The 71,670-nt window shown below is 52.9% G+C and overlaps 2 protein-coding genes across 3 annotated transcripts; both read right to left on the minus strand.

The window, feature by feature from the left end:
* Positions 1–25,162: 25,162 nt before the first annotated feature.
* clp1 (cleavage factor polyribonucleotide kinase subunit 1) lies at positions 25,163–40,399 on the minus strand. 2 transcript variants are annotated; one of them, XM_072250983.1, is made up of 3 exons: positions 40,128–40,399; positions 32,628–33,238; positions 25,163–26,991 (listed from the first exon to the last, which is right to left on the minus strand). In XM_072250983.1, exons 2-3 carry the CDS (start codon positions 33,228–33,230, stop codon positions 26,317–26,319), a joined length of 1,278 nt encoding a protein of 425 aa, XP_072107084.1. In that variant the 5' UTR covers positions 33,231–33,238; positions 40,128–40,399; the 3' UTR covers positions 25,163–26,316. The 2 variants fall into 2 exon arrangements, with proteins under 2 accessions (XP_072107084.1, XP_072107083.1); XM_072250982.1 differs by having other exon boundaries at positions 32,628–33,241.
* A 16,272-nt stretch (positions 40,400–56,671) lies between these two features.
* On the minus strand, positions 56,672–57,457 carry timm10 (translocase of inner mitochondrial membrane 10 homolog (yeast)). Its single transcript, XM_072250981.1, has one exon. The coding sequence runs from the start codon at positions 57,429–57,431 to the stop codon at positions 57,231–57,233; it is 201 nt and encodes a 66-aa protein (XP_072107082.1). The 5' UTR covers positions 57,432–57,457; the 3' UTR covers positions 56,672–57,230.
* Between the last annotated feature and the right edge of the window lie 14,213 nt (positions 57,458–71,670).

The following is a 71,670-nucleotide window of genomic DNA, read 5'->3' on the forward strand; positions in this document are numbered from 1 at the left end:
GCCAGCGCCTCTTCCCCAGGGCACCACTGCTCAATACAAGAGGACATGGCTTTAAGGTAAGGGGTGGGAAGTTCAAGGGGGATATTAGAGGAAGGTTTTTTACTCAGAGAGTGGTTGGTGCGTGGAATGCACTGCCTGAGTCAGTGGTGGAGGCAGATACACTAGTGAAGTTTAAGAGACTACTAGACAGGTATATGGAGGAGTTTAAGTTGGGGGGTTATATGGGAGGCAGGGTTTGAGGGTCGGCACAACGTTGTGGGCCGAGGGCCTGTACTGTGCTCTACTATTCTATGTAAACCATGACGAGGAGAATCTCAGGGCTGGTTTGGGGTTTATTTCATACACACAGCAGCTGACTGCCCAGGTAAGAGTGGGCGAGGGAGTCCCAGATCTCCGTCTCGGGACCGGACCTGAAATCGGGCTGATTTCGCCCTGTGCCGGAGCGCAGGGCTCGGTTTTGGGACGGGATAGACGAGAGCAACGCCCTCCCCTCCTCCCCTCTGCCCATCCCCCGGGGGAGGGGACCCTACCCTCACCATGAGGGTGTCGCGGAGGGTGAGGTTGCTGAAGAAGAGGTCCTCCTGCACCACGTAGCAGATCTGCCGCCGGGCCGACTTGCCCAGGGGCTGGCCCCCCAGGGTGACCCAGCCCGAGGTGGGGCGCAGGCGGCCCGACAGGATCGAGAGCAGGGTGGTCTTCCCCGAGCCTGGTGGGGGTAGGGAGAGGGGGTTAGGGGGAGAGGGGACGGGGGGCAGGGAGATGGGGTGGACAGGGAAGGAGGGAGAGATGGAGGGGAGGGAAGAGGCGAAAGAGGGAGAGGTGGAGGATGGAATCGAGAAAGAGGGAGAGATGCAGGGAAGGGAAGAGGGGAAGAGGGAGAGATGGAGGGGAGGGAAAAGGGGAAAGAGGGAGGGATGGAGGGAAGGGAAGAGGGGAAAGAGGGAGAGATGGAGGAGAGGGAAGAGCGGAAATGGGAGAGATGGAGGTGAGGGAAGAGGAGAAAGAAGAAGAGGTGGAGGAGATGGAAGAGGAGAAGAGGTAGGGAGAGGGAGGGAGGGAGAAAGAGTGAAACAGTGGAGGAAGGGAGGGAGGGAAGGAAGGAGGCCAAGGAAAGGATGGAAGAGGGGAGGGAGAAGAAAGGAGAGGGGGAAAGAGGGGGAGGAAGGAGAGGGCAGTTGGTGGTGGAGGGAGATGGAGGAAGGAGAGATAGGGGAGGGTGGAGGAGGGAAGGAGAGAGAACAGGGAAGAGGGAGGCAGAGAGAGTGCCGGTGGGTTGGGAGGGAAGAGGGAGACAGTCAGAGGTGGAGTCAGGGAAGGAGGGTAGGAAAGGAGGAGGACAACGGAGGACAGAGCGGGCACGACGGACACAGGGAGGGGGAAAGAGAGAGATTTTAATGAGGAAACCTGGTACGACAATCTCCGTGATCTGCCTCAGTCTCTCCTTACCCCGGCTCCCCCTTGTGCGTCAGACACCCCCTCACCCCTCCAGTGATAGATCCGTCTCCCCGCCCATCAGCTCCCTCCCCGTGTCACTCCCTCTCCCCCTCCACCTGTCTGTCAGTCCCTCGCTTCCCCCACCGTGCATCGGTCACTCTCTTCTCCTCCCTCTCCCCACCCCTTCTTCCCCACCCCCGTCCGTCTGTCCCTCTCCTCTCCCTCCCCTCTTCCCCCGTCCGCAAGTCCCTCTTTCCGCCGTTCACTCTCCCCTCTCCGTCAGTCCCTCTATTCCCCGACCCTTCTCCCTGTCCCTCAGTCCCCCTCTTCCCCCTCATCTGTCACTCTTCCCCCTCCCCTTGTGCGTCAGTCCTTTTCTTCCCCTCCTCCATCAGTCCCTCTGTTCTCCCCTCCCCTCTCCCCAGTTCCTTCCTCCATCAGTCCATCTCTTCCTCGTCCTTCAGCTCCTCGTCCATCCGCCCCTCTCCTCCCCCTCACCTCTCCCCAACCTACCAGTCTGTCTCTTCCTCTCCGCTCTCCCCTCTCCCCGTCAGCCCCTCTCCATATGCCCTTCTCCCTCAGTCCATCTCCATAACCCCCTCGCAGCCAGCCCCTCTCCCTCATTCCCTTTCTGTTAGTCCCCTCTCCCTCATCCCCTCACTCCCTCTCCGTCAGTCCCTCTCTCCTCTCCGTCCGCCCCCCTCCCCTCTACCCCTGTCCTTTAGTCCCCGTCCGTCGACCCCTGTCATTCCCCCCGGCCCCCGGCCCCTCTCACCGCTCGGTCCCATCAGCGCCAGCAGCTCCCCGGGACGGACAGCGCCCGCGACGTTCTGCAGGATCTTCCGCGATCCCGCCTCCGCCTCCAGACCCCGGAATCGCAGCTCCAGCCCGGGCCGCCTCCGGGCCCCCGTCCGGCCCGGCTCGGGCTGATCGACGGTGCTGAGCGGGGTGGAAGACGTAGAGCGTGAGGAGACGGGTCCCTCTGAGCCCTACCGACTGCTCCGCTCCCTCCTCTCCCCCCTCTCCCTCCTCCTCCCCCTCCTCCCCCTCCCCTTCCTTAACATCCTTCTCAAGCTCCCTCGGCCCTACCTCCCCTCCAAACCTCTTCGTTGCCCCTTCCCTCCAACTCATTACCTCACCGCACCCCGTTCCCTTCCCTCCCTCCTCTTCCCCTCTCCTTTCTTCCCTCCAATCTCCCTCCCACCACCTCCCTCTCTCCCCGCCCCTACCCCTTTTCCCTCATCCCCTCTCTCGATCTACTTCTCCCTCTCTTCCCCCCTTCCTTCTCCCTCTCTCTTCCACCTCCTCCCACCCCACCTCTTCTCTTCCTCCGTCATTCCCTCCCTCCCTCACCCCGGAACAGTTCCCCCACCCCATTGTAACGAGTCTCGGGAACATTGTAACGACTTTGGACGCGGAGATGGGGGTTGTTGGGCGGGGTGTAGTGGAGTAGACAGGGGGTGGGGGAGGGAGGGAGGGAGCGAATGGGCGCCGGAACCGAGCGGTTCCCTCGGCGGACCGCCAAAGGCGCCGGGCGTCAGCTGGACCCTCTGGAGCATCTGGGAGCACCGGGAAGGAGCTGCCGATCCCAGTCCAGAGGGGATGGAGAGAAAGAGCGAGTGGGGGGGGGGGGGGAGCCAGACAGAGAGAGACAGAGAGAGAGAGACAGAGAGACAGGGAGAGAGAAAAGAGAGACAGCGAGAGAGAGAGACAGACAGACACAGAGAGACAGAGAGAGACGGAGAGAGAGAGACAGACAGACAAAGAGAGAGACAGAGAGAGAGAGACAGAGAGACAGGGAGAGAGAAGAGAGAGACAGCGAGAGAGAGAGACAGACAAAGAGAGAGACAGAAAGAGAGAGACGGAGAGAGAGAGACAGACAGACAAAGAGAGAGACAGAGAGACAGGGAGAAAGAGAGACAGAGAGAGAGAGAGAGAGACAGAGAGACAGGGAGAGAGAAAAGAGAGACAGCGAGAGAGAGACAGACAGACAAAGAGAGAGACAGAGAGAGAGACGGAGAGAAGGAGAGAGAGACAGAGAGAGAGGGGATGCAGGAAGGCGGGAGAAAGGGGAGGGGAAGAGGAGAGACGGGGAAACCTGGGGAGGTGGGAAGGCGGGGAGGTGGAGTGAGGTTGTGATGGTAGGATGGGAAGAGAGAAGGAAGGGGGGAAGGGGGAAGAGGAGGGAGACTGTAAGAGGAGAGAAGTGGGGAAGACCGGGAGAGCGGGAGTCTGGGGAGAAGTGGGGGAGAGGGATTGAGGGAAGAGGAGAGGGTGGGGGGGGGAGGCGGGAAAGAGAGGGGGGCGAATGGGGGAGGAGAAAGGAAGGAAGAGGGAGAGACGAGAATGAGGAGAGAGGCGGCATAAAGGGAAAGGAAAGATTATGAAGGAGGGTATGAGAGAGGGGAAGGGGGAAAGGGGGGCAGATTGAGAGAGAGGTGGGGAAGAGGACAACGCGAGAGAAAGGGAAGGCAGAGAGAGGCCTGAGGATAGGATAATCACATGGCGGATTAAGCCGTGACTCCTGTCAGTTTCAGTCAGCTGGGAAGCCGGGGGGGGGGCGGATTATCCCATCAACGGGCGAGAAGCTGGTGGGAACAGACCCTGGGGGAGAGGAAGATCTCGGTTCACCTGCACTCGTCTGGCCAGGATCCCAGAACAGACACAGGCTTTCGGGGCTGCAGAGGGCGTGACTCACTTGAGCAGGCTACAACATGACGGGCGATGAACGCCACCCGCCCCGTGATCCCTTCCTTCTGCCGACGTCGAAACATGTCTCTGTCACCCCCTTCCTCCCCGATCCCCTCCTTGTCTCCACGACCCTCTCTCACGCTTACAACACCCCCCCCCCACCGTGCTTCTGGGGTGCCCGTCTGTGTTTTACACTCCCCGTCTCCGGCACCCTCTCCCTCACCCCGTCTCGACCTTCCCCCTTCTTCCCCTACACCCGTCTCCGTCCCCGTCCCCGTCTCCCTCCCCGTTTCTGTCACCCCTCCCTCCCCTACACTCTTCCCCGTCTCCGTCTCCCTCCCCTACACCCGTCTCCGTCCCCGTCTCCCTCCCCGTTTCTGTCAGCCCTCCCTCCCCTACGCCCTTCCCCGTCTCCATCTTCCCCCTTCCTCACCTACACCCCTCCCCGTCTCCGTCACCCTTTCCTTCCCCGTTTCTGTCACCCCTCCCTCCCCTACACCCTTCTCCGTCTCCATCTTCCCCCTTCCTCACCTACACCCCTCCCCGTCTCCGTCACCCTTTCCTTCCCCATTTCTGTCACCCCTCCCTCCCCGTCTCCGTCACCCTCTCCTTCCCCGTCTCTGTCACCCCTCCCTCCCCTACACCCTTCTCCGTCTCCATCTTCCCCCTTCCTCACCTACACCCCTCCCCGTCTCCGTCACCCTTTCCTTCCCCGTTTCTGTCACCTCTCCCTCCCCTACACCCCTCCCCGTCTCCGTCACCCTCTCCTTCCCCGTTTCTGTCACCCCTCCCTCCCCTACACCCGTCCCCGTCTCCGTCACCCTCTCCTTCCCCGTTTCTGTCACCCCTTCCTCCCCTACACCCGTCCCCGTCCCCGTCTCCCTCCCCTACACCCCTTCCCGTCTCCGTCACCCTCTCCTTCCCCGTTTCTGTCACCCCTTCCTCCCCTACACCCTTCCCCGTCTCCATCTTCCCCCTTCCTCCCCTACACCCGTCCCCGTCTCCGTCACCCTCTCCCTCCCCGTTTCTGTCACTCCTTCCTCCCCTACACCCGTCCCCGTCCCCGTCCCCTACACCCCTCCCCGTTTCTGTCACCCCTCCCTCCCCTACACCCGTCCCCGTCTCCGTCACCCTCTCCTTCCCCGTTTCTGTCACCCCTTCCTCCCCTATATCTCTCCCCGAATCTGTCACCCTCTCCCTCCCGGACACCCCTCCCCGTCTCCATCTCCCCCTTCCTCTCCCACATCCCTCCCCGTCTCTGTCACCCCTCCCTCGCCGCCTAACCACAGGTTCTCCGTAGACAGGCAGTAGCTGAAGTGGTTCGTCGTTCCCGGCCAGATCTTCCCGGCGCCCGCATCTCCCTCCATCTCTCGATCGCTCTGACCGGCTGGCCACTGGGCAGGGAATTGAAATCCTCTCTGCTTCACAGGCCTGGGTCAACAACACTCCCCGGAGCCACTCCTGTCACCTCCGCTCCCTCCCTCCCCCCTCTCACACTTCCTCCCCACCCCGTCCACCTTCCCTCCCCTACCCCCCTCTCTCTGCTCCTCCCCTTCTCCTTCCTTCCCCTCTCTCTACCCTCCCTCTCTCACTCCCCCTCTCCCTGCCTCGCCTTCCCCTACCCTTCTCTTCCTCCCCTTCCTCCCTCTCTCTCCTCTTCTACCGCCCCCTTTCTCCACCCCCACTCTCTCCTATCCCCCTTTTCTGTCTCTCTCCACCCCTTCATCTACCTCCTCCCTCCTTCTGTTTCTCTCTCCTTTCTCCCTCCTTTGCCCCTCTCTCCCTCCCTCTCTCTCTCTCTGTCTTCCATTTCAGTATCCACACTCCCCCTCGCTTTCTCTCTCTCTCTCTCTCTCTCTCTCTCTCTCTCTCTCAAAGATTCAAAGGTCGAATTTAATGTCAGAGAAGTGCATACAATATACATCCTGAAATGTTTTTTTTCCTTTGCAAACATCCACGAAAACAGAGGAGTGCCCCCAAAGAATGAACGATAGTTAAATGTCAGAACCCCAAAGTCTCCCCCCCCCCGAGCTCCCCTCCCTCCCACGTTTAAGCGGCTGCGAGCAACAATCCTCCGGCCCCCGCCGGCAAAAAAAAGCATCGGCACCCATCACCGAGCACTCAAGCGTGAGCAAAGCATCAATAAAGACACAGACACATGGTTGCCCCAAAGACTTCGCGTTTCACCCGGTATTCGACATACCGCAGGCTCCCTCTCTCTGGGTATCTCCGTCTTCCCAGCGAGCGGGGAGACTGAACACGCTGGTTTACGATGTTATAAAGTCCGTTACCCCGCTTTTTCTCCCCCAGCTCTGCGCCCGAAGATCGCAGAGACCTCGGGTCTTCGGGCCCACAGCGGAAGACGTTCCGGCCTCCCCGACGACACACGAGTCTCCCGCCGTGACAACGACCCTCGATCCGCCCCGTCTCCAGAGCCCCGAGATCCTCGGCTTCCAAACACGAGCCGGACTCTCCGGACGAGCCCCTGGCGTGCCAAACAACGGCCAGTTATGGAAGCAGGAGAGCGGGTCCCTTTCCCGCAAAGAACCGAAGTCAGCGTGTAACTCCGGGTCAGGGTCTTCGAAAGGACCCTGGAAGGGAAAAATAAAGGTATTAAAGATGGAAATAGAGCTGTTCCCGAAGAGGAGTCGCCGTTTAGCGCCATCGTTACTCTGCCTCCGATCTCTCCTCTCTCACCTCCCTCCCTCCTTCTCACTTCTTTTACTCTTTCCTACCCCCTTCTGTTACTCCCTCTGCTGCCTCTCTCTTTCTCTCCCTCCCTCCTCCTCACTCTCCCTCCCTCCCTTCCCCTCCACCCATGGGATCTACAGTAGGTTAAGTGTCAGGAAGACAATGTCCATCGTCTGCCGCGCTGGTTGACTCTGTGGTTAAGACAGCATCGGCCCTCATCAGTCGTGGGATTGAATTTAGGGGCTGAGAGGTAATGTTGCAGTTATATCGGACCCTGGTCAGACCCCACTGGGAGTACTGTGCTCAATTCTGGTCGCTTCACTACAGGAAGGACGTGGAAACTATAGAAAAGGTGCAGAGGAGATTTACAAGGATGTTGCCTGGATTGGGGAGCATGACTTATGAGAATAGGCTGAGTGAACTCAGCCTTTTCTCCTTGGAGCGACGGAGGATGAGAGGTGACCTGATAGAGGTGTACAAGATGATGAGAGGCATTGATCGTGTGGATAGTCAGAGGCTTTTTCCCAGGGCTGGAATGGTTGCCACAAGAAGACACAGGTTTAATGTGCTGGGGAGTAGGTACAGAGGAGATGTCAGGGGTAGGTTTTTTTACGCAGAGAGTGGTGAGTGCGTGGAATGGGCTGCCGGCGATGGTGGTGGAGGCGGATACGACAGGGTCTTTTAAGAGACCCCTGGATAGGTACATGGAGCTTAGAAAAATAGAGGGCTGTGGGTAAGCCTACGTAGATCTAAGGTAGGGACATGTTCGGCAGAACTTTATGGGCCGAAGGGCCTGTGTTGTGCTGTAGGTTTTCCATGTTTCTATCCCCCACCACACGGGCCACGCCGTCTTCGGGTCGGAGTCCCGCAATCCTGAAGTCCCGGGCCGCCAGCGTCGAGAAGAGCGACTTCGCCCCCCGCCCCACCCCTCGGCCGTTCGGCTCTTGAACCAACCCGCGTGACCCTCACCGCCACGCCAGTGACCTCTGTGAGCCGGGGGGGGCGGGGGTGGCCTTCTCTTTTGGTGCGCGGTCACAGAACGCGGAGCGTCACAGCACTGTTCGGTCCCTTGGGTGGCGGGGTTGGGGCGCGTCTCCCCCAGAGGAGATGCAGGTCGCCCCGGGCCAGGTGTAGCCCCCCAGCCCACCCCCACGATCAGGGTCAGGCGCAGCCGTGGGAGATCACAAGTCCTGGGGGCTACGCGACCACCGACGCCGGGCAGACGATCTCTGAAGAGTATCGACAATGGCTGGGGGTGGGTGGGTAGGTGGGGGGGGGGGGAGGCTCACCCCGTCTTTTAAAGACGCCGCCCAGAAGGCGACAACCACGGCCGTGGATCCTTCTCCTGCCGCCGCCTCCCCTCCCTCGGGGGTCCGAGGAGACGCGGTAAATTGGCCATCTAGCAGATTTCTGCGGATGCGCGGCGGAGAGTCATTCTAATCGCGGGCACAGCAACCACGACCACCCCCTCCCCAACCACTGAGGGCATCTGCCAAAGGCGGGTGCCCCAAAAAGGCGGGTTTTGAAGTCCTGCTCTCTGCCCAGAGGGAGGAAGCACAGCAGCTACCGACAAAAGTGGAAACTGAGTGCAGTAAAGTTGGACTTCACCTGAACGCTGAAAGGACAGAGCACACGGACTTTAACTGTGACGAAGGTAATCTCAAGACCATAGAGAAAAATACCATTAAGAAAGTCTCTGACTGCAAGTACCTCGGGTCGAGAACGATGAGTTCGGAGAAGGACATAAAGATATGGAAGGTCTATGAACGACATGCAGGAAATCTGGAGTTCGAACCTGACCAGACGGCTTAAAAAGAGGATCTTCGTAGCAGTCGTAGGGTCCATTCTCACATACGGATGCGAGACGTGGACACTCACCGAGACGACGCGAAAGTCTCCAGATGGTTGCTATACACGAATGCTCCGGGTGGCTCTTGACGTGAGCTGGCAACAGCACATGACGAACATCGAGCTCTATAACAATAGACAATAGACAGTAGGTGCAGGTGTAGGCCATTCAGCCCTTCGAGCCAGCACCACCATTCACTGTGATCATGGCTGATCATCCACAATCAGTATCCAGTTCCTGCCTTCTCCCCATATCCCTTCACTCTGCTATATTTAAGAGCTCTATCCATCTATTTCGTGAAAACATCCAGAGAATTGGTCTCCACTGTCTTCTGGGGCAGAGCATTCCATATATCCACCACTCTCTGGGTGAAAAAGTTTTTCCTCAACTCCGTTCTAAATGGCCTACCCCTAATCCTTAAACTGTGGCCTTTGGTTCTGGACTCACCCATCAGCGGGAACATGCTTCCTGCCTCCAGCCTGTCCAATCCCTTAATAATCTTATATGTTTCAATCAGATCCCCTCTCAGCCTTCTAAATTCCAGAGTATACAAGCCCAGTCGCTCCAATCTTTCAACATATGACAGTCCCACCATCCCAGAAATTAACCTTGTGAACCTACGCTGCACTCCCTCAATAGCAAGAATGTCCTTCCTCAAATTTGGAGACCAAAACTGCACACAGTACTCCAGGTGTGGTCTCACCAGGGCCCTGTACAGCTGCAGAAGGACCTCTTTGCTCTATGACGACCTACCGATGCTCACCACTAAAACCGAGGGGAGAGGACTGCAACCAGCGGGGCCACTGTCTACGCCACCCCGAGCTACCTGCCAGCCCAGTCATCATATGGGAGGATGAACCCTGGGCGCCCTCCCAAGACTATGGTCAACACGCTCCAAGAAGACAGCGGAGCGGCTAATGTAGATGAACTGACCACACTGATGAGGGAGGGGAGAAGTGGAGAGTCTGTCATCGCCCCCAGGCCTGAGTCGACGTAGTAGTATTAGTAGTTTGAAGTCGAAGTGGATACATTATCAAAGCGCGCCTGCGTTAACTCCGCCGCGGGCGGCCCCGAGAGGAGGAGGAGGTTCCGGACCTGGGTCGAGCCGCCCCGTCCCGTTACGTCCCAGAGCTACGGAGAGGCCAACAGAAGCTCCAAAGGCCCCCCACCCACCCCGGGAGGGGGAAGGATCTTCGAAGATGGGCGGGGGGCAAATGGAAAGACTGGACCAGGACAGGGGACGCTGGCGAGCTGCCGTCGGTGATTTATACGCCGGGAGGGGTGCCGGGCTTCAGGGAGAGTTACAGTAGATGGTTCCTTAAGGCTGCTATACCCCGGGGGTGGTAGTGGGGGAAAAGCTCCTATTTTTCTATTAAATGCTCCCACCGGCGTGCGCCTCAAGTAGCCTCTGACGACCAAGTCCAGCTCCCGGCCTTCACGTCTGGCTTTGCACCAAAGCCCGGCGGAACTGTTCCTACTGACAGGAGACGGGGCGCCGGCGCCTTAAAACCAGTCGCTCTGGGCAGACGGGGCCCGTCGGCCGCGGCCGGCAGCTCACGTAGGAGAGGGAAGACTCCGACCTCAATCCCCGCCGGCTGCCTCGCCGCTGTACCCACTCGTGGCGGAAGGCGCCGGGAGTAGACCCCGGGGTGGGAGTGGGGTAATCCGCAGCTGGAGTCCTCAGAGCTCAGAGCTGAGTTCAACCCTCTGACCGGCGACTCTTGCGACGCCGCCGGTGCCAGACGGTATGGGTCGGTGCCGGTCCCCGGGACCCCCTGTAAATACTGTGAAACTCCCCGGGACCCCCTGTAAATACTGACACACTCCCCGGGACCCCTGGAAATACAGACACTCTCCCCGGGATCCCCTGGAAATACAGACACTCTCCCCGGGACCCCCTGTAAGTACTGACACACTCCCCGGGACCCCCTGTAAATACAGACACATTCCCCGGGATCCCCTGTAAATACTGACACACTCCCCGGGACCCCCTGTAAATACTGACACACTCCTGGGACCCCCTGTAAATACTGACACACTCCCCGGGACCCCCTGTAAATACAGACACATTCCCCGGGATCCCCTGTAAATACTGACACACTCCCCGGGACCCCCTGTAAATACTGACACACTCCTGGGATCCCCTGTAAATACTGACACACTCCCCGGCCCCCCTGTAAATACAGACACACTCCCCAGGATCCCCTGTAAATACAGACACACTCCCCGGGACCCCTGTAAATACTGACACATTCCCTGGGACCCCCTGTAAATACTGACACACTCCCCCGGACCCCCTGTAAATACAGACACTCTCCCCGGGATCCCCTGTAAATACTGACACACTCCTCGGCATCCCCTGTAAATACTGACACACTCCCCCGGACCCCCTGTAAATACAGACACACTCCCCGGGACCCCCTGTAAATACAGACACACTCCCCGGGACCCCTGTAAATTCTTACACACTCCCCAGGACCCCCTGTAAATACAGACACACTCCCAGGGACCCCCTGTAAATACTGACACACTCTCTGTGACCCCCTGTAAATACAGACACACTCCCCAGGACCCTCTGTAAATACTCACACACTCCCCAGGACCCCTGTAAATACAGACACACTCCCCGGGACCCCCTGTAAATACAGACACCCTCCCCAGGACCCCCTGTAAATACTGACACACACCCCAGGACCCCCTGTAAATACAGACACACTCCCCGGGACCCCCTGTAAATACAGACACACTCACCGGGACCCCCTGTAAATACTGACACACTCCCCGGGATCCCCTGTAAATACTGACACACTCCCCCAGATACCCTGTAAATATGACACACTCCCCGGGACCCCCTGTAAATACAGACACACTCCCCGGGACCCCCTGTAAATAATGACACTTTCCCCGGGACCCCCTGTAAATATAGACACACTCCCCAGGACCCCCTGTAAATACAGACACACTCCCCGGGACCCCCTGTAAATACAGACACACTCCCTGGGACCCCCTGTAAATACTGACACACTCCCCCGGACCCCCGGTAAATACAGACACTATCCCCGGGATCACCTGTAAATACTGACACACTCCTCGGCATCCCCTGTAAATTCTTACACACTCCTCAGGACCCCCTGTAAATACAGACACACTCCCTGGGACCCCCTGTAAATACTGACACACTCTCTGTGACCCCCTGTAAATACAGACACACTCCCCAGGACCCTCTGTAAATACTGACACACTCCCCGGGACCCCCTGTAAATACAGACACCCTCCCCAGGACCCCCTGTAAATACTGACACACTCCCCGGGACCCCCTGTAAATACAGACACACTCCCCGGGACCCCGTGTAAATACAGACACACTCCCCGGGACCCCCTGTAAATACTGACACACTCCCCAGGATCCCCTGTAAATGCTGTCACACCCCCCGGGACACCCTGTAAGTACTGACACACTCCCCGGGATCCCCTGTAAATACAGACACACTCCCCAGGACCCCCTGTAAATACTGACACACTCCCCAGGACCCCTGTAAATATTGACACACTCCCCGGGACCTCCTGTAAGTACAGACACTCTCCCCGGGACCACCTGTAAATACTGTGAAACTCTCCGGGACCCCCTGCAAATACTGACACAATCCCCAGGACCCCTGTAAATACTGACACACTCCCCGGGATCCCCTGTAAATACTGACACACTCCCCCAGATACCCTGTAAATATGACACACTCCCCGGGACCCCCTGTAAATACAGACACACTCCCCGGGATCCCCTGTAAATACTGACACACTCCCCCAGATACCCTGTAAATACAGACACACTCCCCGGGACCCCCTGTAAATACTGACACTCTCCCCGGGACCCCCTGTAAATACAGACACACTCCCCGGGACCCCCTGTAAATACCGACACACTTCCCGGGACCCCCTGTAAATACTGACACTCTCCCCGGGACCCCCTGTAAATACAGACACACTCCCCGGGACCCCCTGTAAATACAGACACACTCCCCGGGACCCCCTGTAAATACCGACACACTCCCCGGGACCCCCTGTAAATACTGACACACTCCCCGGGACCCCCTGTAAATACTGACACACTCCCCGGGACCCCCTGTAAATACTGACACACTCCATGGGATCCTCTGTAAATACTGACACACTCCCCAGGATCCCCTGTAAATACTGACACACTCCCCGGGATCCACTGTAAATACAGACACACTCCCCGGGACCCTTTGTAAATACAGACACACTCCCCGGGACCCCCTGTAAATACAGACACACTCCCCGGGACCCCCTGTAAATACTGACACACTCCCCAGGATCCCCTGTAAATACTGACACACTCCCCGCAACCCCTGTAAATACTGACACACTCCCCGGGACCCCCTTTAAATACTGACACACTCCCCGGGACCCCCTGTAAATACTGACACACTCCCCAGGACCCCTGTAAATATTGACACACTCCCCGGGACCCCCTGTAAGTACAGACACTCTCCCCGGGACCACCTGTAAATACTGTGAAACTCTCCGGGACCCCCTGCAAATACTGACCCACTCCCCGGGACCCCTGTAAATACTGACACATTCCCTGGGACCCCCTGTAAATACTGACACATTCCCCGGGACCCCCTGTAAATACTGACACTCTCCCCGTGACCCCCTGTAAATACAGACACACTCCCCGGGACCCCCTGTAAATACAGACACACTCCCCGGGACCCCTTGTAAATACAGACACACTCCCCGGGACCCCCTGTAAATACTGACACACTCCCCGGGACCCCCTGTAAATACTGACACTCTCCCCGGGACCCCCTGTAAATACAGACACACTCCCCGGGATCCCCTGTAAATACAGACACACTCCCCGGGACCCCCTGTAAATACTTACCCAATCCCTGGGATCCCCTGTAAATACTGACACACTCCCCGGGACCCCCTGTAAATACTGACACCCTCCCTGGAACCCTCTGTAAATACTGACACACTGCCCGGGATCCCCTGTAAATACTGACACACTCCCCGGGACCCCCTGTAAACACTGACCCACTCCCCGGGACCCCTGTAAATACTGACCCACTCCCCGGGACCCCCTGTAAATACAGACACACTCCCCGGGACCCCTGTAAATACAGACACACTCCCCGGGACCCCCTGTAAATACTGACACACTCCATGGGATCCTCTGTAAATACTGACACACTCCCCAGGATCCCCTGTAAATACTGACACACTCCCCGGGATCCACTGTAAATACAGACACACTCCCCGGGACCCTTTGTAAATACAGACACACTCCCCGGGACCCCCTGTAAATACAGACACACTCCCCGGGACCCCCTGTAAATACTGACACACTCCCCAGGATCCCCTGTAAATACTGACACACTCCCCGCAACCCCTGTAAATACTGACACACTCCCCGGGACCCCCTTTAAATACTGACACACTCCCCGGGACCCCCTGTAAATACTGACACACTCCCCAGGACCCCTGTAAATATTGACACACTCCCCGGGACCCCCTGTAAGTACAGACACTCTCCCCGGGACCACCTGTAAATACTGTGAAACTCTCCGGGACCCCCTGCAAATACTGACCCACTCCCCGGGACCCCTGTAAATACTGACACATTCCCTGGGACCCCCTGTAAATACTGACACATTCCCCGGGACCCCCTGTAAATACTGACACTCTCCCCGTGACCCCCTGTAAATACAGACACACTCCCCGGGACCCCCTGTAAATACAGACACACTCCCCGGGACCCCTTGTAAATACAGACACACTCCCCGGGACCCCCTGTAAATACTGACACACTCCCCGGGACCCCCTGTAAATACTGACACTCTCCCCGGGACCCCCTGTAAATACAGACACACTCCCCGGGATCCCCTGTAAATACAGACACACTCCCCGGGACCCCCTGTAAATACTTACCCAATCCCTGGGATCCCCTGTAAATACTGACACACTCCCCGGGACCCCCTGTAAATACTGACACCCTCCCTGGAACCCTCTGTAAATACTGACACACTGCCCGGGATCCCCTGTAAATACTGACACACTCCCCGGGACCCCCTGTAAACACTGACCCACTCCCCGGGACCCCTGTAAATACTGACCCACTCCCCGGGACCCCCTGTAAATACAGACACACTCCCCGGGACCCCTGTAAATACAGACACACTCTCCCGGACCCCCTGTAAATACTGACACACTCTCCGGGATCCCCTGTAAATACAGACACACTCCCCGGGACCCACTGTAAATACTGACACACTCCCCGGGACCCCCTGTAAATACTGACACACTCCCCGGGACCCCTGTAAATACAGACACACTCCCCGGGATCCCCTGTAAATACTGACACACTCCCCAGGACCCCCTGTAAATACAGACACACTCCCTGGGATCCCCTGTAAATACTGACACACTCCCCAGGACCCCCTGTAAATACTGACACACGCCCCGGGACCCCTGTAAATACAGACACAGTCCCGAGGATCTCCTGTAAATACAGACACACTCCCCATGACCTCTGTAAATACTGACACACCCCACTGTCATATTAGCTGACACTGATAAATATCTCGAGCAAGCACCGTGCGTATTTGTTCCTGAGGCTCACAACGTCATACGCTATTGTCTGGGAGTGTGAGTGAACAAGGGCGTATTGGCAGGTCCAGTTTCACCTGCAGGAGGTTGCTGAGTCACGCACAGAGCTCTCGCCCTCTGACACACACACACCCACACACAGTCACGGATAAACAGTTTCTCTCTGATCTCCCTCTCATACTCTATTTGAACTCTCCTCTGCCTCTCTGAATCCCTCCCTCTGCCTTGAACACTGGTCTGTTACTCTGTTTCACTGTCTCTCTGACACAGTCTCACTATTCCCACTCTCTTGTCTCATGCACACCTCCCTCTACTCTCTCCCAGACACAATCTCACTGTTGTCTCCCTGTGTCTCACACACTGACCACTCTACTCTCTCCCAAATTTCTCTCGCACACTCACTCTATTTTCTGCCCGTCTCGCACACCTCTCTCCCGACTTTCTCCACACATCTCTCTCTCTCTCTCTCTCGCACACACACAGTCTCACTGTTCTCGCCCTGTGTCTCACACACATCTCTCTCTGTCTCACTATTCTATCACTGTGCCTCACACACACCTTTCTCAACCCTCTCTCCCTCACACACATCTCTCTCTCTACTCTCTCACTATCTCTCTCACAATCTCACTATTCTATCACTGTCTCACGTACAACTCTCTCTACTCTCTATCTCTCTCACACAGTCTCACTGTTCTCGCCCTGTGTGTCACATACATCTTTCTCACAGTCTCACTATACTATCACTGTGTCTCATACACAGCTCTCTCAGCTCTCTCTCACATACACACATCTCTCTCCCCCTCTCTTTCTCACAGTCTCACTATTCTAGGCACCAGTGACCCCTGTTTCCATCCAGGGGGGTCAGTGTGGACATGGTGGAGGATTACAAATACCTGGGGATACGAATTGACAATAAACTGGACTGGTCCAAGAACACTGAGGCTGTCTACAAGAAGGGTCAGAGCCGTCTCTATTTCCTGAGGAGACTGAGGTCCTTTAACATCCGCCAGACGATGCTGAGGATGTTCTACGAGTCTGTGGTGGCCAGTGCTGTCATGTTTACTGTTGTGTGCTGGGGCAGCAGGCTGAGGGTAGCAGACACCTACAGAATCAACAAACTCATTCGTAAGGCCAGTGATGTTGTGGGGATGGAACTGGACTCTCTGACGGTGGTGTCTGAAGAGAGGATGCTGTCCAAGTTGCATGCCATCTTGGACAATGTCTCCCATCCACTACATAATGTACTGGTTGGGCACAGGAGTACATTCAGCCAGAGACTCATTCCACCGGGATGCAGCACAGAGCGTCATAGGAAGTCATTCCTGCCTGTGGCCATCAAACTTTTCAACTCCTCCCTTGGAGGGTCAGACACCCTGAGCCAATAGGCTGCTCCTGGACTCATTTCCTGGCATAATTTACATATTACTATTTAATTATTTATTGGTTATTACTATTTATTTATTTATGGTGCAACTGTAACGAAAACCAATTTCCCCCGGGATCAATAAAGTATGACTATGACTGTGTCTCACACACAGCTCCTTCGACTCACTCTCTCTCTCTCTCTCACACACACACGAAACACACACACACACCCATCTCTCTCTACTCTCTCCCTATCTCTCTCTCAGTCTCACTATTCTATCACTGTGCCTCACACACCTCTCTCTCGACTGTCTCTCTCACACACACATCTCTCTCTACTCTCCCCCCTGTCTCACTATTCTCTCTGTGTCTCACGCACAGCTCTCTCGACTCTCTCCCTCTCTCACAGACACAGAGTCACTACTCTCTCCCTGTGTCTCACACCCACCTCTCCCTCTCCCTCTCACACACACACACACACATACATGACAGTCACTGGACACTCTGCTCCCCGTCTCTGGGGGCCGTGCCCACTCTCCCACCCTTCCCGGGTGCCTCTCCGACCGGTGAGCCTGCCAGATGCGGACTCACCCCCAAACTCAAGGCCACGTTCGAAGCTCACTCGCTGTCAAAGTACGTGCAACCTCGAGATTCATCCGCCGTGAAACAAAGTTGCCCAGGAGAAACCCATTGAAGAAAGACTGCAGGCATGGGATGTGCAGGGGGTGGGGGGGGGAGATGAAAATAAAAAACCAAATCGCAGGATCAACCAGTGCAAGGGAACAGCTCCCTGAACGAGAGCTGGGTCTGCCGACACAGACCGCAGCCTCGGGGCAGCGCGGAGCCGAGTGACCACTGCGGGGAACCGCGCCTCACCGTCGCCCCAGATCTCCCACCCTCTGCCTTTTCAATCTGGGCCCGGATCTCAACCCGTCCCAACACAGGGCCGCCTCTTGCCCTTGGAGTTCGGCGTCCTGTGCAGTGGGCGCAACGAGGGGCTTCATTGCAACCGCATCAGCCAGCCGCAACGTTCATAGGAAAAGCGGGAGATGGAGTAGAGGGAGACAGAGTAGGAGGGCTTTGGCTCAACGGGGCGAGGCGAGGTAGGATGCCCGAGTAGAATACAGACGGGAGGTAAGTGTGTGAGGCCGGTGTTCTGTGCTCGGTGTCGGATGTGGGAGATCCTGGAGACTCCCAGCCTCCCGGATGGCCATATCTGCGCCAGCTGCGTCCAAGTGCAGCTTCTTAGGGACTGTGTTAGGGAACTGGAAATGCAGCTCGATGACCTTTGTCTGGTTAGGGAGAGTGAGGAGGTGATAGATAGGAGCTATAGGCAGGTAGTCACACCGGGGACTCGGGAGACTGGTAAGTGGATAACAGTCGGGAGAGGGAAGGGGAAGAGTCAAGTACTAGGGAGTACTCCTGTGGCTGTCCCTCTTAACAATAAGTACTCCTGTTTGAGAACTGTTGGGGGACATGGCCTACCTGGGGGAAGCAAGAGTGGCCGTGCCTCTGGCACAGAGTCTGGCCCTGTGGCTCAGAAGGGTAGGGAAAGCAAGAGGATGGCAGTAGTGATAGGGGCCTCTATAGTTAGGGGGGTCAGGCAGGCGATTCTGTGGACGCAGGAAAGAAACACAGATGGTGGTTTGCCTCCCAGGTGCCAGGGTCTGGGATGTTTCTGATCACGTGCACGATATCCTGAAGTGGAAAGCTGAACAGACAGAGGTCGTGGTACATATTGGTGCCAACGTCATAAGTAGGAAAAGGGAGGAGGTGCTGAAAACAGACTACAGGGAGTTTGGAAGGAAGTTGAGCAGCAGGACCTCAAAGATAGTAATCTCGGGATTACAGCCTGTGCCACGTGACAGTGAGTACAGGAATAGAGTGAGGTGGAGGATAAATGCGTGGCTGAGGGATTGGAGCAGGGGGCAGGGATTCAGATATCTGCCTCTTTTAGGGCAGGTGTGACCTGTACAAAAAGGACGGGTTGCACTTGAATCCCAGGGGGACCAATATCCGGGCAGGAAGGTTTGCTAGGCTACTGTGGAGAGTTTAAACTAGAATTGCTAGGGGATGGGAACCGAACTGAAGTGACGGAGGAAAGGGAGGTTGGATGACAAATAGAGAAAGCCTGTAGACAGTGCGAGAGGGAGGATAGGCAGGTGATTGGGAAGAGACACGCTCAGAGTGAGGGTTTGAGATGTGTCTATTTTAATCCAAGGAGTATTATGAACAAAGTGGATGAGTTTAGGACATGGATCAGTACTTGGAGCTCTGATGTTCTGGCCATTACAGAGACTTGGATGGTTCAGGGTCAGGAATGGTCACTTAGAGCGCTAGGCTTCAGATGTTTCAGAAAGGACAGGGAGGGAGGCCAAAGAGGTGGGGCGTGGTACTGCTGATCAGAGATAGTGTAAAAGAAGGAAGTCATGGAGGGATTGTCTACTGAGTCCCTGTGGGTGGAAGTTAGGAACAGGAAGGGGTTAATTATTCTACTGGGTGTTTTTTATAGACATCCAATAGTAACAGGGACATCGAGGAGCAGATGGGGAGACAGATTCTGGAAAGGTGTAATAATAACAGGGTTGTCGTGGTGGGAGATTTTAATTTCACAAATATCAATTGGCATGTCCCTAAAGTGAGGGGTTTAGATGGGGTGGAGTTTGTTAGGTGAGCTCAAGAAGCCCGTGACGGGGATTAAGAAACCAGCAGAAATAGAAACCACTTTGGAGTCCAGTATTGCTATAAACTAATAATATTTATTAGTAACTACGCAATACAGTAATATAAATGTAAATAAATCAAACAGGTTAGCAATGATTATATATAAAAGTAAGTGTGGAATATTTGTGTATGAAAACCAAGCTTCTTTAAGTCTAGGGGTAAAAAGATACAGTCTTACGATGTTGAGTAAAGTTCAGTTCAGTTCAGTTCATGGTATTTAGTTGAGTAGTGATGGAGAGAGAGAGAGAGGGAGAGAGTGAGTTGAGTCTTCAGGTGAGTTGATACTGTCGATCTTCTCGTCGTCGTCCGAAATCCTTTACAAGTCACCGACCGTGACTTTAACCAGGGGGACCGGTCTTCTGTGGTGGAGCTATCACCCAGGCGAGGGTGGACACATAGACAACTCCCCACCAGTCAACCCCTTCTCCTGAAACTGGAATAGCAACTTGGATCAATCAGCGTGATCGATCCTCCAAAACCCACTTTCTCTGCGGGCACAGCAATGCTCATTCAGTGTCCAGATCATGTGCCTGAGGTCTGTATCATCTGACTTCCTATTTATTTCACCAGGCTGAGCATCGCCTGTCATTCAAGAGTCCCTCCTTCCTTTGTCTGTAAAGGAACACAAGCAGGCAACAGGTCCTTGGAAGTAACATCAATAACCCGCTGAAAATCATAACATCGAGTGTCCATTAATTAACCCTGCCTTTGGTCACCATAGCAACCTTCGAGCTGCTCGGTGCTGTCTCCAACTCCAAACTCAGTAAAAATCCAAAGTTACTTCCAATGCCTTAAACCGTCAGTCCAACTGTTAATCTTCATCTCTCTCTCTCTGTTTTCAAAAGCAACATATCGGTGGTAAATACCTCTGTCTCTCTCTCTCCTTTCCAAACAAACCATCAATGATAAATGTCTCTCTCCATACAGTTAATAGGGGCACTCCTGGATCCCCTCACAGGGGCGTTCAAGGTTTCTTGACACAATATGTAGATATGCCTACAAGAGGAGAGGCTGTACTTGATCTGGTATTGGGAAATTAACCTGGTCAGGTGTCAGATCTCTCAGTGGGAGAGCATTTTGGAGATAGTGATCACAATTCTATCTCCTTTTCCATAGCATTGGAGAGGGATAGGAACAGACAAGTTAGGGAAACGTTTAATTGAGGTAAGGGGAAATATGAGGCTATCAGGCAGGAACTTCGAAGCATAAATTGGAAACACAGATGTTCTCAGGGAAATGTACAGAAGAAATGTGGCAAATGTTCAGGGGATATTTGTGTGGTTTTCTGCATAGGTGCATTCCAATGAGATGTTAGGGTACATGAACCGTGGTGTGCAAAGGCTGTTGTAAATCTAGTCAAGAAGAAAAGAAGAGCATACGAAAGGTTCAGAAAGCTAGGTAATGATAGAGATCTAGAAAATTATAAGAGTAGCAGGAAGGAGCTCAAGAAAGAAATCAGGAGAGCCATTCTACAAGTATGTGGAATGCATTATACAAGACATTATACAAGAGGATAAGACCTGAGAGACCTGAGAGAATAGAACCACTCAAGTGTGACAGTGGAAAAGTGTGTCTGGAACCGGAGGAGATAGCAGAGGTACTTAATGAGTACTTTGCTTCAGTATTCACTATGGAAAAGGATCTTGGCAATTGTAGGGATGACTTACAGCAGACTGAAAAGCTTGAGCATGTAGATATTAAGAAAGAGGATGTGCTGGAGCTTTTGGAAAGCATCAAGTTGGATAAGTCACCGGGACTGGACGGGATGTACCCCCAGGCTACTGTGGGAGGCGAGGGAGGAGATTGCTGAGCCTCTGGAGATGATCTTTGCATCATCAATAAGGATGGGAGAGGTTCTGGAGAATTGGAGGGTTGCAGATGTTGTTCCTTTACTCAAGAAAGGGAGTAGGGATAGCCCAGGAAATTATAGACCAGTGAGTCTTACTTCAGTGGTTGATAAGTTGATGGAGAAGATCCTGAGAGGCAGGATTTATGAACATTTGGAGAGGTATAATATGATTAGGAATAGTCAGCACGGCTTTGTTAAAGGCAGATTGTGCCTTTGTCAAAGGCTGATTGAATTTTTTGAGGATGTGACTAAACACACTGATGAAGGTACAGCCGTAGATGCAGTGTATATGGATTTCAGCACAGCACTTGATAAGATACCCTATACAAGGCTTATTGAGAAAGTAAGGAGGCATGGGATCCAAGGGGACATTGCTTTGTGGATCCAGAACTGGCTTGCCTACAGAAGGAAAAGAGTGGTTTGTAGGTGGCTCATATTCTGCATGGAAGTTGGTGACCAGTGGTGTGCCTCAGGGATCTGTTCTGGGACCCCTTCTCTTCATGATTTTTATAAATGACCTGGATGAGGAAGTGGAGGGATGGGTTAGTAAATTTGCTGATGACACAAAGGTTGGTGGTGTTGTGGACAGTGTGGAGGGCTGTCAGAGGTTACAACGGGACATTGATAGGATGCAGAACTGGGCTGAGAAGTGGCAGATGCAGTTCAACCCAGGTAAGTGTGAGGTGGTTCATTTTGATAGGTCAAATATGATGGCAGAATACAGCATTAATGGGAAGACTCTTGGCAGTGTGGAGGATCAGAGGGATCCTGGGGTCCGAGTCCATAGGCCACTCAAGGCAGCTGCGCAGGTTGACTCTGTGGTTCAGAAACCATACGTGCATCGGCCTTCAACAACCGTGATTGAGTTTAAGAGCCGAGGAGTAATGTTGCAGCTATATCAGACCCCACTTGGAGTTCTGTGCTCAGTTCTGGTCGCCTCACTACAGGAAGAACGTGGAAACCATAGAAAGGGTGCAGAGGAGATTTACAAGGACGTTGCCTGGATTGGGGAGCATGCCTTATGAGAATAGGTTGAGTGAACTCGGACTTTTCTCCTTGGAGCGACGGAGGATGAGAGGTGACCTGATAGAGGTGTAGAAGATGATGAGAGGCATTGATCGTGTGGATAGTCAGAGGCTTTTTCCCAGGGCAGAAATGACTAGCACGAGAGGACACAGTTTTAAGGTGCTTGGGAGTAGGTACAGAGGAGATGCAAGGGGTATGTTTTTCACGCAGAGAGTGGTGAGTGCGTGGAATGGGCTGCCGGTGACGGTGGTGGAGGCTCATACGATAGGGTCTTTTAAGAGACTCCTGGATAGGTACATGGAGCTTAGAAAAATAGAGATCTTGGGTAGTTTCTAAGGTAAGGACATGTTCCTCACAGCTTTGTGGGCCAAAGGGCCTGTATTGTGCTGTAGGTTTTCTATGTTTCAATGAAGACAAAACTTGAAAAATATTGTTCCCATTGTAAGTGTTCCACGCAAAGTGGACGAACCAGTCCTCACAGAGGGATCAGAGGGGGAGGGAGTGAGCAATTTCAACTTCCTGGGTGTCAACATCTCTGAGGATCTAACCTGGTCCCAACACATTGGGGGAGAGAGGGGTAATGCACAGGATCGAAATAGGGTGTGGCAAGTTGTAAAATTAGTCAGCTCCATCACGGGTCCCGGCCTCCGCGGGGTCCAGGACATCGTCAGGGAGCGGTGTCTCAGACAGGACCCCCACCACCCAGGACGTGCCCTCTTCTCACTGTTACCATCGGGAAGGAGGTACAGGAGCCTGAAGGCACATACTCAGCGATTCAGGAACAGCTTCTTCCCCTCTGCCGTCCCATTCCTGAATGGATATTGAACCCTTGGACAGGACCTCAGGAATTTTTTATTTGCTTTTCCCCCGCACTGTTTATCTTAACAGTAGACATAAACGTAACTCTTGTTACTTTACCTGTGTCAGTTTACCGCGGCCGTAAAGCTCACGCATCTCCCGACCCAGGCTGGCGACACTGAACCCCAGCTCTGACTCCAGGTGCCTTGCGAGACCGGGGGGGGCCGCGCCGTCTGGCTCCAGAGCAGACCGGTTGAAGGGGAAAATACGGTGCCCTGGGACCTCGGGCCTGCCCGCTGGGGGACCATGGGGAGACGGCATGGCCTGGATGGGGAGAGGTGGGGGTGATCTCCTCTGCCCTCAGAGGCGGAGCCTCCTGCAAACCCTCCCGGGGTTGGTGGGGGGGCTCGCCCCTGACCTACTGGGGGGGGGGGGAGGCCTGACACCCTCCGCAGCTTCTTCCGCCCCCCCCCACTCCGCCGAGCGTTCGGGAGCGTGACGCGACCCCCAGAGTAGGGCACCTCTAACAGCGGAGGCCGGCCGGAGGGTTGGGTGACAAGCCCCTGTGATGGGAGTCACCCCGCGGGAGATTGGAGTTCACCGCGGGACGGGGCGCGGATCAGTTGCCGACGGGGGTGGCGAGTCACCCGGACAAGTGCCGCACTTTGGGAGGTCAGTTGTAAAGGAGGCAGGAACGTACATGGCAAATGGTAGGGCATTGAAGAATGCTGTAGGACAGAGGGATCTAGGAATAATGGTGCATAGTTCCCTGAAGGTGGAATCTCATGTGGATAGGGTGGTGAAGGAAGCTTTTGGTATGCTGGCATTTACAAATCAGAGCATTGAGTATAGGAGTTGGGATGTAATGTTGAAATTGTACAAGGCATCGGTGAGGCCAAATTCGGAGTATTGTGTACAGTTTTGGTCACCGAATGATAGGAAAGATGTCAACAAAATTGAGAGAATACAGAGAAGATTTACAAGAATGTCACCTGGGTTTCATCTCCTAAGTTACAGAGAAAGGTTGAACAAGTTGGGTCTTTATTCTTTGAAGCGTAGAAGGTTGAGGAGAGACTTGATAGAGGTGTTTAAAATTATGAGGGGGATAGACAGAGTTGACGTGGATAGGCTTTTTCCATTGAGAGTGGGGGAGATTCAAACAAGAGGACATGAGTTGAGAGTTAAAGGGCAAAAGTTTAGGGGTAACATGAGGGGGAACTTCTTTACTCAGAGAGTGGTAGCTGTGTGGAACGAGCTTCCAGCAGAAGTGGTTGAGGCAGGCTTGATGTTGATGTTTGAAGTTAAATTGGATAGATATATGGACAGGAAAGGAATGGAGGGTTATGGGCTGAGTGCAGGTCGGTGGGACGAGGTGAGAGTAAGAGTTCGACACGGACTAGAAGGGCCGAGATGGCCTGTTTCCATGCTGTAATTGTTGTACGGTTATAAGGAACGTCGAGGTGTGGAGGGACTTCGGGGGGGGGGGGGGTCCCTGACAGCATCTGCGCGGTACTGCAGGCTCGCCTTCACCAGCAGGGTAGTCGCGTTGTGGCCATCCGAAACTCTTGTCGGGCCACGCCTGGGGTACCATGTGTCTACTTCTGGCGTCTGGTTACGGTTCGGACGCGGGGGGAGTCGGAGAGGGCGTGAGCGACGAGGAGAGGCCGGGCAGGCTCGGGTTGCTTCTTCCGGAGCAGCGGACGGGAGACTGGGTAGAGGCGCGTAAAACCAGAGGTTTGTGAGAGACAGGTGTGGATGATCTTTCTCCCCCCCCCACCCTCGGGTGGAAATGTCCACAGGGCAGAGGTTTAACGTGAGACAGGAACGGCTCAAAGGAGGTGTGTGTGGGGCGAGAATTTGTCTTTTAAAAATAAGGCTGGGAGTGAGCGTGGAACGTGCTGCCGGGGGTGGTGGTGCAGGCAGGGACGACCGAGGGGTTCGGGATGCATGGAGAACGGAGGGACACGGGCATGGGGAAGGCCAGGGGGGAGGGGATCAGATATCGTTCGCTGAAGAGGTACATTTCCTCCATCCCCACCCTCCTGACCTTTCCCCCGTTGGCCGGCGGCCCACGTCGGCAAAGAATTGCTCAAAGACGGGTGTAAACTCAACCGCGAAATTTATTTTATTATCCGGACATGGTTAAGATTTACACAGACCTTTAACGCTCCTTTGTAAAACAAATGTCATGGGAGTTCGTCAACTGTGTCTGCACACAGAGAAAAAAAGATTAAAAAGCGTAGGTACGCCGTACAGATCTCCCCGCGAGAGGGACCGAGGCACTGGTTAGTGTAGAGATCAGACCCTGAGAGACACCGGTCAGTGTACAGATCTCCCCCTGAGAGAGAGGGACTGAGAGACACCGGTCAGTGTACAGATCTCCCCCTGAGAGAGAGGGACTGAGAGACACCGGTCAGTGTACAGATCTCCCCCTGAGAGAGAGGGACTGAGAGACACCGGTCAGTGTACAGATCTCCCCCTGAGAGAGAGAGGGACTGAGAGACACTGGTCAGTGTACAGATCTCCCCCTGAGAGAGAGGGACTGAGAGACACCGGTCAGTGTACAGATCTCCCCCTGAGAGAGAGGGACTGAGAGACACTGGTCAGTTTACCGATCTCCCCCTGAGAGAGAGGGACTGAGACACTGGTCAGTGTACAGATATCCTCCTGTGAGAGAGGGACTGAGAGACACTGGTCAGTGTACAGATCTCCCCCTGGGAAAGAGGGACTGAGAGACACCGGTCAGTGTACAGATCTCCCCCTGGGAGAGAGAGGGACTGAGAGACACCAGTCAGTGTACAGATCTCCCCCTGAGAGAGAGGGACTGAGAGACACCGGTCAGTGTACAGATCTCCCCCTGAGAGAGAGGGACTGAGAGACACTGGTCAGTGTACAGATCTCCGTCTGAGAGAGAGGGACTGAGAGACACCGGTCAGTGTACAGATCTCCGTCTGAGAGAGAGGGACTGAGAGACACTGGTCAGTGTACAGATCTCCGTCTGAGAGAGAGGGACTGAGAGACACTGGTCAGTGTACAGATCTCCGTCTGAGAGAGACCGAACAGACATCCAGCAGACGACACAATCCCTCTCTGTTTCTCTCTCACACACACACACTCACGCTCACTCCCTCCCTTTCACACTCCCCTTCCCATTAACGCGAGGCCCACGAAGAGAAGGGTAGTGTCCCCGTCGGTCCCTGCCTGAGCGGGCATCTCTCCCGTCACCCGTCTCCGTCTCCCCGCCCCGCCGGCCCCCCTACTTGAGGTCCATGAACCGGATGTCCATGATGAGGCAGATGTTGCGGGGCAGCGGCCGGGGGGCGGGCGACAGCACGGTGAAGACCTGGTTCTCGGTGTCCACGGCAGTGACCACCACAAAGCCGGCCAGGCTGGCCTCCAGTAGCTGGGGGCCGGGCCGGTCGGCCGAGCTCAGGCTGAGGAGGTGGTGGGCCAGGTCCCGGCCGGGCACCACGGGCACCAGCTTCAGCTGGGCGTCCTCCTGCCGCATGCCCAGCGGCAGGCAGGAGTCGGGCACGCTGGGGGCGCCCACCCGGAAGATCTGCACCTCGGAGAAGGCCACGTCAAAGGCGTGGGGGAAGAGCCCCGAGCCGCGCAGACCGTAGAAGTACTCGCGCACCTTCTGGTCGCGCCGCTCCCGCCGGAAGTCCTTGGAGCGGCCGACGGCGCCGCCCGACTTGGGCAGCAGGGCAGTGCGCACGAAGTGAGGCAGGTCCCGCTTCAGCTCGTTGTACAGCCGCTCCTGGTCCAGCACCAGGGCCACGTCCACCTCGAAGGCCGAGGCAGCGTGCACCAGCGCCTGGTAGCCCGAGCCACGGACCCAGCCACACGTGTTGATCACGCAGCCCCCCACCGCCGCCCGGCGGTTCAGCTCACACCGCTGGTTAAAGGCCTCGGCCAGGCGGGAGGTGATCTGTGTGGAGGGGGGAGAGAGGGACAAGGGGGAGAGCGGAGGGGTGAGGGGGGAGAGAGGGGACGGGGAGGGGGAGAGATGGGACAAAGAGGGGGAGGGGCAGAGGGGGAAAGGGGAGGGGGAGAAGATGGGAAGGGGGAGAGAGAGAGAGAGGAAGGGGGAGAGGGGGGAGAGAGGGAGGGGGAGAGAGGGAGGGGGGGAGAGAGGGGGGGAGAGGGGGAGAGAGGGGGGGGAGAGAGGGGGGGAGAGAGAGGGGGAGAGAGAGGGGGAGAGAGAGGGGGAGAGAGAGGGGGAGAGAGAGGGGGAGAGAGAGAGGGGGAGAGAGAGGGGGAGAGAGAGGGGGAGAGAGAGAGGGAGAGAGAGAGGGAGAGAGAGGGAGAGAGAGAGGGGGAGAGAGGGAGGGAGAAAGAGGGAGGGAGAAAGAGGGAGGGAGAGAGAGGGAGAAAGAGAGGGAGAGAAGTATTAATAATTGATATTCCTGTATTCAGCACTTCCTCTTCATTTCTGTAACCCTCTGCCCCACTCCTGATGACCCTCACCCTGTCACAAGCCCCTGTCCCTCCCCTCACCCGGTGGTCTTAGTCACGGCCCCAGACTGAGCGGCCGGCAGGTGGGCTCAGCAGTTTGGGACAGAGTGGACAACGTGCAGGAGAGGCGGCCGAAAGCCCAGCAGAGAGAATCATGGAAAAAGGTTTGAAAGTTGTTAGCTTCAGGCAGCACGGAGACCAAAGTGCAAAGCCAAAGGTGCTGAGACGCGGACTGTCGGTGTTATATCTGAATGCACGCAGCACATGGAATAAGGTCAATAGCCTTGTGCTGCAGTTCAGAGATTGGCAGGTATGACGTTGTGAGTCCTGGCTGGAAGAAGAGGATAGTTTTGGGAGCTTGCCACGCAAGGACAGACTGTTTCGAAAAGTCAGGCAGGACGGCAGGGGGGAGAGTGGTAAAACACTAAATAATCTGCAGATGCTGGGGTCAAAGCAACACTCACAACACGCTGGAGGAACTTAGCAGGTCAGGCAGCATCCGGGAAACTGATCAGTCGACGTTTCGGGCTGGAAACCTGTGGAGGGAAGGGGCAGAGGCCCTATAAAGGAGGTGAGAAGGAGAAGGCTGGTAGGTGGGGGATGAGGAGGTTCCGCTGGTAAAGGATGAAATCAAATCCTCAGGAAGAGGCGACACAGGATCGGAAGGCGTTGAATTAAGAAATTCAAATTCGGTAGAGTTCAGAAACTGCAAGAGTGCGAGGTGGGAGTTTGACAGAGGCCTCCCGACAGCAGCCAGCCTGTGGGCCACCGACTACGATGGGAGGTGGGAAACACACGCCAGAAGGGCAAAGTTACAACACTCATGGGGGGGGTGGGGGGGCTTCGATATGCAGGTAGGTTGGGGAAAAACCAGTGCTGGATGCCAGGAGACGGGATTTGGAAAAAGCCTACGGATCAGCTTTGTTTTGAGCGGCTCGCGGTTGAGCCCAGCAGGTGACTGGGCATCGTGTAAGGAGCCGGATTTGATTGGGGAGCTTAAGGCTGAGGAACCCTTAGGAGTCAGTGACCGTAACACGATGAAATTCACCCTGAAGAGCCCACTCGGTGACCGGGTGCTGTGTAACGAGCCGGATTTGTTGATCAACAAACTCATTTGTAAGGCCAGTGATGTTGTGGGGATGGAACCGGACTCTCTCACGGTGGTGTGAAAAGACGATGCTGTCTAAGTTGCATGTCATCTTGGTCAATGTCTCCCATCCACTACATAATGTACTGGTTGGGCACAGGAGTACATTCAGCCCGGGACTCATTCCACCGAGATGCAGCACAGAGCGTCATAGGAAGTCATTCCTGCCTGTGGCCATCAAACTTTACAACTCCTCCCTTGGAGGGTCAGACACCCTGAGCCAATAGGCTGGTCCTGGACTTATTTCCTGGCATAATTTACATATTACTATTTCACTATTTATGGTTTTCTTACTATTTATCATTTATAGTGCAACTGTAACGAAAACCAATTTCCCCCGGGATCAATAAAGTATGACTATGACTTGATTCGGGAGCTTAAGGTTGAGGAACCAAGGATAGATCTGGTCCTAGGGTTGAGGTCCTGAACTGGAGGAAGGCCAAATTTGAAGAAATGAGAAAGGATCCAAAAAGCGTGGACTGGGACAGGTTGTTCTCTGGCAAAGATGTGATTGGTAGGTGGGAAGCCTTCAAAGGGGAAATTTTGAGAGTGCAGAGTTTGTATGTTCCTGTCAGGATTAAAGGCAAATTGAATAGGAATAAGGAACCTTGGTTCTCAAGGAATATTGCAACTCTGATAAAGAAGATGGAGTTGTATGAAATGTATAGGAAACAAAGGGTAAATCAGGTGCTTGAGGAGTATAAGAAGTGCAAGAAAATACTTAAGAAAGAAATCAGGAGGACTAAAAGAAGACATGAGGTTGCCTTGGCAGTCAAAGTGAAGGATAATCCAAAGAGCTTTTACAAGTATATTAAGAGCAAAAGGATTGTAAGGGATAAAATTGGTCCTCTTGAAGATCAGAGTGGTCGGCTATGTGCGGAACCAGAGGAAATGGGGGAGATCTTAAATAGGTTTTTTGCGTCTGTATTTACTAAGGAAACTGGCATGAAGTCTATGGAATTAAGGGAAACAAGTAGTGAGATCATGGAAACTGTACAGATTGAAAAGGAGGTGGTGCTTGCTGTCTTGAGGAAAATTAAAGTGGATAAATCCCCGGGACCTGACAGAGTGTTCCCTCGGACCTGGAAGGAGACTAGTGTTGAAATTGCAGGGGCCCTGGCAGAAATATTTAAAAGGTCGCTGTCTACAGGTGAGGTGCTGGAGGATTGGAGAGTGGCTCATGTTGTTCCGTTGTTTAAAAAAGGATCGAAAAGTAATCCGGGAAATTATAGGCCGGTGAGTTTAACGTCAGTAGTAGGTAAGTTATTGGAGGGAGTACTAAGAGACAGAATCTACAAGCATTTGGATAGACAGGGACTTATTAGGGAGAGTCAACAGGGCTTTGTGCGTGGTAAGTCATGTTTGACCAATCTGTTGGAGTTTTTCGAGGAGGTTACCAGGAAAGTGGATGAAGGGAAGGCAGTGGATATTGTCTACATGGACTTCAGTAAGGCCTTTGACAAGGTCCCGCATGGGAGGTTAGTTAGGAAAATTCAGTCACTAGGTATACATGGAGAGGTGGTAAATTGGATTAGACATTGGCTCGATGGAAGAAGCCAGAGAGTGGTGGTAGAGAATTGCTTCTCTGAGTGGAGGCCTGTGACTAGTGGTGTGCCACAGGGATCAGTGCTGGGTCCATTGTTATTTGTCATCTATATCAATGATCTGGATGATAATGTGGTAAATTGGATCAGCAAGTTTGCTGATGATACAAAGACTGGAGGTGTAATAGACAGTGAGGAAGGTTTTCAGAGCCTGCAGAGGGACTTGGACCAGCTGGAAAAATGGGCTGAAAAATGGCAGATGGAGTTTAATACAGACAAGTGTTGCACGTTGGAAGGACAAACCAAGGTAGAACATACAGGGTTAATGGTAAGGCACTGAGGAGTGCAGTGGAACAGAGGGATCTGGGAATACAGATACAAAATTCCCTAAAAGTGGTGTCACAGGTAGATAGGGTCGTAAAGAGAGCTTTTGGTACATTGGCCTTTATTAATCAAAGTATTGAGTATTGAGTATAAGAGCTGGAATGTTATGATGAGGTTGTATATAAGGCATTGGTGAGGCCGAATCTGGAGTACTGTGTTCAGTTTTGGTCATCAAATTACAGGAAAGATATAAATAAGGTAGTGCAGTGGATGTGATCTATATGGATTTTAGTAAGGCATTTGTCAAGGTTCCACACGGTAGGCTTATTCAGAAAGTCAGAAGGCATGGGATCCAGGGAAGTTTGGCCAGGTGGATTCAAATTGGCTTGCCTGCAGAAGGCAGAGGGTGGTGGTGGAGGGAGTATATTCAGATTGGAGGATTGTGACTAGTGGTGTCCCACAAGGATCTGTTCTGGGACCTCTACTTCTTGTGATTTTTATTAACGACCTGGATGTGGGGGTGGAAGGGTGGGTTGGCAAGTTTGCAGACGACACAAAGGTTGGTGGTGTTGTAGATAGTGTAGAGGATTGTCAAAGATTGCAGAGAGACATTGATAGGATGCAGAAGTGGGCTGAGGAAGTGGCAGATGGAGTTCAACCCGGAGAAGTGTGAGGTGGTACAATTTGGAAGGACAAACTCCAAGGCAGAGTACAAAGTAAATGGCAGGATACTTGGTAGTGTGGAGGAGCAGAGGGATCTCGGGGTACATGTCCACAGATCCCTGAAAGTTGCCTCACAGGTGGATATGGTAGTTAAGAAAGCTTATGGGGTGTTAGCTTTCATAAGTCGAGGGATAGAGTTTAAGAGTCACGATGTAATGATGCAGCTCTATAAAACTCTGGTTAGGCCACACTTGGAGTACTGTGTCCAGTTCTGGGTCACCTCACTATAGGAAGGATGTGGAAGCATTGGAAAGGGTACGGAAGAGATTTACCAGGATGCTGCTGGTTAGAGAGTATGCATTATGATCAGAGATTAAGGGAGCTAGGGCTTTACTCTTTGGAGAGAAAGAGGATGAGAGGAGACATGATAGAGGTGTACAAGATAATAAGAGGAATAGATAGAGTGGATAGCCAGCGCCTCGTCCCCAGGGCACCACTGCTCAATACAAGAGGACATGGCTTTAAGGTAAGGGGTGGGAAGTTCAAGGGGGATATTAGAGGAAGGTTTTTCACTCAGAGAGTGGTTGGTGCGTGGAATGCACTGCCTGAGTCAGTGGTGGAGGCAGATACACTAGTGAAGTTTAAGAGACTACTAGACAGGTATATGGAGGAATCTAAGGTGGGGGCTTATATGGGAGGCAGGGTTTGAGGGTCGGCACAACATTGTGGGCCGAAGGGCCTGTATTGTGCTGTACTATTCTATGTTCTATGTTCTATGAAAGAGTGCAGAGAAGGTTTACAAGGATGTTGCTGGGACTTGAGAAACTCAGTTACAGAGAAAGGTTGAATAGGTTAGGACTTTATTCCCTAGAGCGTAGAAGAATGAGGGGAGATTTGATAGAGGTATATAAAGTTATGATGGGTATAGATAGAGTGAATGCAAGCAGGCTTTTTCCACTGAGGCATGGGGAGAAAAAAACCAGAGGACATGGGTTAAGTGTGAGGGGGGGAAAGTTTAAAGGGAACATTGGGGGGGGCTTCTTCACACAGAGAGTGGTGGGAGTATGGAATGAGCTACCAGACGGGGTGGTAATTGTGGGTTCTTTTTCAACATTTAAGAATAAATTGGACAGATACATGGATGGGAGGTGTATAGAGGGATATGGTCCGTGTGCAGGGTCAGTGGGACTAGGCAGAAAATGGTTCGGCACAGCTAAGAAGGGCCAAAAGGCCTGTTTCTGTGCTGTAGTTTTTCTATGGTTCCTAACCCTCAGGAGGCAGTGATCATAACATGATGAAATTCACCCGCAGTTTGAGAAGGAGACGCTAAAGTAAAACTAAACTGCTCGGTGAATATCAGACAGGACAAGCCCCAGCCTTCAAGAGTTTACTTCAAGAATGAGAGCAGCGCCCGCCCCAGCCCTGGCTCACCCTGTTGTACAGTTTGATGTTGGTGCCGGGGGTCGTCGAGCCGAAGTGGTACACCAGGGGCGCCCGCACGCAGAAGCCCTCCTCCACGTCGGCCGGCCGCTCCACGTACAGGGCGCCCACCGTGCCGGGGACGGAGACCGAGCCCTGGCCCACGTCCAGGTCCACCAGCGTGGGCCGGCGGCCCAGCCTGACGGCGTAGTTGAGCAGCAGACGGCAGAGGGTGGTCTTGCCCACGTCAGAGGGCCCCACCACGATGACGCGGGGCCCGCGCTCACCCTCCCGTTCGGCCTGCCGCCGCATCTGCTCCAGGGCGGCGTGGCAGTTGAGGTAGAGGAGCATGGGGGTGTCGCGGGAGACATAGGCCACCTCGGGCCGGCCCCGCAGCTGCACGCAGCAGCCGTGCCAGGTGAAGACGGCGCTCTTGGAGCCCCCCGCGAAGGTGTAGGGCCGGTGTCGCGTCAGCTCGGTGCCGAACACCTCCGCCAGGCCCGACACCAGCTCCAGCTCCACCGTCTCACCCGGCTCCACCTCGAACCGCAGCTCCGTCTCCTTCTCCAGCTCGTACCGGGAGACGGGCCGCGGGTCCTGGGCCTCCTCTGCCATCCCGGCTGCTGCTGGGGACCGGGGGAAGAGAGGGGGCAACAGGTTTGCAGGGAGGGGGAGGGACAAAGATAGATTAGTCGCTGCCTCCTTCATTCCTCCTTCCACCATCCTCCCACCGTCCTTCATTCCACCTCACTCAATCCCTCCCCTCAGTACCTCACTCCATCCCTCCCCTTTCTCTTATTCCTGACCTCCCACCATTAACCCTCTCTCTCCCTTTAACACCCTCTCTCCTCCTCCCATCAAACCTCTCACTCCCCTCACTCCCTTCAACACCCTCTCCCCTCATCGAACCCCTCACTCACCTCATCACACCCTCACTCCCCTCATCAAACCCCTCACTCCCCTCATCAAACCCCTCACTCCCCTCATCACTCCCTCACTCCCCTCATCAAACCCCTCACTCCCCTCATCACTCCCTCACTCCCCTCATCAAACCCCTCACTCCCCTCATCACTCCCTCACTCCCCTCATCGAACCCCTCGCTCCCCCATCAACACCTCACGCCCCTCATCAAACCCTCACTCTCCTCGTCAAACCCTCACTCCCCTCGTCAAATCCTCACTCTCTCATCACACCCTCATCGAACCCCTCACTCCCCTCATCGAACCTCTCACTCCCTCGCCAAACCCTCACTCCCCTCGTCAAACTCTCTCCCCTCATCCAACCCCTCACTCCCCTCGTCAGCCCCTCACTCCCCTCATCAAACCCCCTACTGCCCTCGCCAAACCCTCACTCCCCTCGTCACCCCCTCACTCCCCTCGTCAAACCCTTCACTCCCCCTGTCAAACCCCTCACTCCCCTCGTCAAACCCTTCACTCCCCTCGTCAAACCCTTCACTCCCCCTGTCAAACCCCTCATTCCCCTCATCAAACCCTTCACTCCCCACATGAAACTCCTCACTCCCCCCATGAAACCCCTCACTCCGTCAAACTCCTCCCTCCCCGTCAAACTCCTCCCTCCCCTCGTCAAACCCTCACTCCCCTTGTCACCCCCTCACTCCCCTCATCACTCCCTCACTCCCCTCATCAAACCCCACTCCCCTCATCAAACCCCTCACTCCCCTTGTCAAACCCCTCACTCCCCTCGTCAAACCCTTCACTCCCCTCGTCGAACCCCTCACTCCCTCATCACACCCTCACTCCCCTCATCGAACCCCTCACTCCCTCATCACACCCTCACTGCCCTCATCACCCGTCACTCTCCTCGCTCCCCTCGTCAAACCCTCAATCCTGTCAAACCCCTCACTCCCCTCGTCAAACCTCTCACTCCCTCATCACACCCTCACTCCCCTCATCGAACCCCTCACTCCCTCACTCCCCTCATCAGACCCCTCACTCCCCCATCAACCCCTCACTTCCCTCATCAAACCCTCACTCCCCTCATCAAACCCCTCACTCCCCTCATCAAACCCCTCACTCCCCTCATCACCCCTCACTCTCCTCGTCAAACTCCTCGCTCCCCTAGTCAAACCCTCACTCCCCTTGTCACCCCCTCACTCCCCTCATCAAACCCCACTCCCCTCATCAAACCTCTCACTCCCCTTGTCAAACCCCTCACTCCCCTCGTCAAACCCTTCACTCCCCTCGTCGAACCCCTCACTCCCTCATCACACCCTCACTCCCCTCATCGAACCCCTCACTCCCTCATCACACCCTCACTCCCCTCATCACTCCCTCACTCCCCTCATCAAACCCCTCGATCCCCCATCAAACCCTCACTCCCCTCATCACCCCTCACTCTCCTTGTCAAACTCCTCGCTCCCCTCGTCAAACCCTCAATCCCGTCAAACCCCTCACTCCCCTCGTCAAACCTCTCACTCCCTCACTCCCCTCATCAAACCCCTCACTCCCCTCATCACCCCTCACAGCTCTCACTCTCCTCGTCAAACTCCTCGCTCCCCTAGTCAAACCCTCACTCCCCTTGTCACCCCCCTCACTCCCCTCATCAAACCCCACTCCCCTCATCAAACCCCTCACTCCCCTTGTCAAACCCCTCACTCCCCTCGTCAAACCCTTCACTCCCCTCGTCGAACCCCTCACTCCCTCATCACACCCTCACTCCCCTCATCAAACCCCTCGCTCCCCCATCAACCCCTCACTCCCCTCATCACTCCCTCACTCCCCTCATCAAACCCTCACTCCCCTCATCAAACCCCTCACTGCCCTCATCACCCCTCACTCTCCTCGTCAAACCCCTCGCTCCCCTCGTCAAACCCCTCACTCCCCTCATCGAACCCCTCACTCCCCCATCAACCCCTCACTCCCCTCATCACTCCCTCACTCCCCTCATCAAACCCCTCGCTCCCCCATCAAACCCTCACTCCCCTCATCAAACCCTCACTCCCCTCATCAAACCCCTCACTCCCCTCATCACCCCTCACTCTCCTCGTCAAACTCCTCGCTCCCCTCGTCAAACCCTCAATCCCCTCGTCAAACCCCTCACTCCCCTTGTCAAACCCCTCACTCCATCACACCCTCACTCCCCTCATCGAACCTCTCACTCCCCCATCAACCCCTCACTCCCCTCATCACTCCCTCACTCCCCTCATCAAACCCCTCGCTCCCCCATCAAACCCTCACTCCCCTCATCAAACCCTCACTCCCCTCATCAAACCCTCACTCCCCTCATCAAACCCCTCACTGCCCTCATCAACCCTCACTCTCCTCGTCAAACTCCTCGCTCCCCTCGTCAAACCCTCACTCCCCTCATCAAACCCTCACTCCCCTCATCAAACCCCTCACTGCCCTCATCAACCCTCACTCCCGTCAAACCCCTCACTCCTCTGTCAAACCCCTCACTCCCTTCGTCAAACCCCTCACTCCCCTCATCAAACCCCTCACTCCCCTCGTCAAACACCCACTCCCTAATCAAAACCCCCCACTCCCCTCATCAAACACCCCCACTCCCCTCGTCAAAACCCTCACTCCCCTCATCACCCCTCACTCCCCTCATCAAATCCCCCACTCCCCTCGTCAAAACCCTCACTCCCCTTGTCACCCCTTACTCCCCTCATCAAACCCCACTCCCTCGTCAAACCCCTCACTCCCCTCGTCAAACCCTCACCCCCCTCATCAAACCCCTCACTCCCTCATCAAACCCTCACTCCCCTCATCAAACCCCTCGCTCCCCCCGTCAACCCCTCATTCCTCTCGTCAAATCCACTACCCTCATTGAAAATTCTTCCCTCCCCTCGTCAAACCTCTCCCTCCCCTCGTCAAACCCCTCACTCCCCTTGTCAAACCCTCCCTCCCCTCATCACCCTCTCCTTCCCTGATCACCCTCTCCCTCCCCTCATCACCCTCTCCCTCCCTGATCACCCTCTGCCTCCCCTCATCACCCTCTCCCTCCCCTCATCACCCTCTCACTCCCCTCATCACCCTCTCCCTCCCTGATCACCCTCTCCCTCCCCCATCGCCCTCTCCCTCCCCTGATCACCCTCTCCCTCCCCTCATCACCCTCTCACTCCCATCACCCTCTCCCTCCCCTCATCGCCCTCTCCCTCCCCTCATCAAACCCCTCACTGCCCTCATCACCCCTCACTCTCCTCGTCAAACTCCTCGCTCCCCTCGTCAAACCCTCAATCCCCTCGTCAAACCCCTCACTCCCCTCGTCAAACCCCTCACTCCCTCATCACATCCTCACTCCCCTCATCGAACGCCTCGTCACACCCTCACTCCCCTCGGCACACCCTCACTCCCCTCATCACACCCTCACTCCCCTCATCCAACCCCTCACTCCCGTCAAACCCCTCACTCCCCCGTCAAACCCCTCACTCCCCTCGTCAAACCCTCTCCCCTCATCCAACCCCTCACTCCCGTCAAACCCCTCACTCCCGTCAAACCCCACTCCCTTCGTCAAACCCCTCACTCCCCTCGGCAAACACCCACTCCCTAATCAAAACCCCCCACTACCCTTATCAAACACCCCCACTCCCCTTGTCAAAACCCTCACTCCCCTCATCACCCCTCACTCCCCTCATCAAATCCCCCACTCCCCTCGTCAAAACCCTCACTCCCCTTGTCACCCCTTACTCCCCTCATCAAACCCCACTCCCTCGTCAAACCCTCACTCCCCTCGTCAAACCCTCACCCCCCTCATCAAACCCCTCACTCCCTCATCAAACCCTCACTCCCCTCATCAAACCCCTCGCTCCCCCCGTCAACCCCTCATTCCTCTCGTCAAATCCACTACCCTCATTGAAAATTCTTCCCTCCCCTCGTCAAACCTCTCCCTCCCCTCGTCAAACCCCTCACTCCCCTTGTCAAACCCTCCCTCCCCTCATCACCCTCTCCTTCCCTGATCACCCTCTGCCTCCCCTCATCACCCTCTCCCTCCCCTCATCACCCTCTCACTCCCTGATCACCCTCTCCCTCCCTGATCACCCTCTCCCTCCCCCATCGCCCTCTCCCTCCCCTCATCACCCTCTCCCTCCCCCATCGCCCTCTCCCTCCCCTCATCACCCTCTCACTCCCATCACCCTCTCCCACCCCCCATCACCCTCTCTCTCCCCTCATCGCCCTCTCCCTCCCCTGATCACCCTCTCCCTCCCCTCATCACCCTCTCACTCCCATCACCCTCTCCCTCCCCTCATCGCCCTCTCCCTCCCTCATCACTCTCTCCCTCCCCTCATTCCCTCCAATCCCCTCATCACCCTCTCCCACCCCCCATCACCCTCTCTCTCCCCTCATCGCCCTCTCCCTCCCCTGATCACCCTCTCCCTCCCCTCATCACCCTCTCACTCCCATCACCCTCTCCCTCCCCTCATCGCCTTCTCCCTCCCCTCATCGCCCTCTCCCTCCCCTCATCGCCCTCTCCCTCCCCTCATTCCCTCCAATCCCCTCATCGCCCTCTCCCTCCCCTCATTCCCTCCAATCCCCTCATCACCCTCTCCCTCCCCTCATCGCCCTCTCCCCTCATTCCCTCCAATCCCCTCATCACCCTCTCCCTCCCCTCATTCCCTCCAATCCCCTCATCGCCCTCTCCCTCCCCTCATTCCCTCCAATCCCCTCATCACCCTCTCCCTCCCCTCATCGCCCTCTCCCTCCCCTCATTCCCTCCAATCCCCTCATCGCCCTCTCCCTCCCCTCATCGCCCTCTCCCTCCCCTCATCACCCTCTCCCTCCCTCATTCCCTCCAATCCCCTCATCACCCTCTCCCTCCCCTCATTCCCTCCAATCCCCTCATCACCCTCTCCCTCCCCTCATTCCCTCCAATCCCCTCATCACCCCCCTCCTCCATCCCCTCATTCCCTCCACTCCCCTCATCACCCTCTCCCTCCCCTCATTCCCTCCAATCCCCTCATCACCCTCTCCCTCCCCTCATTCCCTCCAATCCCTCATCACCCTCTCCCTCCCCTCATTCCCTCCAATCCCCTCATCACCCTCTCCCTCCCCTCATTCCCTCCAATCCCCTCATCACCCTCTCCCTCCCCTCATTCCCTCCAATCCCCTCATCACCCTCTCCCTCCCCTCATTCCCTGCAATCCCCTCATCACCCTCTCCCTCCCCTCATTCCCTGCAATCCCCTCATCACCCTCTCCCTCCCTCATCACCCTCTCCCTCCCTGATCACCCTCTCCCTCCCTCATCCCTCATCCTCCCCTCTCCCTCCCTCATCCCTCCCCTCATCCCTCCAATCCCCTCATCACCCTCTCCCTCCCTCATCACCCCTCTCCCTCCCTCATCACCCTCTCCTCCCTCATCCCCTCTCCTCCCCTCTCCCTCCCTCCCCTCATCACCCTCTCCCTCCCCTCATCACCCTCTCCCTCCCCTCATCCCTCTCCCTCCCTCATCACCCTCTCCCTCCCCTCATCGCCCCTCTCCCTCCTCCCCTCACCCTCTCCCTCATCCCCTCATCCCCTCCCTCCCTCATTCCCTCCAATCCCCTCATCACCCTCTCCCTCCCCTCATCCCCAATCCCCTCATCACCCTCTCCCTCCCCTCATCACCTCTCCTCCCTCATTCCCTCCAATCCCCTCATCACCCTCTCCCTCCCCTCATCCTCTCCCTCCCCTCATCCAATCCCTCATCACCCTCTCCCTCCCTCATTCCCTCCAATCCCCTCATCACTCCCCTCATCCCTCCTCCCTCATCAGCCTCTCCCTCCCCTCATTCCCTCCAATCCCCTCATCACCCTCTCCCTCCCTCATTCCCTCCAATCCCCTCATCACCCTCTCCCTCCCCTCATCACCCTCTCCCTCCCCTCATCAGCCTCTCCCTCCCCTCATTCCCTCCAATCCCCTCATCACCCTCTCCCTCCCCTCATTCCCTCCAATCCCCTCATCACCCTCTCCCTCCCTCATCACCCTCTCCCTCACCCTCATCACCCTCTCCCTCTCCCTCATTCCCTCCAATCCCCTCATCACCCTCTCCCTCCCTCATCACCCTCTCCATCCCCTCATCACCCTCTCCCTCCCTCATTCCCTCCAATCCCCTCATCACCCTCTCACTCCCCTCATTCACCCCTCCTCCCCTCCCTCATTCCCTCCACCCATCCCCCTCACCCTCCACCCCCCCTCATCACCCCTCCCCCTCATCACCCTCTCCCTCCCCTCCACCCTCACCCTCTCCCTCCATTCCCTCCAATCCCCTCATCACCCTCTCCCTCCAATCCCCTCATCACCCTCTCCCTCCCCTCATCACCCTCTCCCTCCCCTCATTCCCTCCAATCCCCTCATCACCCTCTCCCTCCAATCCCCTCATCACCCTCTCCCTCCCCTCATTCCCTCCAATCCCCTCATCACCCTCTCCCTCCAATCCCCTCATCACCCTCTCCCCCCTCATCACCCTCTCCCTCCCCTCATTCCCTCCAATCCCCTCATCACCCTCTCCCTCCAATCCCCTCATCACCCTCTCCCTCCCCTCATTCCCTCCAATCCCCTCGCCTTTTCGCTCACCTGAACAACGCGCCTCCACCACGACCCCTCTTGCCTCACTTCCTGTTTCCGGTCCGCCCCCCCTTGGAAACCGTTGCCGTGGACACGATCGCGCTCCGCCGGTCGCACGACGCTGCCCTCGTACCCTAAACTATTATTTTACTCCAACACAAGGGCCTACACCGGCGTCGCTCCCCTGATGAAGCGGTTAACCTGAACCTTATTTTTTATTTCACTTCAGTCAGACGGCGATTCCGCTCGATTTGAGCGGAGCCAGTCAGGGCCGCGGCCGCACGTCACGTGAAGAGGGCGCCGAATCAATGGCGGCGTCACGGACGTCACTCTCGTATCACGTGAATGCGACGCCGAATCATTGGCGGCGACAGGGGGAGGTCGCTCTCATGTCACGTGTAGGGGGCGCCGGGGCTTTGGCGGCATCAGGGGAGGTCACGCTCGTGTCACGTGTAGGGGGCGCCGGGGCATTGGCGGCGTCAGAGGAGGGGGTGCTGGTGTCACGTGTAGGGGGCGCCGGGGCATTGGCGGCGTCAGAGGGAGGTCGCACTCGTGTCACGTGTAGGGGGGCGCGGAGACATAGTCGGCGTCGGGGGGGGGGTGTCGCGCCCGTGTCACGTGACCAATGAGTAATCCCCGGGGGAGTTGAGCAACGTACGCAAAATGTCCAAAGTTCCAAAGTTCAAGCTAATTTATTATCAAAATGCCTTCATGTCACCATATAGAGTCCTAAGATTCATTTTCTTTTGGGCATTTACCGTAGATGCAAAGAAACACAGTGAAAACCTGTTTATAGCACAGACGGACCAGCAACCAGTGTGCAAAAGACAAGTGACTGTGTGCAAATCCAACAAAACAAGATCAATAGTACCAATAATATCAATAAGATCAATAATATTGTGTTTCAGTTGAACACAATAAAGGCCGCAGATGCTGGCAATCCAACACAACACACACGGGTCACTGGAGGAACTCAGCGGGCCGGGCAGCGTCGTTGGAAGTTGCGGGCCGAGACCCTTCGCGGTCAGCGGTTTAACTCAATCTGATTGCTTACACAGGCACGCTGAACTTGCCCAGACCTGGCTTTAAAATACAAACTCATAAAAGGCAACCTTTGCTGTCGCTGAGTCGCTGGGTCTGATGCCTGAGCTCCTGCACACCGGTGAACTTGACGATGGGGTTGCTCGGGTGTCTGGCCTCACACTCCTGAGGGGCGTCATCCATGTCGAGGATGAAGGGGAGGGAGGGGCGCCCGCGCACCCTGACCGTCTGAAGTCTGTTGGTTAGGAAGTCCGACGCCCAGTTGCATGGCGGTTGGGGGGGGGGGTGCATTTAGACCGTGAAGCAGGAGTTTATTCACGGAGGGACAACAAGTGTTGGATGCTGAACTGAAATCCAGACACAGCATTCTGGTTCCCTCTCTGGTGAGCGCGTGTGTACATCTTTTGCCGCTCGTGCACAGGGGAATGTAAACTCCACACAAAAGGTCATCACCTTCAACCTCGTCGGTGTATTAATCGTACACAATCACATTTCCTTTTCTGGTTTCTGATGCGGACGGTGTTGACCACGTGGAGTTTGCGAAGATTACTCTGCAGATTTTAGAACAGACTGATATATACTGATTTTAACTGAAGAAATTATTGATTCACCGTGTCACATTCCAAAGAAGCAAATGGCGTGAAGCGCAAGAGAACAGCCGGGTCATTGAAAGCGGGAAGGCTCAATGAAACAGTGGAAACTGCTACACCGAGAGTGCATGAGCTCAGGAACGTCACTGAACATATTGCTGAAGGTAGAGCAGTAGATGTGGTGTATATGGATTTCAGCAAGGCATTTGATAATGTACCCCATGCAAAGCTTATTGAGAAAGTAAGGAGGCATGGGATCCAAGGGGACATTGCTTTGTGGATCCAGAACTGGCTTGCCCACAGAAGGCAAAGAGTGGTTGTAGACGAGTCATATTCTGCATGGAGGTCGGTGACCAGTGGTGCGCCTCAGGAATTTGTTCTGCAACCCCTTCTCTTCATGATTTTTATTAATGACCCGGATGAGGAAGTGGAGGGATGGGTGAGTAAATTTGCTGATGACACAAAGGTTGGTGGTGTTGTGGACAGTGTGGAGGGCTGTCAGAGGTCACAGCCGGACACCGATAGGATGCAAAACTGGGCTGAGAAGTGGCAGATGCAGTTTGACCCAGATCAGTGTGAGGTGGTTCATTTTGGTAGGTCAGATACGATGGCAGAATATAGTATTAGTGGTAAGAGGGGGCTTTGATTCTGACGTAAATGCCCTTGTTTCCTCTTGCGTCGAGGCCAGGTTCACGACAGACGCCAGCCGTCGAGCTCTGAAGGGGCAGAGTTCCCCGGTGCAGGGGCAAACCGCTCGGTGCAGTCCGGCAGTGGGAAGCTCAGGGCCTCGCCGGTCGGTTCAGGAGCCCAAAGGATCGACGGGAAGCGGCTGTTCCTGGTGGCGTGGGACTTCAGGCCTCCGTACCCAGCGGACCGACGGCAGCTGTGAGAAGCGGCCACTGCCTGGGTCATGGGCCTGTGGACTCGCTTCCAAGGACTCTTAACGCTCACGTTCTCTGTGTTATTGACCGATTATATATATATTCTAAAATTTGCACGCAGCTTGTCAGAATGGCGGTCCACCAGTCTTACACGTGTCGTGCTCTCCGCGGCGCTGAACTGACTCTTACATTGCAGGTGCTCAGAATTATCTCCAATAAACTCTCCTCGGGCTGCCGGCCGGGTACAGGCATCGACTGCATCCAACGCTTCGGTGACGAAGCTCCGCCATCTTCGCCAGGGGCGAGGCCCGGGCACGTCCAGTCCGGTGGTATTTATACCCCCCACCTCTCCCCAACACCTGCCGTCCATCCCTCCTGATTGGTCAGTCCTCAGCCAATCAGCTTTCCGCCCTCCTGCCTCGTGTACAGTCGAATTCCGGTCCCTACTTGGAGCGAGACCTTCGTCGTCGTCCCGAAAGCCGCCGGCTTCATTTTACAAGAAAAATTTGTTGGAAGTTTTCATCCTTGTTAAAATTTATCAAGGAGCTCAGGAGGTGTATCCGTTTGGGTTACCCGGAGGAATTGGTAGAGGGAGAATACTACGGCCACGGGATTGAATTTGACGGTGCAAAACGACTGTGCCGTGCCAGTGGCTTTTGGGGGCCGGCTGGTGAAGGAGGCCACTGGAGTAACACTAGAGGGAAAGAATTTTAACAGAGATGGAGGTCTCTCCCTAAGTAGGAACTGGAGTTCGACGGTAGGCAAGGTGGGACAGCGAGAAGCTGATTGGCCAAGGACCGACCAATCGGGAGGGACGGGCAACGGGGGGGGGGGGTGGGGGTATAAATACCGCCGGACTGGATGGAATCAGAATCAGGTTTATTATCACCGGTCAACCTCGACACTTTGCAATTCGCCTACCAGAGCAACAGCTCAACGGCAGATGCCACCTCTCTGGCCCTACATTCCTCCTTAGAACACCTGGAGAATAAAGACGCATACGTAAGGCTCCTTTTCATTGACTACAGCTCTGCCTTTAATAGAATCATTCCAAATAAACGGATTCCTAAGCTCTGGAACCTGGGCCTTAGCACTCAGATCTGCAGCTGGATCTTCAACTTCCTCACAGACAGGACCCAGGCTCTAAAAATAGGGGACAAACTACTCAGCCCCCTGCTGTACTCACTGTACACCCATGATTGTGTAGCCAAGTTTCCATCAAACTCAATATATAAGTTTGCTGATGACACAACAATTGTAGGCCGTATCTCGGGTAATGATGAGTTTGAGTACAGAGAGGAAATTAAGAACCTGGTGGCATGGTGCGAAGGCAATAACCTATCCCTCAACGTCAGCAAGACGAAGGAATTGGTTGTTGACTTCAGAAGGAGTAGCGGACCGCACGATCCAATTTACATCGGTGGTGCGCAAGTGGAACAGGTCAAAAGCTTTAAGTTCCTCGGGGTCAATATCACAAGTGACCTGACTTGGTCCAACCAAGCACAGTTCACTGCCAAGAAGGCCCACCAGTGCCTTTACTTCCTGAGAAAACTAAAGAAATTTGGCCTGTCCCCTTAAACCCTCACTAATTTTTATAGATGCAACGTAGAAAATATTCTCCTAGGGTGCATCACAACCTGGTACGGAAGTTGTCCTGTCCAAGACTGAAAGAAGCTGCAGAAGATCGTGAACACAGCACAGCACATCACACAAACCAATCTTCCGTCCGTGGACTCACTTTACACCGCACGCTGTCAGAGCAGTGCTGCCAGGATAATCAAGGATACGACCCACCCAGCCAACACACTTTTCATCCCTCTTCCCTCTGGGAGAAGGCTCAGGAGCTTGAAGACTCGTACGGCCAGATTTGGGAACAGTTTCTTTCCAACTGTGATAAGACTGCTGAATGGATCCTGACCTGGATCTGGGCCGTACCCTCCAAATATCCGGACCTGCCTCTCGGATTTTTTTACACTACCTTACTTCCCATTTTTCTATTTTCTATTTATGATTTATCATTTAAATTTTTAATATTTACTATCAATTTGTACTCCAGGGAGCAGGAAGCGCAGAATCAAATATCGCTGTGATGATTGTACGCTCTAGTATCAATTGTTTGGCGACAATAAAGTATGAAGTTCTGCGTACTACTGTGCTTTCACCCTGGTTCGGAGAAACATCGTCGTGTTTCTTTATACATTACACGGTTATAGATTTTATGTAGCCCCTGGTAAGCCTCAGGCTCACTCAACTCGCTGTCGTCTACGGGGAGCAGCCCTCTGCCCCGCCAAACTGGGTAATCAAGTTTGCGTGGATGCTGTGTCATGTGCCCCACCCCACCAAATAACAGACAGTGCCCCATATGTGATTAAATGATTACACTTTATAGATATTACTGGAACTATGTAATTAATGGAGATAAAATATGAGGAAAGTAAAAGGCGCCAAACTTATCAAAGTTCAATCTCTTCGTGCACAAACAGTTGGAGCTCAAGTAACGATCCTCTTTTCTCCTTTTGATCCCCTCCAACCACCTCGACCCACCGCCTGGGACCAACCACGGTGGTCGACTAGACGCTCCACACGAGCCTGTCTTCGTCTCCTCTCCTCGCCGAAGACCCTGGGCCTCGGACTCCTGCTCGGGGTCCGAACCCGTTGGCCGGCTCACAGCACCACGTCCACTCTCTCTCTCTCCATCGCGCCTTCTTCCCGCAAACCGGTGCATCACAATAACTTACAGACACACTAGAAAGAATAACATCTATCCCAATTGGTTAGCAACTGAATACAACTTCCTCTATCACCCAAAGAAGCTGCTAGCGACAGGACTTTCTCAGCAGTTAACATAACAAAGAAGCCATTTTAATTAGCCTACGCAGTAACATAAAAGAAGAAACCCCTTACACTTATATACATGATTCCAAATTAGGATCAGAATCAGGTTTATTATCACCGGCATGTGACAATAGGCAATAGACAATAGGTGCAGGAGTAGGCCATTCAGCCCTTCGAGCCAGCACCGCCATTCACTGTGATCATGACTGATCATCCACAATCAGTACCCCGTTCCTGTCTTCTCCCCATATCCCTTGACTCCGCTATCTTTAAGAGCTCTGTCTAACTCTTTCTTGAAAGCATCCAGAGAATTGGCCTCCACCGCCTTCTGAGGCAGAGCATTCCACAGAACCACAACCCTCTGTGTGAAAAAGTTTTCCCTCAGCTCCGTTCTAAGTGGCCTACCCCTTATTCTTAAACTGTGGGCTCTGGTTCTGGACTCCCCCAACATCGGGAACATGCTTCCTGCCTCCAGAGTGTCCAATCTCTTAATAATCTTATATGTTTCAATCAGATCCCCTCTCTGTGACGTGAAGTTTACCTGTGACATGAAGTTTGTTAACTTAACAGCAGCAATGCATGATATAGAAAAAAACACAAAATAAAAGAATAATAATAAATAAAAAAATAAATTACAGTCAGTATATTTTTATCAAATAGTTAAATTACAATAAGTGGTGCAAAAAAAAATTCCCAGTGGCCACACATTTTAATTCCTTGTCCCATTCCCATTCTGACATGTCTATCCACGGTCTCCTCTACTGTAAAGATGAAGCCACACTCAGGTTGGCGGAACAACACCTTATATTCCGTCTGGGTAGCCTCCAACCTGATGGCATGAACGTCGACTTCTCTAACTTCCGCTAATGCCCCACCTCCCCTTCGTACCCCATCTGTTACTTATTTTTATACACACATTCTTTCTCTCACTCTCCTTTTTCTCCCTCTGTCCCTCTGACTATACCCCTTGCCCATCCTCTGGGTTCCCCACCCCCCTTGTCTTTCTCCCTGGGCCTCCTGTCCCATGATCCTCTCGTATCCCCTTTTGCCAATCACCTGTCCAGCTCTTGGCTCCATCCCTCCCCCTCCTGTCTTCTCCTATCATTTCGGATCTCCCCCTCCTCTTCCCACTTTCAAATCTCTTACTAACCCTTCCCTCAGTTAGTCCTGACGAAGGGTCTCGGCCTGAAACATCAACTGTACCTCTTCCTAGAGATGCTGCCTGGCCTGCTGCGTTCACCAGCAATCTTTAGGTGTGTTGCTAGAAATAAAAAATTAGTGGGGTCATGTTCGTGGGCTCAATGTCCATTTAGGAATCGGATGACAGAGGGGAAGAAGCTGTTCCTGAATCGCTGAGTTTGTGCCTTCAGGCTTCTGTACCTCCTTCCCGACGGTAACAGTGAGAAGAGGGCACGTCCTGGGTGGTGGGGGTCCTTGATGACGAACACCACCTTCCTGAGACACCGCTCCCTGACGATGTCCTGGACACTGCGGAAGCCGGGACCCATGATGGAGCTAACTAATCTTACAACTTTCTACAACTTCTTTCCATCCTGTGCATTACCCCTCTCTCCCCCAATACCAGATGGTGCTGCAGCCTGTCAGAACGCCCTCCACGGTACATCTGTAGAAGTTTTCCGAGTGTTTTAGGTGACAAACCAAATCTCCTCAAACTCCATCACACACACATCTTCAAGGGATGCCTCAACAAGGTGGCGTCCTTCACGAAGGACAGCCCCTCCCCTCCCGCCATCCCAGGACACAGGCCCCTCGTTCTCGTTGCTCCCATCAGGGAGGAGGTACGGGAGCCTGAAGACGTGCACTCAATTATTCGAAACGGCTTTCTTCTCCTCTGCTGCTATTAGAATGGCCCGCTCCTCCAGGGTATTTGATCCCGTACTGACGTGTCGGTCCACAGCCTCCTGTCCTCCAACGAAGCCACCCTCCAGTACAGGAGCGACACCTTATATTCCGCCTGGGTGGCCTCCAACCCGGCGGCATCTAAATTGATTCCTCAAACTTCTGGTGAACTCTTCTCCACCTCTCTTCTGCAAATCCCCACTCTGGCCTCCTGCCTCTTCTCTCCTCCCCCTGGGTCCCGTCCTCCTTCCCTTTCTCCCCTGGTCCACTCTCCTCTCCTATCGGATTCCTTCCTCTCCAGCCCCTTTACCTTTCCTACCCACCTGGCTTCACCTATCACCTTCCAGCTGGCCTCCTTCTGCTCTCCCCTGCTTCTGATTCTGACTTCGTCCCCCACTCCTTTCCTTCCCAGTCCTGAAGAAGGGTCTCGGCCCGAAACGTCCACTGTTCAGTCTTTTCCATCGATGCTGCCCTGACCCGTCGAGTCCCTCCAGCAACTCTGTGCGCATTGGGCATCCAAGACGGTCTGCCCCTCCTGCCCGGGATGGTCAGAGCGAGAGGATAGGGAGAAGAGCCAAGCGCAGGCTGACGGGACGGCCTTCGCTGTGGGACATCAGACATCCCACCTCTCCCGGAAGTTCCGGAAGTTCCCCCCCTCCCCCATGTATTGATAGCGGCTCCCTGACGCCCGCAAATTATATACAATATCCCGGAAATCAATTTTTTTGAGAGCGAGAGAGACAGGGAGAGGGAGAGGGAGATGTACCAAGAGAGTGACAGAGAGAGCATCCTACGTTTACTGTTGTGTGTCAGCTGCGTGGGATAGTGTTACTTTTTCTTTCCGTTTTAATTATTGCGCAGTCGTGGGCTGCAGGGGCGGTACCAGGTCATGTCACGGAAGGCTGAGCGCGTTCTGATTGGCTGCCTGCCCTGTCCGTTATCAATGGCGACGTGCCAGGCCAAAGTCCCATGACGTTTGAAAGATTATTTCCAATGCCACCGCAATCTCCAACACTACTTCTCTGAGAACCCTAGGGTGCAGTTCACCTGGTCCGGGTGACTTATGCACCTTTAGGTCTTCCAGCTTTTTGAGCACCTTCTCCCTTGTAATAGTACTGTAACTGCACCCACTTCTCTTCCTTCACACACTAACCTCAACCTCTGGCACACTGCTCGTGTCTTCCACAGTGAAGACAAGCAAAATCCTCACTTAGTTCATCAGCCATCGCCTTGCCCTGCGTTATTATTTCTCCTGCCTCATTTTCTAGCTGTCCCCCATACCCACTGTCATTTCTCTTTTGTTTTAACATACCTGATGAAAACTTTTACTATCCACTTAGATATTATTTGCTAGCTTGCTTTCATATTTCATCATTTCCCTTCTAATGATTTCTGATTGCTCTCTGTATGTTTTTAAAAACTTCCCAATCCTCTATCTTCCCACTAATTTTGTCCAACTTACTTCGGCCAACTCCTCTCTCATACCACTGTAGTTTTCTTTACTCCACTGAAATACTGCTACATCAGACTAATTTTTGCTTTGTTGCATATCGTTTCTTTTGCTTTTACATTAGATTATGAAGACACACAGTCCTCTTATTGTCATTTAGTAATGCATGCATTAAGAAATGATACAATATTTCCTCCGGTATAATATCACAAAACACAGGACAGACCAAGGCTGAAAAAACTAACAAAACCACATAATTATAACATATAGTTACAACAGTGCAACAATACCATAACTTGATGAAGATGTCTATGAGCACAGTAAAGTTCAAAGTCTCTCAAGTATCCCATCTCATGCAGACGGGAGAAGGAAGAAAGACTCTCCCTGCCATGCTGGACCACAGTCCGACTCTGAGTCGTCCGAAAACTTCGAGCCTCCGAATCAGCTCTTCGACACTGAGTACTGAGCAACATCTCTATCCGAACGATTCAACCTCAATCTCGGTCGCCAACAGCAGGCAAAGCCGGGGATTTTGAGGCCTACCCTCCGAAAGATACTCGATCACGCAGTAAGAACAGCAGCGGACGGGCGTTTCAGAAATTTCTCCAGATGTTCCTCTGTGCTTTCACGTCTGTCTCCATCAAATCAGAATTGTCCACGGCCCCTATTTAATGGATACAATATCATTTTCACCGGAGGGCTGTGCGCGCGCGGCGCGCTGCTCTCTCTCCTCCCGCCTGATTTGACCTCCCTTGCCAGCCACGGTTGTACTCTTTTGCCATTTGAGTATTTCTTCAGTTTTGGAATACGTATGTCCTGCACTTTCCTCATTTTTCCCAGAAACACATGTCATATCTACTCTGCTGACATCCCTGCCAGCGGCTCCTTCCAACTTACTTTGGCCAACTCCTCTCTCATACCACTGTAGTTTTCTTTACTCCACTGAAATACTGCTACATCAGACTTTACTCTCTCCCTGTCAAGTTTCAAGTTGAACACAACCATATTGTGATCACTGGCTCCTAAGTATTCTTTTACCTTAAGCTCCCAAACTGCCTCCAGTTCATTACATAACACACAATCCAATATAGCTGATTCCCCTGTAGGCTCAATGACAAACTGCTCTATATGATGATTATGATTATTATGATTATGAGGACACACAGTCCCCTTTTATTGTCATTTAGTAATGCATGCATTAAGAAATGATGCAATGTTTTTCCAGAATGATATCACGAAAACACATGACAAACCGACTTAAAAGCTAACAAAAACACATAATTATAACATACAGTTACAACAGTGCAAAGCAATACCGTAATTTGATAAGAACAGACCATGGGCACGGTAAACGTCTCAAAGTCTCTCGAAAGTCCCATCATCTCACGCAGACGGTAAACCTCCAGCGCCGCCAACTTGCCAATGCAGCATCCTGGAAGCATCCGACCACAGTCCGACTCCGAGTCCGTCCGAAAACTCCGAGCCTCCGACCAGCTCTCCGACACCGAGCACCGAGCACCATCTCTGCCGAGCGTTTCAACCCCCAGCCCCAGCAACAGGAATAGGCAAAGCCGAGGATTTGGGGCCTTCGTCTCCGGAGATTCCCGATCGCACAGTAGCAGCGGCAGCGAAGCGGGCATTTCAGAAGTTACTCCAGATGTTCCTCTGCGCTTCTCACGGCTGTCTCCACCAAATCCGGATTGTGCACGGGCCCCCCAGTGACATATATCAATATCATTCAGAACGACCGTGCACACTGCGTCACGCTGCCATCTTCTCCTCCATCCTATCTCGTAGGTATTCAACAAACTCACTCTCTTGAGATCCATTACCAACCTGATTTTCCCAATTGACCTGCATGTTAAAACCTTCCATGACCTCTATAACTTTGCCCTTTTGACTTGCCTTTTCTATTTCCTGTTGTAACCTGTGGTCCACCTCCCAGCCACTGATGGGAGGCCTGTATATAACTGCCAACATCGTCCTTTTACCCTCGCAGTTTCTAATCTCAACTCACAAGGATTCAACATGTTCTGATCCTATTGGGTGCTATTTTCTCCCAGCAGGGATCAGATTTTAGTTCCAAGTCCTCCTGCCACGTTTTGTTACCCTGCAATCTTATCCTTCAAACTCTTTGAATTATGGAGGACATGCTGTGTGTAAATGTCTCTCTCCAGCAGACTTCATCGTGATCATCATGACTCCAGTATTTCTACTGTTCTTTAATGTTTCTTTATTGTACACACGATTTTTGTTGTGTTCTATCGCTGAGCGGCAGTGAACCATCTGATTGGCCTGCCAGAGTTCTCTTTGGGAACTAGTTGACCTGATCGGCATTTCTGATCCGGCTATTGTTCACGATAGACGTGTTGGCACGCGGCCAAGTGGTTAAGGCGTTCGTCCAGTGATCTGAAGGTCGCTGGTTCGAACTTCAGCCGAGGCAGCGTGTTTGTGTCCTTGAGCAAGGCACTTAACCACACATTGCTCTGCGATGACACCGGTGCCAAGCTGTATGGGTCCTAATGCCCTTCCCTTGGACAATAATGGTGACGTGGAGAGGGGAGACTTACAGCATGGGCAACTGCCAGTCTTCCATACAACCTTGCCCAGGCCTGCACCCTGGAAGCTTTCCAAGGTGCAAATCCATGGTCGCATGAGACTAACGGATTTATTGTTCACGGTGGCACTTAAATAAAAAAATGTCACGTCTTTCTACTGATTTGATGCCATTCTTTACCAGTAGAGTCGCAGTACCCCCTGTGCCTACCTTCCTATCCCTCCGATACAACGTGTAACCTTGGACACTCAGCTCCCAATTGCAACCATCAGGTTCAGTGACGGCCACAACATCATACCTGACAATCTGTAATAATGCAACAAGGTCATCCACCTTATTTCTTATACCACGCGCATTTAGATACAACACCTTGAGTACCGTGTTTGCTGCCCTTTTCTGATTCTGCACCCAAACGTCGACTGTCCCTCTTCCTGGAGATGCTGCCCGGCCTGCTGCGTTCACCAGCAACTTTGATGTGAGTTGCTTGAAATTCCAGCATCTGCAGAATTCCTCGTGTTTACCCCTAATGTTTTGATGCTCAGCCTGTTGGCTGCAGCTAAGTCCCGTCATCTGCCTGCCCTTCCTGGCAGTCTGACTGCACGTTGTCTTTACTTTTTTCACCATCCGTCCCTTCCTGAGTGATGGGGGTCCTTAATGATGGATGTCACCTTGCTGGGGCACCACCTGCTGAGGGTGTCCTCGAAGCTGGGTGGTCTACAGCCCGTGACGGATCTGGCTAAGCTTACAACTTCCTGCAGATTTTCTTTTCTCCCCCCAGATCCTGTGCGGTGGCACCACCATACCAGACCGCGATGGAGCCGCAGCCCATCTGTGAAGGTTCGCTAGGAGCTTTTGGTGACTTATCAAATCTCCTCACACTCCTGGCAGACATCCCACCCTGCAAAAACTCACTTCAGGGAGAGGGCACCACCACACCCACTCCTCGCAACCCCATATCTTCCCACCCCCAGGTCGACCTCCAAGGGTGTATGAATACAGGACATTTGATTATGAAAGAACACAACAATTTACTTGATCACATATTGATATATATATATATATGTGTGTGTGTGTGTGTGTGTGTGTGTGTTATCTGTCAAGTAGAGTGCCGTGCACAATCCCGATTTGATGGAGACGGACGCGAGAACACAGAGGAACATCTGGTGAAACTTCTGAAATGCCTGCTTCCCTGCCACTGCGTGATCCAGAATCTCCGGAGGGGAAGGCCCCGAGTCCTCAGCTTTGCTTGTTGCTTGGCGGCCGGGGCAGGGTCAAAGCGCTCAGCAGAGGATGGTGCTCGGTGTCGGAGGCTCGAAGTTTTCAGATGGACTCAGAGTCCGCTGCGGTTGGATGCTTCCAATGGTGCTGCATTGGAAAGTTGGCGGCGCTTGGAGGTTTATGACAGGGAGAGTTTCTCCCTTCTACCGTCTGCGTGAGATTCAAAGATTCAAAAAACTTTATTGTCATTCTAACTATACGTCAGCTCTGCAGGGCAGAATGAGGCAGCGTTTCTCAGGAGCAGTGCAATCATAACATAACAAACACAACACTAAATAATAAACATAACAATAAATAGTAAAACACAACAGCCACATGTCAGTTAAAATCAGTGATAAATGTCCAGTGCAAGTTAAAAGTGTCCAAAGCAGAGTCAGGTGGAGCAGCTATTTAGCAGTCTGACTGCCTGTGGGAGGAAGCTGTTTAGTAGCCTTGTGGTTTTCGTTTTGATGCTCCTGTAACGTTTGCCTGATGGCAGAAGAACAAACAGTTCATAGACAGGGTGTGAGGGGTCTTTGGGGTCTTTGATGATGAGGCTCTCGGGACTTTGAGACTTTTTTTTACTGTGCCCATGGTCTGCTCCTTCTCAAATTACGGTATTGCTTTGCACTGTTGTAACTATATGTTATAAATATGTGGTTTTGTCAGCTTTAGTCTTGGTTTGTCCTGTGTTTTCTTTTGATATCACTCTGGAGGAACGTTGTATCATTTTTTAATGCATGCATTTCTAAATGACAATAAACGAGGACTGAGTGTCCTCATAACCTAATCTAATACATATTCCTTGTTGAATACTTTGTTGGCAGTCACAATGCTAATGCAAATAGCTTTTCTACTTCTTTTGCAAACTTTCCCTTGTGCTGTGATGAGACAATGGCTGCTGTCTTGGTTGATGACCAGGCATAGTTGTTTGCTATTTCTGAATCAGGAAGCATTTCCCTGAATAGCTTGCCTGCGTGCTTACACACCTGGAATGGCAGGTTATGCTCAACCATGGAAGATGTAAAGTAGACCTCAGCTCCAGTGACCTTCTCTGTCAGACTTTGGTTTTCAGCTGAAAAGAACTGTGAAATACTTGAGCTGCCTTCCCTGTGATTAGCCTCCCTGATATGTTGTGGTCCCTAAGAGAAATAAAAGCATGAGGGGTATCCTTATTATATTGTCTCATGTAATACTTAGCCAGCTAGTTTAGTTAGTTATGCTAATGAACGAATGACACCTGTTAAACTCACCCCAACATGTCTTTTACAGTCATTTGGGCAACAGAAAAGTCACTGTTGCAAACAGTGCAGCGAGCAACACTCATAATTTTTGACCCCTATTAGGCAGGGGTACACTTTAGTGTAGTCTGGGGTGACGTAAGTTTTATATTTTCTTTTTTTGAAACACTCTGCCACTCTGCAGGACACTAAACTGAACTGATGGAGGGACGGAGGTTGACCGTAAAGCCCGCCCACAGAGAAAACTGATTGGTCTACTTAGCACAAAGAGAGACCAATCAGGATGCTCGCTCTGTCACTCTCTCTTGCTCGCTCACTCTCAAAAAAAAATCAATTTCCAGGATTTTGTATATAATTTGCGGGCGTCAGGGAGCCGCTATCAATATGCGGGGGGGGGGGGGGACACTCCCGGAACTTCCGGGAGAGGTGGGATGTCTGTCCTGGTGAAATGTAGCCGCTGCCTTTGTAATTGCATCGGTACGTTGGGGCCCAGGCTGGATGTTTGGAGCCGTTGACACCCCAAGAACTTGGAACTGCTCCCCCTTGCTTGACACCGGATGCAGATTTGCTCCTGTTTGTGAGTGGACCGCTCAGCCTTTCCACTTCTGACCACCCCAATGAGGACCGGTACAGTTGCCGTCCTATATATTTGACGAGTGTGCCCACAGGAAAAAGGACCACAGGGCTGTAGGCAATGCCCTGCGTGCACTCTGATAATAAATTTTACTTTGAACTTTGAACACCTTATATTACATCCTGGTGGCCTCCAACCTGAAAGCACGAACATCGATTTCTCAAACTTCTGACAATGTCCCTCCCCGCCCCCAACACTTCTCCATTTCCCACCCCATTTTCCCTCCCTCACCTCATCTCCTTACCAGCCCATCATCTCCCTCTGGTGTTCCTCCCCACTTTTCTTTCTTCCGTAGCCTTCTGTCCTCTCCTGTCAGACTCCCCCTTCTCCAGACCCCGATCTCTTTCACCAGTCAACTTTCCCAGCTCTTTACTTCATCCCTCCCCCCTCACAGTTCCGCCTGTCACCTTGTGTGTCTCTCTCTCCCTCCCCCTGCACCTTTTAAATTGACTCCTCAACTCTTTCTCTCCAGTCATGCCAGAGTCAACTGCGTTCTTTTCCACAGACAACGAGTTCCTCCAATATTGTGTGTGTGTGTGTCACTTTGAACTTTGGTGCGTGTTCCCTCAACTTAAGTTCGCAGTAAATTCCTTGATCTTACCGACAAGGATTGCAAGTCCGTTCTGACATCACGCAAGCCGCTGACAAACATCGTTCCCGTACGACACCATCCCAGCTTCTGCCAACAACGGTTGTATTGCATCGTCAGCCAATTTATAGATGGCTGTTTGAGCTGTTCCTACCCACACAAATCACGGGCGCAGAGCGAGAGAGTAGAGCAGTGGGCTAAACTGAAATTACCAGACTTTTTGGAGAAATCGATGTCCATGCCAGCATGTTCCTAAGTCATTTCTCCCTCCTCCTCTCTTTTCCTATTCCCCCTCATCCCTTCTCTCCTCCTCACTGCCCATCACCTGGATCTGTCCTCCTACTTCAGCTCTCTTCCCTCATCCACCTATCACCATCAGATATAGGAGAAGTGGGCCATTCAGCCCATCGAGCCTGCTCCGCTATTCAATCACGGGCTGACCCAATTCTTCCAGTCATCCCCACTCCCCTGCCTTCTCCCCATACCCTTTGATGCCCTGGCTAATCAAGAACCTATCTATCTCTGCCTTAAATGCACCCAATGACTTGGCCCCCACAGCCGCTCATGGCAACAAATTCCACAGATTTACCACCCTCTGACTGAAGTAATTTCTCCGCATTTCAGTTCTAAATGGACGTCCTTCAATCCTTAAGTCCTGCCTTCTTGTCCAAGACTCCCTTACCGTAGGAAATAACTTTGCCATATCTAATCTGTTCAGGCCTTCTAACATTCGGAAGGTTTCTATGAGATCTCCCTCATTCTCCTGAACTCCAGGGAATTCAGCCCAAGAGCTGCCAGACGTTCCTCATACGGTAACCCTTTCATTCCCAGGATCAGTCTCGTGAATCTTCTCTGAACCCTCTCCAATGTCAGTATATCCTCTCTAAAATAAGGAGCCCAAAACTGCACACAATACTCCAAATGTGGTCTCACGAGTACCTCAATTTCACATTCATGCTCTTATATCCCATACCTCTAGAAACGAATGCCAACGTTGCGTACGCCTTCTTCACAACCGACTCAGCCTGGAGGCTAATCTTTGGGGTATCCTGCACAAGGACTCCCAAGTCCCTTTGCGTCTCTGCAGTTTGAGATCTCTCCCCAGCTCCATAATAGTCTGCCATTTATTTCTTCCACCAAAGTGCATGACTATACACTTTCTAACTTTGTGTTTCATTTGCCACTTCTTTGCCCATTCACCTAAACTATCTAAGTCTCTCTGTGTCCTCAACACTACCAGCTCCTCCACCTATCTTTGTATCATCGGCAAATTTAGCCACAGATCCATGAATCCCGCAGTCTAAATCATTGGCATTACCTCCCAGCTTCTTACTTCATTCCTTCCTTCCTCTCTCATCTGGTCTCACCCATCACCTGCCCCAGCTTCAATTCTGACTTCTTTCTCTCCCCTCCCCTGCTTTCCAGGGATAATGAAGGGTCTCCGCCCGACACGTCAGCCGTTTGTTCCACCCCACAGATGCTGCCTGACCTGCCGAGCACTTTCTGTACGTTGCATCTGGAGTCTTTCCTGTCTGTGTACCTGATGTCGGTGCGAGCGAGTTTATCATTGCATCCGTGACAACAAAGGACCAAAAAACCAGAGGAATTACAACGGACATTTAAAAAAAACCTGTTTTATTATTTTCACAAGTCAAAAGCCGCATGGCGGAACAATGCCTCGCTGGAAACCTGCGGGTTGATCGTTACCTCTCGTCTCGTCGTAGGAAAACGTCGCTGGGAAGGGCGAGAGTTCTCGGTTTAAAACGCCTCCAATATATATATTAAAAAATCTGCATGACGTCCAGCAGTCCCGGAGACGTGACGACGTTGGTGTGATGCGGAGGACACACTCCCGCCAACGATCCTCCCAACTGGGTCCCCACCCCTTTCTGCCCTCACCCTCTGACGCCCAGGAACCTCACTGCCACCCCACACAGCCTCCCCAGCTGTCCCATCCCTCACCTGTTGCCCTCTACCTTGCCCTTCTACCTGGGCTGGCAGCCATCTTGTTGAGGTCAGCCGCCATGTCAAGCAGACAAGAGGCGCAGGAAGCAGCCATCTTGATGAGGGCAGACGTCACATCAGGGAGGAGTCTTTCTGGGAGGGGGGGGTCAAGAGGCGGGTGCGCGGAGTGGCATCCCAGCGTCAGATCACCTCCCCCCTCCCCGAGGACGGCCTCATTGTCCGATGGACCCCTGCTGCATCCTGCGCATCAGCTCCTCGTCCTGCACGGAGAGTTCGGTCAGTTTGCGGCCCAGTCGCTCGTGGACGTCCAAGTACTTGGCCACGCAGCGGTCCAGGCAGACAGACTCGCCCTTGGAGAGCTCGGGCTCCTTGTAGTGGGGGGGCACGCACTTCCGGTGGCAGGCCTGCGTCATCCTGGGGGTGGAAGAGAGAAGAGGCTCCCATAGCTCAGTCACCAAATCAGATCAGAGTACATCTCTGTCCCCACCGATGTCTGTCCGCACACCCAAAGGGACCCCACCCCTTCAAATTCACTCCCACTGGGACCCCACCTCTTCCCATTTACTCCCACTGTCCGCACACCCAAAGGGACCCCACCCCTTCAAATTCACTCCCACTGGGACCCCACCTCTTCCCATTTACTCCCACTGTCCGCACACCCAAAGGGACCCCACCCCTTCAAATTCACTCCCACTGGGACCCCACCTCTTCCCATTTACTCCCACTGTCCGCACACCCAAAGGGACCCCACCCCTTCCCAATCACTCCCACTAGACCCCACCCGTTCCCATTCACTCCCAACAGACCCCACCCCTTCCCATTTACTCCCACTGTCCGCACACCCAACAGACCCCACCCCTTCCCATTCACTCCCAACAGACCCCACCCCTTCCCATTCACTCCCAATAGACCCCACCCCTTCCCATTCACTCCCAATAGACCCCACCCCTTCCCATTCACACCCACCGTCCGCACTCCCAATAGACCCCACCCCTTCCCATTCACTCCCACCGTCTGCACTCCCAATAGACCCCAGCCCTTCCCATTCACTCCCAATAGACCCCACCCTTCCCATTCACTCCCACCGTCCACACTCCCAATAGACCCCAGCCCTTCCTATTCACTCCCAATAGACCCCACCCCTTCCCATCACTCCCAATAGACCCCACCCCTTCCCGTTCACTCCCACCGTCCGCACTCCCAATAGACCCCACCCCTTCCCATTCACTCCCACCAATTAAATCAGTAATGAAATGTTGCGTTACAAGGAGAGGCAGGGTGGGGGCTGTGGGAATGCTTCCCCTCAGCGAAGGAGGCTGACAGGTTGAGCTAACGGAGGTTGACGAGAGGTGTGGATAAAATGGACGGCCACCATCTCCCCCAACACCACCCCCCACCGTTAGGTTGGAGAGTTTAAAAAATAGAGGGCAAAGGGTTTAAGGTGAGGGGTCACAGGCCCTTTGGCCAACCTTGTCCCTGCCTTCTCGAACCATCTCTGTCCTGTATCCCAGCGTTTCCTGGCTGCGCACCTGTCCAAATGTGTATTAATTGTTGATTCCGGACCTGCCTCCATCTGCGGGCCTCCCCCGGCCGGAGAAGTTGCCCCTCAGATTCCTGGTCAACCTCTCCTCTCCCACCTTGAACCTGTCCCCTCTGGAGGAAGGGAAAAACTGCTCACGCACTCTAACTGCGCCCCTCGGGGTTTTACACACCTCCCCAAGATCACCCCCTTCACTCCAGGGAATAAAAGTCCAAACTTGCCCGGCCCCTCTCTCTCTCTCTCTCTCCATAACCCACTCCCCCGAGTCCCGGCGTTGAACTTTCTCCCAGGCTGTGTGCGACGGAGCTAACTCAAAGTTATCCGCACAATCTCTGACAGCCCGAAGTCTGCATGAGGATTTTCTGACCTTCCAAATTTATTCTCCTGAACCTTTCACCAGTTCTCTCGCTAGATTTGCTGTCCGTTTCTTTCCTCCGCCTTTCTCCTTTTTCCATCCCGAGCTCTCTCAAAAATGGCTGACCCATTCTCTCTAGAATGTTCCTGCGCTCTCTCTCAAAGAATATGAACAAGATATTCTCTGGCTATGGGCTAATTCAACAAGCCCAATTTAATCAACTGAATTCTTATTTTAACCAGCAAAAATGAAATAAAATACTTGATTCTATAATGTAATTAAAGGAACTATTATTGCATTTTGAAAACATCTGCACAAAATACCCAACAGAACAACTGTATTAGTAAATTAAGCATGGTCTTAAACCAGGGTATTAAATTTAGAACATGGACCATACAGCACATTACAGGCTCAATGTTGTGCCAATCATGTAGCCTACTCTAGAAACTGTCTAGAATTTCCCCACCGCACAGCTCTCTATTTTTCTAAGCTCCATGTACCTAGCTATGAGTCTCTTAAAAGACCCTGTTGTATCCACCTCCACCAACGTCACCGGCAGCCCGTTCCACGCACTCACCACTTTGTGTGTGAAAAACTTACCCCTGACATCCCCTCTGTACCTACTTCCAAGCACCTTCAAACTGCGCCCTCTCATGCTAGCCATTCCAGCCCTGGGGAAAAGCCTCTGACTATCTGCACGATCAATGCCTCTCATCACCTTATACACCTCTATCAGGTCACCTCTCACCCTCCGTCGCTCCAAGGAGAAACGCCCGAGTTCACTCAACCTATTCTCATCAGGCAGGCTCCCCAATCCAGGCAACACCCTTGTAAATCTCCTCTGCACTCTCTCTATCGTATCCACATTCCTCCTGTAGTGAGGTGGCCAGAACTGAGCACAGTACTCCAAGTGGGGTCTAACGAAAGTCTTTTTAGCTGAAATATATTATTTCTATTTTTGCACTGTTCTTAATTTAACTATTTCAGAATCAGAGTCAGAATCCTTTATTTACGTGGACACATACAGGGAATTTGATGCCGGTTTCCCTGAGCTCTCGCTGTACAGAATCAAAAAGCAAACAAAACAATAGTGCAAATAATTGTGAACTATATACAATGAGGTACACCTGTGTATGTACAGGTGTACTTGGTTTATAATAGACTAAAATTCAAGTGTTCATAAGACCGATGGCATACGGAAAGAAATTTAATAATATTTACTTCAATTTATATATTTAGTTATTTCTATATTATCAAGTATTTCATTGTCCTGCTGCTGCTGCTAAGTTAACAAATTTCATGACACGGTGGCATCCGTTAGTTTCGTAAGACCACGGATTTGCGCCTTGGAAGGTTTCCGGGGCGCAGGCCTGGGCAAGGTTGTATGGAAGACCGGCAGTTGCCCATGCTGCAAGTCTCCCCTCCCCACGACACCGATGTTGTCCAAGGGAAGGGCACTAGGACCCACACAGCTTGGCACCAGTGTCGTCGCAGGAGTTGCCAAAACGAGGTTGAAAGCAGCGTCGGACTGCCTTAGGGAATCCAGCTCCGGGTTTGTCCTCAGGGTTTACTCCCGAAGCCTTTCCCTTTGTACTAAGGGCGATGACACAATTGTAGTGGGGGACTTCAATCGGGAAAATCAGGTTGGTGTCGGATCACGAGAGGGGGAAATTTTGCTGAATGCCTGCGAGGTGGCCTCTTAGAGCAGCTTGTGCTTGTGCCTAGTCAGGGAAATGGGCAGAGGAGTGGCTGACAGGCAGGAGGCAGCGAGTGGGAATAAACTAATGGTTGACTGGTGGTGTACCTCAGGGGTCAGTATTGGGACCGCTACTTTTCTCATTGCTTGTCAATGATTTACAGTAGATAATGGAACCGACAGCTGCGTGGCAAAGTCTGCAGATGATACGAAGATAGGTGGAGGGGGCAGGTAGTGCTGAGGAAGCAATGCCATCGCAACAGGACTTGGACAAATTGGAAGAATGGGCAAAAATGTTGCAGGTGGACGACAGCAGCGGCCCCCAACCACCATACGGGGCCGCAAAGCACGTGCTACCGGGCCGTGAGGAAACGATATGAGTCAGCTGCACCTTTCCTCATGCCCTGTCACTGGAACGTAGGGCTGCCAACTGTCCCGTAGTAGCCGGGACATCCCGTATATTGAGCTAAATTGGTTTGTCCCATACGGGACCACCCTTGTCCTGTATTTCCCTCGCTGAGGTACAGCGTTCCTATGAAACCTTTCGTGCTGAAATGGCGTGAAGCGAAGAAGCAATTACCATTAATTTACATGGGAAAAAAATTTGAGCGTTCCCAGATCCAAAAAATAACCCATAAAACATAAAGCCGAAAATAATTAACACTAACATATAGTAGCAGGAATGATATGATAAATACACAGCCTATATAAAGTAGAAATAATGTATGTACAGTGTAGTTGGGAAGATGAAGGCAAAACCAATTTGTGGGGGAAAAAATCGGCACATACGCACATGTGCACATCACATCTACACACAGGTGCCCACGCAAGGCTTCATGGTCATGGTAGTTTTTCCTGGGGTAAAGTGTCCCGGGATTTGACTGCTACTTTTGTCCCTTATCTGGGAGTGAGAAAGTCGGCAACCCTAACTGTAAAAGAGATGTTGAGGTGAGTTTAACCCTGCTTGAACACCCCCCCCCCGCCCCCCCAGCCGGTCCGCAAGAATATTGTCAATATTACACCGGTCCGCGGTGCAGAAAAGGGTTGGGGACCCCTGCTCTACCCGACATACTTCATGACATATACCGGTAACGATAACCCTGATCCTGAACTTCGTAGTTTAAATGTTTTACAAACCAACAATATATACTCAGTGACCACGTTATCAGCACCAGTGCTGTGCAAGAGGCACGGGAGACAGATAGATAACGTGGAGCAGACAGCGAGTTTGTCAATCTGGCAGCAGCAAAGGATGTTGGGAACGGCGAGGGCGGGAGGGGGTGTGGGACGGGGGGCAGGGAAGGAGTAACGGGGGTGGGGGGTGGGTGCAGACACACCCAGCCCTAAAACAGCAGGCGAGGTCACCCAATTCCAAATAACTGGCTTATTGATCAATACAGAAGGTCTTTCTGGCGCTCCCCGCTCCCTACCGTGACTCACAAGATACAGGAGCAGAATTGGGCCAATTATCCCATTGAGTCTGCTCTGCCACTTCATCACGGCTGATCCATTTTCCTCTCGGCCCCAATCTCCTGCCTGCCCCCCGTATCCCTGCGTGTCCTGTCCAATCAAGAATCTATCATCCCCTGCCTTAAATATACCCAAAGACATGGCCTCCACAGCTGCCTGTGGCAACGAATTCCGCAGATTCATCACCCTCTGGCTCGATAAATTCCTCCTCATCTCCGTTCCAAAAGGACGACCCCCTCTGCTCTGAGGCTGCGTTCCCTGGCCCCATCCTCTGTGTCCGCTTTCTCTCTCACTCTCTCTCTCTCTCTCGAGGCCTTTCGGCGTTCCACAGGCCTCAGCCAGCCCACCCCTCGTCCTGAATTCCAACGCCTTACAGGCCCAGAGGCATCGAACGCTCCTCGTCTGACAAGCCTTTCCCCTCCCAGAATCATTTTCGCCACCCTCTCCAATGTCGGCACATCCTTTCTTACAAGCAACACGCATAAAAGTTGCTGGTGAACACAGCAGGCCAGGCAGCATCTCTAGGAAGAGGTACAGTCGACGTTTCAGGCCGGGATCCTTTGTCAGGACTAACTGAAGGAAGAGTTAGTAAGGGATTTGAAAGTTGGAGGGGGACGGGGAGATCCAAAATGATAGGAGAAGACAGGACGGGGAGGGTTGGGGCCAAGAGCTGGACAGGTGATTGGCAAAAGGGATACGAGAGGATCATGGGACTGGAGGTCCGGGGAGAAAGAAAAGGGGGAGGGGGGAAACAGAGGACAGGCAAGGGGTATACTGAGAGGGACAGAGGGAGAAAAAGGAGAGAGAGAGAAAGAATGTGTGTATAAAAATAAATAATGGATGGGGTACAAGGGGGAGGTGGGGCATTAGCGGGTCAGAGAAGTCAATGTTCATGCCATCAGGTTGGAGGCTACCCAGACGGAATATAAGGTGTTGTTCCTCCAACCTGAGTGTGGCTTCATCTTTACAGTAGAGGAGGCCGTGGATAGACATGTCAGAATGGAAATGGGATGTGGAGTTAAAATGTGTGGCCACTGGGGGATCCTGCTTTCTCTGGCGGACAGAGCTTCCTTTCTTAGATGAGGCCTCCCCCCAAAAAACAGCTCACAGGCCTGCAAGGGAGGCCTCGCCAGTTCTTTATGAAGCCTCGTCCAAGTAACCATCTATGAGTTACTTAAACGTTGCTAAAGTATCTGGTTTTACCACTGCCCACACAGGGCGTGAAATACAAGCTAACTCCTTCCAAGAAGTCGAAGTGCGACTTACAGCAGTCCTCGATGCAATGAGGCAGTATTCTGAAAAATGGTCTCTGAACCCAAAGCCGTCAACAACTCAAGCGTGTGCATTCCCCCCTGAGGAATCGAGAAGCAGCTCGGAAACTCCAGGTCTCTTGGTGTGGCAAGGAACTCGAACACCGCCCGACTCCGATTTACCTGGGCGTGTCACTGGACAGGACGCTCTCATTTGCCGCCCACATCCAAGAAACTCCCGAGGGAAAGCCGGCTCCCGCAATTCTCCCTTGAAAAAGTTAGCAGACACGAAATGGGGAGCTAATGCTCACACACTTGGATCAACTGCCCTAGCACTCTGCAGAATACTGTGCACCGGTGTGGGGCAGGTCAGCCCGTGCGAAGAAAATAGACCCGCTGCTTAACGAGCCCTGCCGAATAATCACCGCCACACTGCGCCCCACACCCACTTACATCATTTACAGACTTGCAGGCATTGCTCCCCCAGAGATCCTAAGACACACTACAACAAAAATTGAAAACGGTCAACAGAACTCGGATCCACGGCACCCACTACATCACCATGTGCCGGTTTCCAACCGTCTAAAATCGAGCAAAAGCCTTTGCTACAGTGGGGGAAGCATCCCCCTCAAACATACAGGATTGACCTCTGGCAACAAACAGAAGCCAGAACCCCACCAAACAATACAGCGCAAGACCCCACACAAATGTAACCAGACGGGGAACTGCTTGACGGACGGAAGTGGTGCACTCTCAACAGGGCGAGAGCGGGAGATTGTCGGACGGGAGACAATATGGTGAAGTGGGGGGCTTATTTCCTGAGGAGACTGAGGTCCTTTAACATCTGCCGGACGATGCTGAGGATGTTCTACGAGTCTGTGGTGGCCAGTGCTATCATGTTTGCTGTTGTGTGCTGGGGCAGCAGGCTGAGGGTAGCAGACACCAACAGGATCAACAAACTCATTCGTTAGGCCAGTGACGTTGTGGAGATGGAACTGGACTCTCTCACGGTGGTGTCTGAAAAGAGGTTGCTGTCCAAGTTGCATGCCATCTTGGACAATGTCTCCCATCCACTACATAACGTACTGGGTGGGCACAGGAGTACGTTCAGCCAGAGACTCATTCCACCGAGATGCAGCACAGAGCGTCATAGGAAGTCATTCCTGCCTGTGGCCATCAAACTTTACAACTCCTCCCTTGGAGGGTCAGACACCCTGAGCCAATAGGCTGGTCCTGGACTTATTTCCATCTGGCATAATTTACATATTATTATCTAATTATTTATGGTTTTATTACTATTTATTATTTATGGTGCAACTGTAACGAAAACCAATTTCCCTCGGGATCAATAAGGTATGACTATGACTAACCAGACAACACTAGAGTGGCTGGCTGTCTAGTGTGACAAGCTGTGATGATGACCCCTCCGAGTGAACAACTTGCCCTGTTATACTTTCTTCCAATCATTATGCCCCCTTGGAGTAGCTACGAACGGCAAGCGATCGGGAACACGGTAGCAGGGACGTTCCCCCCACAAAAACGTAGGAAACCAGCACGCGGATACCAAGAGCAAATAAGTTAGCATTGAACACCAGAAAATCTCAAATGGGACTGGTTCCTGACCCACATTGCTCATTTTGCCCCCACGGAACAGTTGGCTCTTTTAGACATGTTGTATGGGAACGTCCAGGGGTTTTTGGGTTTGTGGGGGAAGGTTATCAGTATCCTCACAGAACTAAGAGGGGTACAATTACCAATGGACCCCGCTGTATATCTTCTAAATGATGACTCCCACCTTTCCCTCACGGAAAAAAACATGCAATAATCTGGCTGGCAGGCCTGACTGCAGCTAAGAAGATTGTAGTCCAGCGTTGGAAACCTCCCTATGGTATTTCAAATACTCACTGGCTTTGGAGCTTTTTGGACCTGGAACTTTCATCAGCAAGAATAAATGATGCACCACCAAACAGGATCATAATGTGGACAAATTTGATATCTAACTTAAAAGATCTTTTGTTAAAATAGGAATGCTTTGTCTGTGTATGTACTACTATTCAGTTGGTTGGAGGGGAGAGGTATGTGTTGGGGGGAAGAGTGGATGGTGGTGAAGGTTGCGGGGTGGCTGGGTTAAACAGTCAAAATGTAATTGGCAATTGGTTGTATTGAATCTAATTTGTTGGTGTTGCTATAAAAAATTAATAATAAACCCCCCCCCCAGAAAATCTGCAGACGCTACCAATCCGAACCAATCCCCTCTCCCTGTCCCCTCATTCCCGCGACAGAGACGCACATCAGAGTCAGGTTTATCATCACCCGCACGTCGCGAAATTTGTGTTGGTTTGTTCCTTTTGCTGGCAGCCGTGCAGAGCAAAATCCATCGAGTTTCCACAGGGCCGTGCAAAAGGTTCAGGCACCCCAGCTGAGTACACGCGCCCAGGCCCTTTGCGCGACGCGACTGTCTGATCGGCCGATCGCGTGGCAGAAACTCAATGCGTAAGAGCACGCCGACGCGGCCAGGAGGCTCGGATGTTGGTCAGACCCCGAACGGCGGGACGGGGGCCAAGACACGTGACCCGAGTGACTTGACGCATGCAATTGCATTCGTCACATTACTGGCCAGAAGGGCTATTTTATTGAGATGGAAAGATGCCTTTTCTCCCACTTTGATACAATGGCTCTCTCAGGAGATGCTATGTCTTAGTTTGGAGCAAATCAGAAGTTGAACTTTTGATCCTCGATTTGACTTTGAGAAAAGGTGGGGCTCTTTTGCTCATTACTATCATTTGATTTGAGTTAATTAAGATGGTTCCCTTCTTATTCTCGTTTAAATGGATTTGAGTTGGCAGATTGATGTTTTTCTTTATGGCATGGCGTATAGCTCCGGGGTTGTGCTCCCAATAGTTTTTTCCCCGTTTTTTTTTTGTTTTAGTTAGTAGGGGTTCTTTTCTCCTCCTTTCTTTTTTCCAGAAAAAATAATTCTAACATTTTATTTTTGTTAATCAGTTATTTCCTCACATGACCCTGATCGGGGGGCTGAGCAGGAGCAACCTGTGGAGGGAAGGAGTGCCTTGCACCTCCTTTTGGTAGAGACGTGTCTCCACCCCACTAGCCCATCTCTCCACGGTGACACCAACATCTAGAAGGTGGCTCACGATGGACTGGACGTTGGCTTTGCGGGAGAAGCCAGAGACAGGTGGGAGATAGTTGCCTGTCCGACTGGAGGCCTGTGACCAGTGGAGAGCTGCAGGGTTCGGAGCCGGGTCCGTTGCTGTTTGTCGTCTAGATCGACGATCTGGGTGATAACGCGGTGAACTGGGTGGGCAGATTTGCGGGTGACACCAAGATTGGGGGAGTCGCGGACAGCGAGGAAGGCCATCAAAGCTTTGCAGTGGGACCTGGACCAGCGGGAAAACATGGATCGAGAAAACGGCAGATGGGAATTCAACGCAGACAAGTGCGAGGAGCTGCACTTTGGTAGGACCAACCAGGGTAGGTCAGACACAGTGAACGGTGGGGCACTGAGGAGTGTGGTGGAACAGAGGGATCTGGGAACACAGGTCCATAACTCATGGAAAGTGGTGTCACAGGTAGACAGGGTCGTAAAGAAAGCCTCGGGCACATTGACCTTCACAAATCGAAAGCTCCAGGAGGTGAGGTGTTATATTGAAACTGTTTTAAGACGATGGTGAGCCCTAATTTGGAGTATTGTGTGCAGTTTTCGATCACCGACCTCCAGGAAAGGTTGATAGAGTGCAGAGAAATTTTGCAAGGACGTTGGCAGGTCTGGAGGTACCCGGGTTGCAAGGAAAGATTGTAGAGGTGGGTACTGTATTCTCTAGAGCGTAGGAAAATGAGGGGAGATTTGATACAGATCCGTAACTCCTTGAAAGTGGTGTCATGGTGAGACAGGGTCAGAAGAAAGATTTTAGCACACTGGCCTTCACAAATCGAAGTATTGAGTACAGGAGACGGGACGTTATGCTGAGGTTGCTAGGAGACGCCGGTGAGGCCCGATTCAGAGTACTGACAGCAGTTTACAGTCGCCGACCTCCGGGAAAGATGTAAATAAGACTGAAAGAGTGCAGGGAAAATTTACAGGCATGTTGCCGGGCCTCGAGGATCTGAGTCATGGGGAAACGTTGAATCGGCTGGGACTTTATTCTCTGGAGCATAGGAGAATGGGAGGGGGGAGATTTGGTAGAGGGATGTAGACGGCTAAATGCCTTTTCTCCACTGAGGTCGGGCCAGACCAGAACCAGAGGTCGTAGGTTTGGTAGAGTTTTAAGGATAATTGGGGATGTAAGAAATGATTCTTAGACTCTAATGGGTTAAAATTAAGTGCCAGCTTGTGTGCGCTTTGCTTTGGACAGTGTGCAGAGGCTGTCCTTCGCTAAGGAACCTGCCTTCAGCTTGTTTAGATTAACGACTCAGCACTGTCCCTTGAGAACAGTATGGGGGGCTGGATTCACACACCATGTCTTACTGTTTCGCAGCACTAAATTAAGCTCCCTCCCTTGTCTCTAACGAAAGGGAGTAACTGATAAAGGCTGGACAGAACATTCCTTTCTTAATCAAAGCTCAGATTTAGTGGACTCTCTTACCTAAGTAATTACAGTTTTGCTCCGACGGACTTGGCTGCAATATCTGTTGAACTGATTGCTCTTTGTATCGATAGTCCTATAAATTGTATTGTTTCTGAATGTTAGACAGAAGCTTGTCGTGAGCCACCAGAGAGAGAGAGAGAGAGAGAGAGAGAGAGAGAGAGAGAGAGAGAGAGAGAGAGAGAGAGAGAGAAATTCTGTCTCTTTGATGTTTGGCTCCGAGCTTCTCGCCGGCTGAGCTCGAAGAAATAAACCGGTGAAAACGATAAAGTGAAGAACCGTATGGTGCGGTTACTGGTCCGGCGAATTTAAGTTTACAGGTTAAGGGTGAAAGGTGAAACGTTGAAGGGGAACACAAGGGGAAATTCTTCCCTCGGAGGGTGGTGAGAGTGGGCAAACGAGCTGCCAACGGAGGCGGCCGACACGAACTCGATTTCAACGTTGAGGAGAAGTTTGGACGGGTACCTGGGTGGGGGGGGCAGTGGTCCCGGATGGGAGCAGGCTGTTTTAAATGGTTCGGCCCGGACTAGACAGGCCAACGGGCCCGATCCTGAGCTACGGTGTTGAATTGACTGTATCCGCGCACCCGTCATCGTGTTTGTAACACCGAGCAGACGCCCTCTTCTCAAGCGCAGTGGGTCGCCTGACGCTAACGCAGCTCCGGGGCGCCGGAGTTCAGAGTCCGACTCTGGCTCCCTGCCCGTCCTCCCCGCGGATCGCGCGGGCTTCCCCCGGGCGCTCCGATTTCCCCCCAACGTAGGCTAATTGGCCCTCCTTTACCCCCTGGACACCCATGGCTGTGTCGCCACTCACAGCTCTGATCTGCTAATTAAATTTGCTGACGACACTACACTGACTGGCCTAATCTCAAACAATAACGAGGCGGCCTACAGGGAAGAAGTCATCACCCTGACACAGTGATGCGAAGAGAACAAACTCTCCCTCATTGTCACAAAAACAAAGGAGCCGATTGTGGATGACAGGAGGAATGGAGACAGGCTAACCCCTATTGACATCAATGGATCTGGGGTTGAGAGGGTGAACAGCTTTAAGTTCCTCAGCATAAACATCACCGAGGATCTCACATGGTCTGTACATACTGGCTGTGTTGTGAAAAAAGCACAACAGCGACTCTTTCACCTCAGACAGTTGAAGAAGTTTGGGATGGGGCCCAAATCCTAAGAACTTTCTACAAGGACATAATTGAGAGCATCCTGACTGGCTGCATCACTGCCTGGTATGGGAACTGTACTTCCCTTAATCACAGGAACCTGCAGAGAGTGGTGCGGACAGCCCAGCACATCTGTAGATGTGAACTTCCCACTATTCAGGACATTTACAGAGACAGGTGTGTAAAAAGGGCCCAAAGGATATTGGGGACCCAATTCACCACAACCACAAACTGTTCCTGCTGCTACCATCCGGGAAACGGTACCACAGCATAAAAGCCAGGACCAACAGGCTCCGGGACAGCTTCTTCCACCCGGCCATAAGACTCATTAACTCATGCTGATGCAACTGTATTTCTATGTTATGTTGACTGTCCTGTTGTGCACAATATTTACTATAAATTGCACATTTAGACGGAGACGTAACACAAAGATTTTCACTCCTCATGTATACGAAGGATGTCAGTAATGAAGTCAATTCCATTCAATAAACCGTCCCGTGATGAGGTTAGGGTTAAAACTGGGCTGTCGGGGGTGGGAGCGCGCTGGGGCTGCGAGCTTTGTAGGGCCGGATGGGTCAGCTGCACGCGAGATCTCCGAATCAGTAAAATAAACACCCCCAGGAAATCTTCCCCACATTTAAAATGCACCCAGACGGGGCCATGGATGGGAAAGGTTTAGAGCTGGGGCTCCTGAGCTCCATTTTGTTTTTAGACGCCACGAGCCGGTACAGGTGTCCCCCACAAGGATAACAATGGAAACCGAATGCAGTAGTGAACTGAACGTGAAGCAACTGCGTGAGATTTTTGCTGTAATGATAAAGTACGACTTTAATTTTGAAAGGGTACGTAGGTTTAGGGGATATTTGCAGGACATTTTGAGTCCTTACAAAGAACTGTGCGATAGAAAAATGCGCGAGGCTCAGCAGTCAAGCAAGTCTTCCACATCAGCCACAGCAGACGACGAACCTCGATCTCCGACATCGAGGCGGGCAGTCATAGGAGAAGATGAGCTGCCTGCCCTGATCAACGATGAGATGACACCCCCGTGTCCCACCAGCCCAACACCCAGGCTGCGGACAGATACCGTACCGATTCGCGGAGAATGCGACAGTAGCCGGGAGGCACACAGCACATCTTTAAGAAAAAAGCCGAAATAAGCAAGCTAATTAATTAGGTGTTGCCGACACGTAATTGTCGGCTCACATCAGTTGCCGATTTCCGATTGCATCGCCTCTGATCTGGGCCGACAATTATGTGTTGGCGGCACCTAATTCATTAACATGTTTTATTTCGGCTTTTTTATTAAAGATGTGCTGTGTGCCTCCCGGCTACTGCTGCGTTCTTCCTGGCAATGTATCGGGTTGGCGGCCTGGAGGGTGGGGACCAGTGCACCACCCCAAACCTGCGACGACTCATACTACACTGTACATACATTATTTCTACTTTATATAGGCTGTGTATTTTTATGTGTTATTTGGTATGATTTGGCAGCTTCATAGCTTAAAGATTACTGGAGAGCACGTTTATGCCAACAGTGCTTGCGTGAGATTTTTGCTACGGAGATCTCTGCAGGCAATCGTTGTAGAGAAGTATTTCTACTTTATATAGGCCTATGTATTTATCATATCATTCCTGCTTTTACTATATGTTACTGTTATTTTAGGTTTTATGTGTTATTTGGCATGATTTGGTAGGTTATTTTTGGGTCTGCGAACACTCACAAAATTTTCCCATATAAATAAATGGTAATTGCTTCTTCGCTTTACGACATTCCGGCTTACGAACCGTTTCACTGGAACGCTCTACCTTCGGATGGCGGGGGAAACCTGTACCATGAAGCAAGGGGCTCCTGGACCCCAGGTTTCATAGAAACATAGAACATAGGTGCAGGAGTAGGCCATTCGGCCCTTCGAGCCTGCACTGCCATTCAGTGTGATCATGGCTGATCATCCAACTCAGAACCCCTTCCCTCCATACCCCCTGACCCCCGTAGCCACAAGGGCCATATCTAACTCCCTCTTAAATACAGCCAATGAACTGGCCTCAACTGTTTCCTGTGGCAGAGAATTCCACAGATTCACCACTCTCTGAGTGAAGAAGTTTTTCCTAATCTCGGTCCTAAAAGGCTTCCCCTTTATCCTCAAACTGTGACCCCTCGTTCTGGACTTCCCCAACATCGGAAACAATCTTCCTGCATCTAGCCCGTCCAATCCCTTTAGATTTTATACGTTTCAATCAGATCCCCCCTCAATCTTCTAAATTCCAGCGGGTATAAGCCTAGTCGATCCAGTCTTTCTTCACATGAAAGTCCTGCCATCCCAGGAACCAATTTGGTGAACCTTCTTTGTACTCGCTCTATGGCAAGAATGTCTTTCCTCAGATTAGGGGACCAAAACTGCACACAATACTCCAGGTGTGGTCTCACCAAGGCCTTGTACAACTGCAGTAGTACCTCCCTGCTCCTGTACTCATATCCTCTCGCTATAAATGCCAGCATACCATTCGCCTTTTTCACCGCCTGCTGTACCTGCATGCCCACTTTCAATGACTGGTGTATAATGACACCCAG

This window comes from Mobula birostris, unplaced genomic scaffold, assembly GCF_030028105.1.
Source record: "Mobula birostris isolate sMobBir1 unplaced genomic scaffold, sMobBir1.hap1 scaffold_892, whole genome shotgun sequence".
Classification (NCBI taxonomy): Eukaryota; Metazoa; Chordata; class Chondrichthyes; order Myliobatiformes; family Myliobatidae; genus Mobula; species Mobula birostris.

Coding starts and splice junctions, on each gene's coding strand:
- clp1 (XM_072250983.1), bottom strand. CDS start 33,230: ATGGCAGAGGAGGCCCAGGACCCGCGGCCCGTCTCCCGGTACGAGCTG. Junction 26,992..32,627: donor ACATCAAACTGTACAACAGG/GTGAGCCAGGGC, acceptor CCCTCCACACAG/ATCACCTCCCGCCTGGCCGA.
- timm10 (XM_072250981.1), bottom strand. CDS start 57,431: ATGACGCAGGCCTGCCACCGGAAGTGCGTGCCCCCCCACTACAAGGAG.